At 40.5% G+C, this 56770-nt stretch overlaps 1 protein-coding gene across 1 annotated transcript; it reads right to left on the reverse strand.

The window, feature by feature from the left end:
- Window positions 1–1009: 1009 nt before the first annotated feature.
- Window positions 1010–26732, reverse strand: kitlga (kit ligand a). Its single transcript, XM_041038293.1, has 10 exons — window positions 26440–26732; window positions 10510–10620; window positions 9825–9881; window positions 9112–9264; window positions 8552–8729; window positions 5520–5573; window positions 4193–4296; window positions 3842–3948; window positions 2832–2896; window positions 1010–2695 (listed from the first exon to the last, which is right to left on the reverse strand). The coding sequence occupies exons 1-9, from the start codon at window positions 26452–26454 to the stop codon at window positions 2866–2868; spliced, it is 810 nt and encodes a 269-aa protein (XP_040894227.1). The 5' UTR covers window positions 26455–26732; the 3' UTR covers window positions 1010–2695; window positions 2832–2865.
- Window positions 26733–56770: the final 30038 nt, after the last annotated feature.

Below are 56770 nucleotides of genomic sequence, written 5' to 3' on the forward strand. Positions count from 1 at the left end.
AGCTCAGTGAAGGAAGTGGTCATGAAATATGAGAAGCAAAGAACATGGATCTACCTAAAAAAAAAAAAAAAAAAAAAGTAGCCAAGTGGACAAGTGGATAAGAGGCATTAAAAAGCACAGTGTTGATAACCACTAGCTTTTCTTGGACACACATTTTTTGGAAACTGCCCAGAAGCTCTGAACTCTCACTACATGATTTCAGAATAAAACAAGGCTGTTTAAACACCTTAAATTTCTTTAATGATGTAATTTAGAAGAAGAAACTAAAAAATGTATTCAATCTAACACTAGCATATAGCAAACATACTAAACAAGACTGTTAATGTACATTTTTAAAAAATGCTATTGCTTTTCAAATCAGGCCACCACTGGTTGAACTGCTTTCACCTCCAAATGGCTACGAACGTGCAGCTTGAAACTTGTAGATTTCTTTCCTAAAGGCACGTGGGTAATTACAGTCATCTGTAATGTTCACAGCTATTTTGCCCGAAGCAAATGTTTGCAAAATGAGTACGCACTGAGTTTGATTCCTTGCTGATAGGCCCGGATTAAAAACCAAAACTAAACAAAAAAAACAAACCAAAAAAAAACAAAAAAAAAAAACCCCAAAACAAAACAGAATCTTGGTTAAAATTACTGAACAACAAAAAACAACCCAATAAATAGCATGTTGGATACGTGTACTTTATTCATATCTCATATATCTTTGTTTACATTTATACAAAAATACAGAATACAGTAGAGTTTTCACCCAGAATACCAACCGGGCAATAATTACATTTGCTTTTTGGCACCCAGACTTATTTCCTGCCTAGAGCCATTTGATTCACCCTCTGAAGTAAGATGGATTGGATCACTCAAGCCCGAAAGCACTGTTCAGGATGCAGCTCTGCTCACTCTCAGACCACATAACAGCCCACATAAGAACAGTATTTAAGGGCAGTCACGCTCTTGACTAATGCATGAAACTGCTTGGTTTCTGGCTTCCATGCATCAGACATGCACATTGTTTGTGGCTCTTGCATAGACAGGAAAATGGGAGACCATGTTCTTTTTATTTTTTACTTTTTTTTTTTTTTGTTGTTCACAGCTTAGACCTGTTGCAGCTCATGATATTCATTGACTATGTATAAAAAGCAACTTTTGACATAGTATACCTTGTTTGTTAGTTGTTTTGTGGTTAGACTAGCCTGTGTCTCTGTCAAAATACTGGGCACTGCACATAATAGTCTTCATGTAGAGAAGCAAACCCTAAAGGTGATTGAAGAGAAAGTTTCAGGTCTAAACTGCCGTAGATAATATGTTCCAATATTGTTCAAAAATGCATTTTTGAATGGACATAATTGGGTAAAAGCTTTAAAATAACAGTACTTTACTACACCACTAATTTCAGATATTCCTGCTAAAAGTACTGTTGCTGTGGACTATAGGAACACCAATGTGGTATACATTTTCTAACATAGACTCAGCTCTAAACTGCCATAGAGAATATGGCACCAGTAATATTTTGCCATTAATATAGTGTTCTTCAAAGATGCATTTTGGAATGAATAAAATTATCTTGCAGTTCAACACAACAAACAATACTTTACCACACCAAAGAATTCCAGTTATTGATGCTGAAAAGTACTGTTGCTCTGAACTATATGAACACCAATGTGGTATACTTTTTTTTTCAAACACAGATTCAGTTTAACACAATACACTCTCATCTCCTATAACAAATAATTCCCAACATACAGTCCCAAATACACATGAAACAAGCAGAGTTACCAGCTGAACCGTTTCCTAAAGGTTACAAAGGCTAAAATGTAACATGTGGACAGAAATGTCACCACCGCTGCAGATTGTTCTGCCAGTAGAGTTTTCATATATTGAAGCACTGCTTTTCTGAAAAAATTGTCTTCCAAATCATAACCGGGCACAGGTCAAGCCAGTTAAACTGCTATGGTTTTGAGTTTATTTAAAAAAAAAAAAAAAAAAAAAAAGGAGCGAGAGAGAGTTTGGGGATCATATCTGTTGGTTGCTGTGGTGAGCGTATTCTGCCCTGTAATGATCTCTTTCTGCTACCACACAGAAACATAGACAGGCTTTTGACATTTACAAACGGAGTCAATCACACTAATCAAACAAGGCACAAAACCAAGAATGGACATGGTACAATGTAAGACCACAAACATGATAGAAATACTCAAACTACGTACAGAAACAGATGTTTGTGTCCTGCCACTTCTGTCAGAGTCAGCTAGTAGCAGCAGGGCAGCCTGATGGGAAAGGTCACAGCCAACGTGCCCTGTTGACACACCTACCTCTTTAGTGATTGTCATTAATAATCCTTAATTAATGTCTTCTCCCCAAAGAGTTCATGATGCAGCAGGTTCTGATGGCGATTTTCAGGAGCCAGAGGATCCAGTGGGGGAGTGGTACAGAGGCTTCTGTCTGCCAAAATCTCACAGTCTTTTTCAAAAGCATGGGGTTGATTAAAGCAGTCTTACAAGAAAGGCAAGCTTATCCATACTGTAGCAGGCAGCATTTAACCAGAAAAATCTCGGTCATGGCAGTTGTGCATCTGCCACTGTGAATCTGGAGAGCAGTCAAAAACAGGCCTTTCAACTCTGAGATCTCACTATGGAATTCAGCGTCATGTTTGTTTTTCATCACCTTTGGACACCAACAGGAGAAAAAGAGTAGAGCCCTGTGAAAGGAAAGAGTGGGGAGTGGGTTTTAGAAATCAGTGACAGGCACTGACAGATTCAAACAAGATTCTCTTTATTTTCAAAACTGTAAAAATTGTTTTAGTACTTTTTTTTAATGTTTAATTTAAATCTCACCAATTATGCTGAAGAACATCGAAGAGTAAAAGAATTACACTGTTTCAATGACGTTCAACTTGTTTCTGTAATGGAGCAGAAATAAAAGTATTAGACTCTATCCTACAACAACAACACATCATGCAGAGAAGCAGAAATGGCTCTTTAAGGGAGGCTGAAAGAGCTTGGCATTCAACAGCCAGTCAGACGGTGACCACACATGAGAAGATTTTAGGTTCTAGTAACCGTGCAACAGAATCGTCAAGCAGGGTCTAAGTTCAAACCCTCTGAACTTTATAAACACTCTGAGTATGCAGTATGCAGTTCTGCATTTTTTTTCTTGAGTGCTCTGAGGCGCGCGCTACCGACTCTTATGACAATGGTCAATAAGCTTGTCATCACGGTTTAACCTTACAGGGTCAGAAGCTGTTAAAAGCCAATTGCATTTCCATGCTTCATTGTATGCATGCCTTTGTTTGTAAATTTGCTTCATATGTGTAAAGTAAAAGTTAAGGCTGGGACAAAGCGATTCAAGAGTTCAGCTCTATTCAAGCAGGAGATTGTCCTGTTAAAAAAAACCAACAACTTTATAGGTCGTCCGTACAGGCAGCTTATTACGACACATGGTTAACTTTTATTGTTAGGTGACCTGACTTCCTCTGAAGTCAGATGATGTAATATAGAGAGTGACAAAGTCCACGTTAAAAGGATTTTTGTTTATTATTGTTACCGGATGACAAAGGTCTGGTACACCTGCTGCTGGTATGCTCCTATGGGTTGTATCCCTGGGTAGGGACAAATATATGGTTGTTTAGGATGGAGGATTTGTTGTCCAGCAGTCAAATTTGAAGCAGCTGAGGCCAAGACACCCTGATATTTGCTCACTAGTGTGAGTTAAGCTCCAAAAATGATGGATGCCACTTCTTTCAAAGCCCACACTTCCAGGAAAAAAAAACCTAAGCTAAAATTTAATGAAGCCTCAAGGCCAAACCTCTGAATGTCAGCCATGTTTCTGGCCATAAACAATTTACTTTTCTGATATTTCATCTTGTTGAGGTGCAGTCCATTCTGTTCCTGTGAAGAGTCCACCTGTTCCAGGATTCTGCTGAATATCCTCCTCGTTCCTCCGTGTTCGGATCTGTTTCAGGAAATCACTTTTAATACCAAAGTTCTCAGATACAGCTGAAATCACCACAACTCAGAGCAACACATTCTACACAGCATGTACAGAAATTTGAAAGGCTGTCGCCGCCCGTCATGAATTCCATAGAACAAAGTGCTATCTCACAACAATAAAATGGGCCACTAACAAAAAAATCATATCTCTTTAGCAACCTCAGAAAGTTAAACAGCTTAGCGCTGTGAGTCAAAGGTCAGCTCACCTTCCACACAAGCAGGACTACGAGGGCTAGGAGTGGAATGAACAGTAAGGAGAGAAGGCTTCGCTCCACCACCTCAGGCAGGAATCGTGCTCCTGTATTTATGACTAAAATAAAAAAATAAAAATAAAAATTATTTAATAATTTAATTAAAAATTATTAAAATATGATTTTCAGTAAAAGACAGCTGTGTCTGTTACTCATGGTCAGAAAATGTCAGGTATTGCTAGTAGTGGTAGTAGTAAGTATTGTTAGTATTGACTTCACTGTTCCTCTAACTTTTAATGTCTATATATGAATGATTATTATTAACCTTTTCAAAGAGCAATCAAACATTTGTCAACTGAAGACAAAAGACAATCAACATAAAGCAGCTGCAAATACCAGCTTGTTTGTTTATTTTATTTTAGCATTTCTTGATTTGGGTTAACACCCTGCTTTTAATGTTGCACAGTCCATTCAATCACTCACAGGTGGCAAAGAAAGAATAAAATGTGAAGCTGCCTTCAATTGTTGATTATAAACATCAAAGGCATTTGGGATGAGCCCTAAAGATGCCCTTCAGTCACGTTTTAAGACAAATGAAAATGTTCTGTTGTCTCTGAAATGCTTTTTCTACATTTACCTAGTTAAACTTTTTCATTTTAGCAGATAAACGTGAAATAAGCGTGTCATTCTGCACAGTGAGGCTCCAAACAACCGAGAGAAGTAACAATACGCAAAACACTTTTTTAAAGTGGACTTTAAAGTTGTATTAAATTACCACGTTCTTGTAATCCATCCATGCTGACAAATACCTGCCACCAGACACCCACAAAACACTACGATGAAAGATATCTTTTATCAGTTATTTTCCATTTCATGAGACCATGTGTGTGTGTGTGTGAGCCAATGGGAAGCTCACTTCAGTGTTACTGCTTTGTTAGTGCAGCCAGTTTACAGTATGGTGGGAAAAGATTATCACATTTCATTAAGCACCTACATGTTATGACTGGGTACTATAAGTTTCTGTACAACCAGTTGCAGAATGTACGTTAGAACCACATGACTGGGACGTCCAATCAGAGAAACAGATAAGGGTCTCAATAAGGCCTTTTGGCAGCAGACAAGATAAGACATGAGACATAAGATGTGATGAGGAATTTGCCCCACAGAGTGTCATTAATCAAGTGACAGTGGCTCCAGGGAATGGGCTGACTTTCTTTAGAATGTGGCTAAATAGTATAGCTGGTAAAAACTGACACTTTGACACACCAGCTGAGCTGGTTTTAGAAACCGATCACAGATCTGACACTTGTTTTCTCAGCAATAATGAGAATCACAAACTTACATTCATTGCAGCCTGTAGGACAGTCTGAGCCTTTACTGCTGGATGTGGGTGATTCTGGAGGGGGAAAAAAACAGCAACAACAACAACAACAAAAAAAAGATGGCTTGGTGAGTTGAGGGTTACGAAAGGAGACAAGCAAAAAATGAGAAGAGGGATGAAAAAGGGCGGAGTGTTACTGCCTGATGATGAAAACATTTCATTGTTAGGTCACCTCAACGCCGCCTTTTTTACCCCACCATCCACCCACACACACACGCACACACACACACACACACACACACACACACACACACACACACACACACACACACACACACACACACACACACACAAATACACACAAAGGATCCAATCCGATCACTTTGGCAAAGAAAAGCCAAGCGCTTGGGAAGATTGGAAGATTGCTCTGTAATCAACACGTATACAATCAGGTTGCGGCCCTTTTCTTCCTTTTCACATGCGCTGCCTGGGGACATCTTCCCTCAGTCCTGTGACTCAGCCATGTCTCCATGGGCTGTCTAAGCACTGAGACGGTTTGGGTTTTTATCTTGCAACGTTCTTGTGTAGAAATAATGGTTCCTGGATTAAAAGCTTCTCGAAATGGCCACAAGAGATCTGTCCTAAATAGAGCCTGCTCACAATAGTCCAAAGAGGGTGGCTGTGTTTTCTAATGTTTTCCACAATAAAGCAGTTAAAACACCTAAAGAATCGCTTAACCTAAAACTTTAAAAACACGTTATTTAAGCGTACTGTCTCATTTCCAATTGCCAGCATTCCTGTGTTAGGGGTAGCTTTTTTTTTTTTTTTTAAATTCTGTTTGTCATAGTGTCCCACGTTATTTGGCATCAAAATTGAACATTTAATACTCTTTCCACAGAATCCTCTTTTATCAGATCATTATTTAATAATGTCTGAATTCCTATTACTGGACTACATGCCATTAGGCAAAAATGTTTTCACTTGATGTCTGTCTGACAGTGCTGCAGCTAAATTTAAGGAAGTGATTCCATTAGCATTTAATTCAATGCCATGTCTCAATACAACAGAGGGCGCCTGTGCTAACCCTCCAAAATCGATCATCTTGTTGACAGTGCTGCAGGCTCACTGTGACACTTGAAGCTACTGCCCCTCTGAAAAAGAAGGTATTGTAAAAGGACATGGCATTCCACAAAACTGGCAGAATCTTGCTTAGTCTGGCAAGATTTCTTAAAACGTACAGGAAAGCCCTCTGTGATGCCAGAACCGCTTCTGACTCGTCATTATTTTGGAAACCTTGTGTTTCTTTTCAGCACTGTTGCCAGGCTCACAAACAGCCATGTGTATCTCTTGATCCATGCATTACTGTAGCTCTCAGCAGTAATGACTTTATGAGCTTCTTTAATAATAAACTTCTAACTCTCCGAGACAAAATTCATCACCTCCTGCTCTCAACCGGCACCAATGTATCTTCAGACACAGCAACCTTAGAAACAATTGCTAAACCTGATATCTGCCAATCAGTTGTGTGACTTTCTATATAACAACAACTGATTTGAGGATCTTCAGTCAGTGCATCACAGCACAGAGACAGCACTGGTGAAAATTACAAATGATCTTCTAATTGCATCGGACAAAGTCCTTGTCGCTGTACTGGTCTGCGCTTAATGCTGCATTTGACACTATTGACTATCCCATCCTATTACAGAGACTGGAACATTTAATTGGCATTAAAGGAAAGACTAAGCTGGTTTAAGTCCTGTTCATCAGATCGATTTCGGTTTGTGCATGCTAACGAAGAGTCCTCCATGTACGCATAAGTTAGTCACTGAGTTCTGTGCTTGGACCAGTTTTATTCACCTTATATATGTTTCCTTTCGACATTATTAGGAAACACACCTTAAATTTTCATAGTTATGCAGATAATACCCAATTAATAATTGGGTATTATCTGCATAACAATTGGGCAATTATATTTATTTAAAATTTCTCAGAGTCTCCAAAAGTAGAACTGGAGGTTAAGCCTTCAGCTATCTTCATGTTTGGGGCCAGGAAGCAGACACCCATTCCATGTTTGTGTAAGATTAGGCTTAAAACATTCCTTCTTGATAAAGATTATCATTAGGCCTGGCTCAGGCTGAACCATTCCCTAGTTTTGCTACTATAGGCTTGAACTTCCGGGGGACTTCCCATGATGCACATACTTCTCTCTCTTCCACTCAGTCTGTACGCAATCATATCACATCATTCATATCACATCGATCATATCACATCGATCTCAAAAGACAACATTTTTTTTTCAGCTTCACTCAAGACTCTCATAGCTCCACAGTAAAGTTGGTTTTAATGTGAAAAAAAAAATTATCCAAAAAAAAAAAAAATCTTAGAAATCAAATCTAGACTGTCTGGTTGGCAGCCATTCAGGTGATCTTATCTTTCTCCTGACAGGATCATGGGTCGACTCCATTCCAAACTGATCTGAACTGTGAATCTGAGACTCGCTGATATTATCACCAAACCCTTTGCTGAACATGAGTAATGCAACCAGCTTTCCCGACTTCTATAGTTTAACCAATAACAGTTGGGAGCTCATAGTCTTTCTGGGTTGTTGATGTTCTGGGCAGTGAGATTATTATTTGTGAGGAAAAATGCAGCACTTCTATCACAAAATGGGGCTCTGGCACTTACTGACACCCTGTAGAGGCACTTTGTGAGCCAAATAAAATGTTATTGAGTCTTGACCATTCCTATGCCACATGGAGAGACAAATCCAAACTCAGAGTGTGAAATCTCAATTCCCCTTTACATCTGCAGTTAATAGTGGAACCAGCAAAAAAAAAAAGGTATCAACATGTTCTCCAAGGCTGCAGTCACCAGCAGCTCTGCAACAAAATACATTACTAAAGCCAGTAATGTAGCAGTATTGGACAGTATGGCTGCAACTGACAGCTCATTAACAATCTTTCATTAACAATCGTGAAAAACAGCGGTACTAACTCTGGTAACAAGCCCAACAAGCAGGCCACATATAAATATCATATTTAATAAATATTTACCTTTTGGATATACTGTAGTTTCTGTGTATGGTGTCGTGGGACAGGGAGGAGGATCACAGTCATCTGAATCTTCTCTATTCTGTGCAGCTATAAGGAAGTCTTTGACAAAGTCAAAGTATCGCGCTGTCTGCCACCTCTCTTCCCTGTAGTGGCACTCAAAATCGTACATGATCGGCTCCTGCAAAGACAAAAACACAGTTCAGAAAATTCAAGCAGTTAATTTCAAGCGTCTACTCGAAAGCTTTAAATTCCTTTTAAAGCTGCACTGCATGACAGATAATGTGTGAATCAGTAGTGAAATTTGTGATTAGCTGGTCAGATAAATGAAACTCATCTTGCAACAAACAAGTTAACTATGTGTGCACTGTAGTATGGGCTTAGATAATGTTAGTTGGTCACAGTATTTTCTTAGCTTCAAAAAACCACAGCCTGTATATCGCCGTAGAAGAAAAGCAGTTTTACTCATTAGTGAATGTTGTACTTGCCACATGGCTATATCAATAAGTTATTGTTTTCCCTAACAGTGATGAACCTATGGCACGACCCCCCTATGAACTTACCACAGACTCCATGTTGAGCCGCAGTTCTTGGAGCATTTGGATGAATATGCTAATATCTTTTCTGTTGGATGAAATGTTTCCAAACTTATGCGCTAAATCTTGTAAACTCTCCTCCAAGTAGAAGACATTTAATTTTACCCAACACATCCCACCCTGGAAGAAAAAGAGCAGAGGTATGGTTTAAAATGAGCAGTAGTATGTACTGTATGATAATTAAATACATCAGAATCAGAACCAGTTTTATTGGCCAAGTTTGTGCACACAAACAAGGAATTTGACTCCGGTTTTCCTTTACTTTCAGGCAGTTTAGAGACATAGTGCACTTATCAGTTATAGTACCAAAATGTCAACGAGAACACTCTCAATAAAGTTCATATACACAAAAGTCCAATAATCCTTCTGAGTCAGATGCTACTTTCACACTGAAAACTGCATTTATCAGATAGCAGGTGAAAGAAAAGGTCACCAGAGTCAGTGGTTTCTTTCTCTTATGAGAATGGATGTGTCCACATGCCAAGTTTGTGTTAGTATGACTACTTCTGAGGAGATATGCTCATTCAAAACTGAAAAGTTTTTGTTAAAAATTAGAAACTCATTGTGTGAATATGCTAAATTTCACACAAATTTGGTGTTTAGTTTTGGAGAAATGCTGGTGACAAGTCAAAGCAAGGACAGACAAAAGCCTGATAGTTACCACCCCCACGATGTCTTACCTCTTCTTTTGGAACGTAATGTACAGGAATTTTGTAATCTTTAGGAATATTTTGTCTCTGTGAAAGAAAACAGAAAACAATATATTAAAAAATACCATTCAAATCCTAAAAAGCAGCAATGCATAAAATTGACTGTGGAATTAAAAAAACTGGACACACAATGTCACACGCACACAATGTCACACCCACACAAACGCACGCACGTACACAAACGCACGCACGCACACACGCATGCACGCACACTGTAATCCAAATATAATCCGGGTTTGCTTTGCTATCTCTGTTTGTTTCTGTTTACGTCTGTTTGTTTTGGTCTTATCATTGAGTTGATTTTGGATCCAGAGTTGGTTAAATAGTGGCAGCCGTGATTCAGACCTGATATAGATGAAAATGGAGGCACAACACAGCCAGACGTCTTTCTGTCCAGACTGATAATCATCTGACTTTCAAAATGTTTCATTTTATATTGTGTTTTCTTGCTTTTGTGTCTATTCTGTGCCAATATATAGTAAAGAAACCACACAGATCCACGTTGTACTTTGCAGATTAAATATATTGTCTCTGATGCACATGCACATTTACTATATAGCTGAATGTTTTAGTCTGTGAAGTGAAATGTATTTTAAGGTTAAAGGTTTAAGCTAAAAGTGTTTTAATTAAAATCAAAAGACAGTGTTGTCCTTACCAAAACAGAGAGTCTAGAGATGTCATCTGTCACTGGGTTGACGTCAAATTTACTTGAATGTACCCCAAGCGTGATGAACAGCAGTAAATGGACACAGACGCGTATCCAAATCTGCAGATTAAAAAAAGACAAAAAAAAAAGATATTTGGACAATTAGTCAAATCTTCTTCATATTATTCTTCTTCATATAAAAATGACATATGAAATAAGAGCATATTTCAATATATAAACAATCATAGACACATTGTAACCAGCATTACAACAAGGAGGAGGCGTTAGAGTTCCTCTGCAAACAACAAAATAGAAGATTATAGAAAGAACAGAAGATTGTGCAGGTGACTGCTGAACTCAAAGGACCTAAAGTCATCAGTGTTGAACCCTCTAACAGCTATCAGCCTTCCAAAAGCACTGAAGCCATGAACTGACGAGCTGACGTCAGTTTTGCTGCTGACGATCTGATAATCTGTTACAACAGATGAGCAAAAGGTAAAAGTGTTGGACATCTCGTAAGTCATCAATTATGCTTTAGCCTCTGCATGTCATGAACCACATCTGTACAGTATTGTGTATGAGGGATTTTAAGTTGTTCAGCAAAGCAAAACTTGAGGTTTTTGCTAAATAATGAATATATTTTTCAAAAATTAAAGGAAAGGATGTGATGTTATTTGCAGTGATTCTACAGCTGATTAGAGATGCAGCTGGTAATAAGACAAAGTTAAGTAGAGTACTATGTTCACTGGCTCATTGCTTCTGAATAAGTATTCACACGGTTGCACAGGGTCACTTGAATTGTTAGTATTGTCATGGCTGTGGACAGACCCTTGGATCCAGTTTATGTCTGTCCCACGACTCTTATGTCTGTGTAAAAGTCTATTTGGACTTGTTGGAACCAATTAGAGGAAAAGTCTATATAGTAAAAACATGTACAGAATCCGTAATTACTTTTTACCCTCAAGGCTGACCTCTGAAATTCTTTTGAGCTGGAAGCAACTAAATATATGGGTCTTTAAATACATGTTTGTGGTCTTTTTAAGGCCACTGATGGCACAAGAAAAGAGATGCCACTGTTCCAAGAGAGAAACTTTAGACTCCGGTAATGCTGACATGAACCAATGGAAGTTTTGAATGTACCAGTTAAGGGGCAATAGACCTTTCTGGCAGGAACCATTTTGACTTGTCACAGCAGATAAAGCAATCACATTAGAATTACATTAGAAATGACCTTTGTCCTATTCAAAAGTAATTATTAGTAATTGATAAATAAAGTACTCCGGGGTCGGTTTTTGACCAGGTGTAATTACATTGCTATGCATCTAAGGACCACTAGGGAAAGACACACTGTGTAAATGAGAAAAATACCAATCAGATAAACAAGAGTGAAAGAATGAATCAATTTCCATACAAATGTGACAACTGCCTCGGAACAGCCATTAATGATAGGTAGTCTTCCACCACGCAACACTATTCGTGAGTTGAATAAAGGCTCTTTTAATAAAGATAATGGAAGCTTTTCTGAAAATGACAAACTATCAGCTTTCAATTTAACTGGTCAGGCCCACATTTTTCAGACCACATGTGAGTTGTCTTCAGGTGCTGCCATGACGCTGCCTATGAGACAACTTTTAGAGCAGCGAGGAAGGTAATCCTCAACCATCACGCTGGAAGAGTTGATGCTGTTGTAACATGAACGAAAGTCATTCAGAGGTATCAAATATCATAACATGAGTTTACGCTGGGTGAAGCTGAGACGCAATTATTTCTGACAGCTGACTTTAATTAAAAAAAAAAAAAAAAGATATAATATCTTGATCTGTCAAGATCTGCATGCTTTGTAATCTGATATGTTTTGTTCCATCACCGAATTGAAACAGCGTAAAGAAACTGTCAGACTGTCAACAGTTTCATGCTATTCCACTGATACAGATACACACACACACACACACAGGCATAAGGCATCTTTAAGACGCACTTGGTTTCCTTGGTGCTGTGGAAAGTTCTTTCCCATGGTGGCATCGCAGGTCCATAATCTGACTCTCTCTTTAGGTTTTTTACTCCCTAATGGATTTTTATTGGCTTGAGTACACATTAAGAGTTGTCACTCATTTGGCTGATGTCCTATGTCTTTTCTGTGCCAGTATGACTAAATTATGCAATGGCCCCGCAATGCTCATCTTAATGGAGATTAGGGCCAGCCGGAGCCCAACCCCAAACAATTCAGCAGCCTTGAAAGTGACCCTCCTCTTTGGCGAATAAAGCTTTTGAGCGTTTCATAAATGGGCCTCAGTGGGAGGGATAAAAAGATCATAGCGAGCTGAGCCATGTCTAATCCTCAGGCACTTCAAACCAGTACAACAGGATTTTGTTCTATAGTTTATTTAAGCATGGGTTTGATGACCGTGCTTGCTGTTTAGCAGCGACTTGTTCTCATTCACAGTTACACACATTCATACTTATGCCATCTACATTTTCCCTGCCAGTTTGGCAATTCAGATCAGTCATCTAAAATCTTCAAGGCAGACTCTGCCACCCACGTTCCTCCTGTTACTATATATTTGTCAAACAGAGCCACAACAGGAAGAGAATCGAACAATGATCCATCAACAGCAGGAAAGGCCAAAGGAAAAGCACCATGTAAAGGGCAGATGGGATGTAATTCAATTCTGTCTTGCTTCTACTGCTAACCAAAACGAATTGTCTTTAAATGGCAGACAGAGATGATAAGCAAGCAAAAGAGATGAGCAAATGTGTGGGACATCTTGTAGTTCATACGTTACGCCTCAGCCTCTCCATGTCACATTTGGACGGGATAATAACAATGACTGAAAACGGAGATGCCCCAGACACAACTACATTTTTAAATTTTAAGAAAATGATGCACAAAATGCAAATGTCAAATAATAGATCAACAATAGGATCTCTGTCTTCTCCAAAAACTGTGGAATAATTTGAGCTAAAACAAATGTTACTTAAGAACTTCACCTTTTAACTAGCAAAAGACCAAAGTCACAAACAATCTCAAGTGATATACTAAATGAGAACTGATAATTCCAGGCGATATTAAAGCCCTGCACATCAGTGTTCCATACCTATACCTTTATGATACTAAAGCACATTGACCTGCTTTTGTCTAGTCTGAGCTGGCATGTAGTGGCCAGGCTGCCTCCTCACTGCTGCAGCTGGAACTAACTGTGCTATGTCAAAATGAGTTGCATACGGAAGCTTGTTACTGATATACAGAAGTCTTAAGGACAAAATTAATCCATGTGGTTTTTCCATGTGACCCGACCTGATTCTCAGGCACACATATCTACTAGCCCTGGGAGCCAAAAGTGCTATGGAGTCAACAATGGCAGGTAAAAGACTGGAATACTGGAATGTTTAAAACAAGACAAACAAACCAGGAAGGCAACGCTACAAGAGCTTGGCAGGCAGAATCAGAGTCACGTCCGCAGGCAAACAGTCAGGACCAGGAAGCAGGCAGGTATGCAAACAAGGACAATCTGACAACTGGTGTGTGGAAAATATATACAGAGTGGAATGTTTAGGTAACTGGGAACAGGTGTGCACAGGGGCGGAGCAGCCAGAAGGTGGGAAACCGGGCATAGGGGAGTGGCTGGGTCTGAAATGACATGAGAGTTAGTGACAATGAAAACACAGAACTGGCAGAAACACCAGATAGGATGTGAGAACCACGACAGCTTCAAGCTGCAACAAAAGACCAGCGCTGATTGTTTACATTTATTTCATAGCTTCAATGACACTTTTGCTGTATGTTCTTTCAATGAAGAGAAATTCACTCAACACTTTCTCCGAAACTGCCCTGTTTTACTGCAAAGTTTGTTTAAAGGATGATTCAGGGAGTAAAGTAGGTGGTGGCCACTAACACTTCATGTCAAACAAACATCAGACTGTAAATGAAATGATAATCCTCCCCGATGGGCTGGGAAACCATACCATAATTAAATCAGTGACAAAATGAAAAAAAAAACAAAAACAAATGCTAAATTGGTTTTGGACAGAATCCCATGCAGAAGGGGAACTCTCATCTTGAAACACAGCCCCAACCAACTGGGAGGAGCTGCTGCTCAGAAGCCTGTGAGGACTGCCACTCCCAGATTCACTTAAACTGTGTGCTTTCTCTGCTATTAAACACTTGGCTCCAAATCATCAAACATTCTTCATCAACTAATTTCAGTTTGAAGACAAACATTCAACAAGAAAACAAAAAGTCCTGCTGACTCAGCCCCTCCTTGCAAACCTTTGGCAATCACAGTATTGATTTATCTAGACCGCTCGTGTTTCTTCTACTGTGTAAAACACTACGTTTTTCATGCTGTCATCTGCAACACCATTGATTGGTTTTGTAGTGAAGTCTGCCGCTGTTAAGTTGCTCTTGACACTTCTGCTGATTCATATTTATTTACTTATTTAATATTTAACATGAGATCAGACTGAAACTGAAGCAAATTGTGGAGGCAGCGTGACTGCATAGACAGTCAGGGGAAAGACACAAGTGAGTCGGAGACTCGCTCAGGACAGCGAGAACTGAGGCAAAGATGTAACAGCCCAAACAGCCGTTACAACTTGAGTGAAAAGTTAGCACTCATCCCGAAGAGGTGTGAACTTTCAGGGAAGGAGGGAAAATGTGAGAAGCCTGGATGAAAAACTCACATTAGTTGACTTGCTGTTAAGTTCTGAAATGTGTGCAAGTCACTAACATACACACACTCCTCACACATGGCCAGTGGGTTAGCCAGCTACAGCTAACATCTGTTGGTGCACTGGATGTTTGTTGCAAACAAACTTTATATTAACAAGAGGAAAAAATTTTACCCCAAATTCAGTCTGAGCATACCTTTACACTATCCAACCAAGTTCTTACTGTGAAGCTACAGACTGAGTGCAGACGTATTCACAGAGGTAAACACGTGCTAACTCAAGTTAGTTTGTTTTATAATTGGATTATATTTAAATATATTTAAATATAATATAAAATTGTTGAACTTTGCACATAATGAATCACTTCACAAATAATTTTCCTAAAATGTCCAAGCAAATTCAACAAGACGGACAATGGCAACCCAATTCATAATAATATCAACTGTATCAGAAATTGCAGGGGGAAACAAGACAAGGGGTGAAGCAACAAGTTATGACAACATACTTTAAACAAAGCTTCCTTTCTTACTGTATCTACACAAAAAAAAAAAAAAAAAATCAGGCAACTGAAAAACACCAGAGAGCCTTTGTTCCATATCAATTAACAACCTGCAGAACATATGCAAGCTTTTGGTGAATATATATTTGTCAGGGACATTTGGAACATCTGACTGGATACTGAAGACTTAAATGTTGTTGCATGGTTTGGCTGAAAAGGCTCTGTGGAGCTTACAGACCTTTTCAATTATTTGTGATGTTGTAAAAACCTGTTTTACAGGCTTTCAAAATTGTTTTGGCTGTTAAAACATGTCTCCAATCAAATTCATCACACCAGACACTGATTCCACTTGTGAAAGTCATGCTCTGTAAGAAGCTGTAGAAACAATTTGAGATGACTACCTCATGCAAAAATTCTAACTGCATGAAGAATCCCTTAAATCGTCATTTAATGGGTGGTTTGTTTCCAGATATCAATCCGAGGCTTGGTATTGATAACAAAAACAATGTGTTCTTAGCTAACATACAAATGGAATGCTTAATGAGGTTAAACAATCTTAACCTTATGCTTCCAACATTATCACAATATTGTGTGTTACTGTCCACAGAAGCACATGCAACATCAACAACTTAACACTAAGTGCAAAAGTGAACTGTAATTCCGATCTTATCGTAAACTCTCTTAAATAGATGGGAAAACATCTTGGTTAAATAACGCCCATGCAAAAACAAACAGATCTTGTGTCTACAAGTTCCAAAAATTCTCATGAACTCCCAACACAGATTTTGGGCCAAACATATCAAAAAACAACAGGCTTCAGTGAGAAAAGGGAGATGACTTCAACTCACTCATCTGAATGTTTCCCTGACACTTTCTGAGTGACCTTGTGCACAAGCTGCACTGACAGGGAATGAAATTATTTTTCATGCTGAATACATCGGAAAACAATGTCTGTTTCCGAAATACAGCAAGTCGACCACTTTTATTCTGTCAGCAGCAGAACCAGCTGATATCAGACCAAAAGAGTTGAACAGTCAGGTGCAGCCCTCCAAACTAAAGCCCTCTTGTCCGTCATTGTCAGGTGCATTACGGTTCTCGAGGCCTGCAAGCCTGCTCTCCCTCATCATATTGATGCTGAGGCTGATTACCCCCATCTCATTTTTCACCACCACTTTGAACCCAAGGCATCATTAGCTGAACAGGCTCTCCAGACCGCCAGCCTCGTGGCCCTCTTAACCACGTAATCTCATAAAAGCGGAACACAGGACCTTGCATGACAGTAGCCCGCCATAGCAACATGCAGCCTGTTTAGTCAGAGAGATGGATATTTTATCCTTTTGCCTAGATCATTGTTCTAAATTTTGCCATGTGATGCAAGTTCCCATGTTTCATAATGAGGATTAAAACAGGACAGATGATAAAAGCTGTGCAAAGAAAATACCAGTCTGCTGTTCTTGTCCAGATGTTGTAGAGTTGATCCAGGCTAAGGTTTAACAAGGATATCAAATGAATATTTCATTCAGAGGGTTTTTTTTTTTTTTTTTTTTTTAGTATTTTTATTCTTTCTGTGAAGATAAAACTTTAGCATTTGGAATTTCCATGCTGTTCCCAGTCACAATCTATCCATGTGATAACTCAAATGTTTACAATATTTGTTCTTTATGACACTGTTCACATCACTTTCTGCTTCATGCTGTTTACTGATTTAAAAAAAAAAAAAAAAAATCATGTTTCTCTCCCACACCACACTGTACTCACCAGTCACCAGTATTGACCTTAGTCACATTTGCATGTCAATATTTAACATCTCAGTGAATAAACTGCACACAAAAGAGCCTCCAATATTCAGGAAGGTTTTGCCACATAAAAACCATAAAGATAAGACTATAAAGACACCTGCCGAAGTGTTTCTTATCATTCAGACTCTTGCGTTGAGCTTACAATGAGTCAAACATTACCATGGACAGGACTGCAGTTATCACCAAAACCATTACCTTGAAATATAATATACCTAAAATAACAAAGCCTTGACATAAAAACTCGATGGGCACTAGATTTTCAAGCGACTTGAGCTCACTTATCTCATGTGTAAATCAAATTAGTATCTAACATTTAGTCTGCTGCTGCTGCATCTGTCTGCTGAGGTGCACTTACAGCAGCTGACACTAACAGCATAGACTTCAAGGTAATAGAGAGGAGCCAGGCAATTATGCTGACATGCATAGAAGCAAACCGATTGTGCAAAAGCTTAAGAGACACTTGTCTAACAAGTCTGGCATGGTTCTTGTTAGTAAAACTGTCACACTTTTTAGTATGATCTCTGGATCAACACGGTTATTACTGCCTATTAGAAATACATAACACAGAGTAAGTGATGCGTTACGATGCTTTCATTTATAAATAGAGAAGTGAAAGCTTCACAAGAAGTGTCTCAACATTAACAGCAATGCGCGATGAGACAACAGCCACCATTTAGCTGGTTCTAAGGGTTTTGGGAAATATTCCCTACAGTTCATCTTGATAGCCAAATAAAGAAACACCGAGCAGTTTTTTTCCTCTCCAGATTCCAACTCTGATACCTAAACTCTAGGTACTGATTTACTGATACATTTAGTGAACAGTGGCTCAGGTCCATAAAGCGTCCCAGTAGTCACCCACGCCAGTGAGCCAGCAAGTACAAAACAGGACCCTGAAACTAGCTCACTTAAATGAAATGCAGTCATCTTTAATGTTATCACTTATACCTGTGCTTCTTCTGCTATGACAAGCCAAAATGTCTGCTGTGAAAAAGAGGGATGGGATTCGAGAACCGGTTTTAAATTGTCCAAACCACAGCAATTGTTGTGCATCGCAAAACTACAATATAAAACTCATGAGTCTACGCTGCTGGAAACTTGTGACAAGAAGGAGTCACTCAGAGATAATGAAACAGTTGTGCTGATGGTGAAAATATGTGGAGGCCTACATTTTGTCCGTACAGAAAACTGATCAGGAATCGTTGAGCCAGTCGATAAAGGTGTGAAGGTGCAGGTGTGAAGAAATTACCAACAGCTGACAGAGGCTTAGACTCTGTGGACTAAGATCACATAAACCACCTAATAGCGTGAGTGCTCACAACAACAAGCAAGCCGGCATGTAGCTACAGCTAACAATAAATTTTAAGCCAGGCACTGTGAACACCCGAAAAATGGCTCATCAAATACTTTGTTTTTCTGTGTTTATGACTAAGTATATGTTGCAGAGAAAAACAGGAAACAAACAAACCTTTGCAAATGTCTGATGAGACCAGACCTCACCATGGTTTCGGTAGAAATTAGAGAACGCCCGCTGTGCTAAACAAGGGGTTTGAAAGATTAGTGCATACCAAATGTTGTGGCCTTTTAACCAAATTTTCTCAAAGTGTCAGTGAGCTGGAGAGGATTAGAGGTTTTAATGTTGAAAACACAAATAAAAATGAAGCTGAAGAAACAATGGGAAAAAAAAGAGGAAAAACAATCCAGGGAACATACACAAGATTCCTATTTCAAACTTGGAGCAAGTAAGTGAGATCTTGTTATCTCGCATTTCCTGAGAAGAATTTCTCCAGACGAGTGTTGTTTGAGCAGTGGTTTAATTAGATTATTGTCTGTGAGACTTGTCCAAAAGACAGTCCAAAAGTGCAATCAAACAGTTGCAGTTGTTACGTCAAGTTACTGGATGGACATTTGCTTGTTTTTGCTGTGAAAATGTGTTGTCTTCTGCTTGCTGCAGCTCAGGGTCCACACTTAAAACTGAAAAGAGGACGCGTTGGCCTGAACTACTGATACTTTGATGGCAATCAGGTTGTCTCAGTGGTGTCCAGCAGGAAATCTAATCTTGCTACTCAGAGCAACTTTGAAAAGGGGGAGGATGAAGATAAAATGCACTTGATGACTGGGCCTCTGTTGTTTTCCTTGGAAAGGAAAAGCACTATTTTATTATCCCCTTACAGTCCTCTTACACTGTAGCTACATCACTTACTACATCAACAAATAGCTGCAAAGACGGATCTAGTTAATATGCACTAACTCCAGGAGGGGAATTTGGCTTGGATAACAAGGAAGAAAGTTGAGTTGTGCAAATGGTTTTTACCAGATTTTCTTACTGACACAGTGTCTCCCCCACAGCTCTGCAGCATGTATATCTTGTCTTACTCCTGAAACTTTAAATTACTTTTGCATAAAAGGTACTGAACTGTAAAAAAAAAAAAGAAAAGTGTTTTGATCCTGTGATTCATCCCCAGATATGCATGAGGAAGAGATGGAAATATTCTGCAGTTCATGTGTGCTATGGTCCTCAACACCTTTTTGGTAAAGACAGTATCCATAGAAAAGTAGAGTACTGAAACCTAAACCATGGAGTAAAGCTGACACTGAATGCTTGCTAAAGTTTACACTCCACTTCATTTCGAGGTTCCCCTTCATTCATAGAAAAACACATTCCTAAAAGTAATGTATCGAAAAAACTATTGTGTTATCATAACATAACGGTCCTTGCAGCCGTGAGGAACCATTTCAGTTGACTGCACAACACGTTGAATATTGCTTAAAGTAATGTAGTGAAGGCAAAACCTGTGTGCACCTAAGTTATATTTCTTGAACAGCAGAGATAGCTAACACAGTTTCTAATTTTTGAATCAAGTAGCCTTTGTGGCATCTCACCCTAGCGTGAGGAAGAACGGGTCATGTGGAAACTGCAGTTTCCGAGCAAACAGATGGACTAATTGGAATGAAAATTCTGCGAACATTGTTCATGTCAGACTCATCTAAATGCCCCCCAGCACTGACTGCTCAGTCAGACGTACACTAGGATCACCCAGTGGAGAAGAATGTTCACTTAGGATGAGTTTGTGCTAGTTAAAATATCCAGAGGTCCCATATGCATAAGGGACCTTGGGCTGTTGATAATTATGTGAGTTTAAGGCAACAAGCCAGTCACACAGACCTGAGGTATTTAAAAGAGCCTGAATACACACATAAAACACAACCACAGGATCCTAATTAAATCACAGTGCTTCAGATGGCCTCGTTTTACCCAGATGATGAGTATTCACTTATTCTGTGACAGCACACTGCTGCTGCAAAGAACTGAAACCACTCCCGCTCAACCCCCTACTCCCTTTTTACACAAGAAACAATACACAACCCACAACCCCATATCAGAGTGATAAATCATATAACTAAATTTAACATCACTCAAAATGTGGTTCAATGTTTTCAGATGCTCTCAAGACAGAGAGTTGAAAAAGGAAAGAGGTTCATTATAAAAGAGCCCTGTGAGGCCACGGCTGGTTCACACTACGCACTGTCGTCTCTTGGCCAAAGCAGAAACCACAAGAATACAACATTTTCACATTCTGTTTGAAGCCACTTGAGAATACTGCATGGGAGAATATTTAAATGAACCCTTGATGCACCTGCTGAAGTGGTTGCTAGATTTCTAACATTAGTGGCTGGAGTCTCTGCACTTTCAGTGGGTCAATCAAATTCCCTTAGGAAAGAGGAGAAACATAAAATATAGAGATCAGGTAAGTGCAATGAAATGGACCTCAGAAAGATTTTAATCATGAAATATAAGCGAGAAAAGCTGAAGTAAATTGTTGTTTTCTCTACATCAGTAAGCTGTGGAAAATGTGAGGAATCAAAATCAAAAATTCCTCCCCAAAATCAGCTCAGAATTAAGGAGAGTCTGTGCTGGCTGATTATTTCTACCACGAATCGCTTAATGGTTTAATCTAGAGAAGGAGCTGCAAATAGCCATTACAATATCCCAGATCCCACAGTGACCATAAGACCTTGGGTCCAAAACCAAAAGATATTTAATTTACAATGACATAAAACAGAGGAAAGCAGGAAATCCCATTTGAGAAGCTGGAACCAGAAATGTTTTTTTTCTTGATAAATCCCATTTGTCCACAGGTGGAGAGTAAATCCTCAACAGGAGGGTCATATGTGACGTTATAAATGTTATAATGTAGCACATGATGAGGCGAACAGGGAATGATTCGACACAATCTTGGACTTCAGAGGAGAGAGAATGATTATTTACCATGTTAAGTGACTCTGACAAATGTATGACTGCGGCTTCTGTTTCACACTCCCTGCCAACCCACAGAACAGACCCATCAGCCTGGCTCTGGTCGTGTACCGCATCCATGTGACAGTGACTTCCCCACTAATGTTCTCATTCACATGACACCCACTCACTTTTTGTACAGAGACAAGCCCGAACCCAGGTCTAATAAATCTTTGAACTGATCCAACCGGTCATTTCAAGCCCGCACATCAGGTTTGAAAGGCTTGTAGGAGTTTTGAACTGACAGACCTCAGCGTGTGGTGATTAACAGTTTCGAGATCTTCACCTCATCTGACGCCTTTTAATGGGAAGACTACATGAGTTCTCAGTCGCCACAGAAATAAACCGCAGCTAAGCACCAGTAGGCGTATCTGCAGATTTCCTGCTAAATATGCTCAGCCCCCCCCAAAAAACAGACAGGGATAAGGTTAGACTGGACACGTAGTCCAGTGACAGCAGACTGGCTGTTCTCTGAATCTGAGACAGAGCACTAAATGTCCTGTTACTGTAGAAATAAGACATCAAACGCTCAGACACGAGGCCAGGGCTGTGAAGAAAATCCTGCTGTTGCTTTTATGGATTCTGCATGCTTCACAGTTCTGAAAAAGGTGGGGGGGGGGGGGGGGGTTTCCACAAGGGTAAAGCCAATATTTTATACTGCGACTGATTAAAGGATTTAGAACAAATTATGGTACTTTCTTCAAGATACAATAGGTAAACATGAGTTTGCAAACCGTATCATGTATGACTTGTATCTTGTGATGAAATTCAGCTAAACTGTGAAGGCTTTGTCATCTACAACATCGCTGTTGGCTATTTCCCTTCTTCAGTAGACACAAGACCTTCAAAAAATTTTTGGGATTCTTGTTGATGAAAATCTCTGCTGTTAGAAGTATGATTTTAGTATTTGGTCAAGATCTAAAACTTGTGTGATTGTGAACTTCAACCCCTCAACAATATTCCAGTATATTACAAGCAAACATGAAACCACTTCATTTATACTCAAAGACTATCAAGTATTCAAAGTCTGATGTCCCAGAATGCATGAAAACAAATCGCATAACCAAACCAAAGTAATTTTAGTTTTACCAATAACATGTGACCCTGGAGATCAATGTGACTGAACCTCTTCTACCCACGCAACCTTTGGTGAGTCATCACACAATCATCACATGTTTCCATAATGCAAACAAGCATTGTTCAAGCCAACAGAACTTCAACTGAAAGTCTAAATTACAGGATTTCCAAAGGTTTTAAACACTGGTCATAAAACCAGTTACCGGCTCTAATGAATTGGCTGAATTACAGAGAAATGTGCATAAACTTATATACAGTACATCTCTGGCATTTTACTTAATGTTGCAGCCATAATAAAAACATCTCAGATATGAAAGAGGATTATTGGGCACACATTAAGATTCAAGCAGGTAAGCGATGGTTATCATTTAACACAAAGTAATTAAAGTGTGGAAAGATGTGCAGTGAGACATGAGCTGTGATTAAAACATGAGTCACAGGGTCTGTTTGAAATGCAGCACTGACAAATGAGAATTAATTACTGATACGAGCTGTCAATATATCTGCTGACAATAAGAGAACATTAGTAACTGTCAGTGTCCCGGGGAATTTTACTGGCTCTGCGCTTGGCCCCGGTGCGGTAACATAAATCTCCTCTGGGAGCTGATGTTCACAGATTTGACAAAAAGAAATAAACTGGATGGGTGCAAAGTAAACTCAACAGTGTTTTCATGTGGTTTTTAAGTTTGAGGATCCGCTTCAAATGAACTAATTATTTTATTCAAAGCAGCAACACGACTCTTGCCCTGCACTGAGTGAGCGGACACAGCACAGCACTGTAGCCCTGATTTAATGTTTTGCATTTCCGTTCATGCTGTCAGTGTAATCTCATTATTAAACTCTTAAAACAAACCATTAACTTGACACTTGGTGAGCAGTTTGAAGTCTTTATTAGATGTGCTCTTCATAATCAAATTTGACATTACTAATTCATTCAGCTGTGATTACTGGAGAGTGTAATTCTGATGCATCAACACCATCCTCACCACAACGCCTACTTCCTGTATGCTTCCCAGAACATGTGACATTATAAATCTAATGATGCAGAGCAGTCTGTCATTCCTTTTCACGCTTTGCCTCCACCTACCTGCACATTTCAAAACCTCAGACAGTGAATATTTCTAGGAGGTCAATAAAATGAAGATCTAGTTCGCTCAGGAGATTCTGATATTGGAGGCCCTCAGGTCAGAAGCCACAGTAATACAGCACAAGCAATCTGAGCCGCCATTATGTGAGTAGTCAGCCCGTGGATTTACAGCCTGTGTTAGAGCTCATCAGTTGAGGAAATTAACTCTCAAATGTCAATCAGCTTATCAGTCTCTATATGTTGAATTACTGCTACTGAATTAGCAGTGAGTAAATCTAAATTACTTTCACGTATCTGTGTCTCTGTTCAGATGGGACACGAGGAGGACCACTACATGTGATGTCTCTCTAAACCTCCCATAGATCCAGGCTACCGGTTTCTCCGAAACTGTGCAGGCATCAGAAAACTAGCGCTCCCTACTGGTGTCAAATGTTCTGTGGAAGTGTGACTTTCTAAACATGCTCTCCCACTTTCTCTCTCACACTCACTGCCATACATAGACCTCGTGTGCCATTTCTTGTCTAGAAACTCTTGACTCTGTTTTTACACTCTGCTGAACAATCAAGTTTAGACCATTAGAGCAGACTTTTAATTCCTGGTTTGAACCTATTATGAACACTGAGATAACCCAATCATCATTTCACTGCAAATGTACAGTTTTACTCTCTAAGCCTTAGTGGATATATGTGAGGGCTAAATAAGGAATCCTTGAAGAAAACTTTTCTTTTTTTTTTTTTACTCTTTTTTTTTCTTTTTTACAAAAAATTCCAAACAGCTACCATAAAAACTGGAACAAATACTTTACATATTTCCTATACGTGATTTCGTGACTGTGGAAAGCACTAGAATCTGTAGCAAGGGCAGTAAATAAAAGATGAAAGGTGTGTGTTAATGCAGCCAGGAACACATTAAAAAAGCATAAAGGAAACTCTGCTCAGAATATGATTAACAGCAGCAGAGATGCAGAAATGCCCAGCCTTCCTCCAGGAAACTTCAAAGACTTATTCCCAGATGCATGAGCACTCACACATTTGCACCCTGCTTTATCAATATTAACATATTTCATCTCCTTTTTACATATATTTCTGATACAACGATTAAAAGGAGCTTAAGTTGCCAAGCAGAGTGAGACAGAGATTAGCCAAAACCCTGATATGCGCAGGGTTCAGTTAAACAACCTGGGGGATGTAATGCAGGTTAAACCTGCCTAAATTTAGTTTGCACACCTTCTTATGCGCGCGACGCACACATAACACACGTTAAATCTACGGAAAGCAGTTTTCACATCGCTTACTTCGTCAAATGGAGCCGTGTGCAGGGTTTCTGAATGAGGATAAAAACCGTTTTCGATTAAAATACATTTAAAAAGGGGTTTCTGTTTAATGGTGGTTAGTTGCTTTAAGATGATCACCTGCTGGTGGAGATGGAGGACCATTGCAGCTGCTGGGATGCAGAAATGCGCGTAATTTCTTTGACTTCACGTCCTAAAATAATAAGATTCTTCAAACTAAAAAGGACCCTTTAGTCTTTAATTTGCTCATTTTTGGCTCAGCCATGTCACAGGATACAGATTATGGTTCCCGGGCTCGTAGATTCAGAGCCTAAACTGGCCCTGCGGCGCTCTTGAAACAGCCTACGTTCGCTCTCAATGCAAAGCAGGCTGATGAATAACCTGAAGGGCTGCCTGAACCGGTGGGCAGGCGGCGGATGAAAGGCCAGATAAAGTCTCTGGGTGGATAATTATCAGTTTCAGGACACAGGCAGACAAAGACACACTAAATAAAAAGAAACACGTCCAGAAAAGCAAGAGACTGACACCCTGACCTCACATTCTACCTGATTAACAACAGCACAATTTACCTGCTAATAATCTGTGCCAGCCTGGACAGGTGGATAGATTGTGGTTTATATATCAAACAGAATAAATGATCAGTTGCACGCTCAGAGAAGCAACCAGGTGCTTTTACAATATTTAGAAATCGACAAACAAACAAAACAAACAAACAAACAAAAAAACTGTGAATTCACCTCTTCGGCTTTACGAACGTGTGTGCAAAGAAATTGTGCTCTACTATACAGTGAGCTCAATCAGCCAGGTCACAAACATTTAAGGAATAAAAATGACAGAAGTGACAGTTACGCAAGGCGTAAACCGTCCTAAGAAGTGCACACACTTAAGTGCCAGACTGACGCCGTTAATATAAACATATTGATCGCGAAGGCATCGGGAGCCTGTTCTTCCAACGAAATAAAGACGACGTGGATGTGGGACAAGCTGCCTAAACTCTGGACAGGTGGAGCATTTCGGAAATATATCCAGTTAATAATTAGCCTGCAAATCCTTTTTTGTTCCTTTAAAAAGAACATTAAAAACGTAAGATTAAAAGAAACGCGCCAAAGGCTGTCTGGTTAAGTTTGACTGGGAGCAGGAACGTGTCCCGCTGCCCTGCGTCACGCCACAACTCAAAAACTGTTCATTTCCTCGAGTGAAAACAAACCAAAGACAATCACTTACTTTTGACTTCTTCATATGGAACGACAGGAGTAAATCCAGTGTGTGCGAAAGCCTATTTTATTTTACTTCTACGGGGAGGAAAGGGGTTGTCATCATCTTGTGTGCACATATCCAATGCCTAAGTCAGTAGTATCCAAGTAGAGGAGAAAAAAAGCCCCAGAAACAAGAAAAACTGCAAATAATTGGAAATCAAACTTTCAACCTTAGCAGCCTGTAGGCTAATGACTTGTGGCATCAAGCCCATCTATCTACAACATAGATCCAGACACTGAGGGCTCGAAGCGGCGGAGAGGGACAGCGCGCAGAGGGAGGGAGTTAAGCCTTTATAATGATGCGTAAAAAGCAAAGAGCCGCCCTCTGACGAGGCGCAGTATGAAGCGGTTCACTCCAAAACCACTACTACTAATATAAAAAGACCAGACATGAAAACTGGCTGCTCAATAGTGAGTTTATTGCCCACTAAATGCCGGTTTTACTAGGATGTATGCCATTTATACCCATAGTTAAAGATTGGGTCCATGTTTACTATTCTTTTATGGCGAGAGTCAATGATAATAGTAATAACCAGAATAAACTAAAACATAAAATAAGTTATCTTTTCATGGTATAATAGGGAAAAAATAAAGAGGCAGACATGCTTTAGGCATTATTTTTTGTTTTTGTTTTTTAAAGTAAAATGATCTCTGTCTGCCTCTCACATACACTACACACAGCACAGATGCATAACTAAGCCCAGTTAGAGCGGTGCTCTCATCATTGTTTAAAGAACAGAGAATAGAGTGTGTCTTTTTAGAACATTATTGTTAGATTATAAAGGAACAATGGGTTTTTCTTGGGTTTTCCCCAACAAACTGTAAAAGATCAGTCCATTGTGATCTACAACTAAAATAATTAGAAATTAAAGCATCAAACCTTGTGTGGCATGACTGGTATCAGTCAGTTTGTAGAGCTGCTTCTTTCATACAAACATGACTTTTGAATAAAGCCAAGATAGATTTAAACGTTTCAACAATGAAAGTTAATGTTATTTAACCTCATCTTAACCTATGTTTAATAAAGTATACTTATCTCATCTGTCTTGTTTATTATTGTCCAAAACTCTTTGCACACTACAACAGCCTCCATGGAATGTTTCAAAGCTTATGAATTAAGACTCTGCAACGCAGCCCAAAGCTCTAAAAACTAGTAGTTGAACCTTTGAGCTCAGAATAGTTTTTCTATCAGAAGATAATTGTTGTGTCTCTGGTGTTACTGTTCCTTAATACTGACTTCACAGTGACCTAATGCTATTTAATGGTATTTCCTGTTGGTGTCCACTGTGGATATTTGTGAGATATTTTTAACCCATGGTCACTGTGAACCATTTTAGAGTGGTGATATCATATCCAGGCCTTCTATTCTACAACTTTAGCTAAACAGGACAAACAGTGTGCATACTTCTAAATTATAAACTGTCCTACTTCGACACAACATTCATGAGTTGCATATGACATGAATGTCTTTTTAAGTCAAATCACTGAGAAGCAAATTTTCAAATTAGTATACTTCTAAATCACAGCAGATATTTTCAGTTTTTCACAGCTTGTGACAATTAAAAAAGGAAAGCAACTTTCGGTTTTATGAGACCAGAATCACCATGAAAGCCTATTCCTGGGGCTGTCTGACTCAAAGTGGAATGAAACAACGCATTTCTCAGATTTGTCTGCAGGCTTGTAGCGTAGGTCCTTCAGAGGAAAACATGGAAGCTTGCAGAATATCTGTCCAAAGTGAAGGGCCAAATACCCTTTAGCACATGCCAGAGGAATGATATGGTGATCATATCACTGTGGCAGGCCTGTCCAAAGTTTTGTTTTAAACTGCTGAGCACATGATAACACTGTCAGCATCATGTTGACTTGCTGACAAACAACATTTATTGACAGAGAGGAGTGCATTAAAATATTACAATCCAGGCTGTTAGAAGAGTTGGAAGCAGCTGAAGTAAACATCATGTGCTAATGGGCTTATTCTGCCAATAAAATGTGTGCAGACTGTTTTAAAAGGTTTGGAGAGATAAGTTGACAGTTAACAAAGCAGTGGAAGTTGTCGGGAGGATGTCGGGGTGGATGGTAGAATAATGTGCTCCAGGAAGCATTTACGCCAACTTTTCTACATCAGTTAAGCATAAAAACCTCATCCATTTTTTCAGCATTTTTCAGTTTTTTTTAATTTTTGGTAATTCCACTTGAGTTTTTCATGCAAAATATAAAATGCTTATGAAAACAGGTCCAGTGTTTTCCACAGTACAAACATCCACCTGAGACTATCCTCAACAGAAAAACTAAAACATTGGTTGGCTTTTGCCTAAAACAGCCCCAGATCTTATTTTTCAGACAAGCGACTTCTTGAGACTGTTGTCTCTCACAGTAAAAAGAAGAAGTAGGTGGATCGTTGGATCAAAAAAGCACAAAGCTTTACAAGGAAAGTCTCCCAGCTGCAAATAAATCCAGGAAATTGTGTTCAGTTGTTATGCTTCTTAAACACTGTCATGGAGGACATGTTGGTCTGTTGATCCCAATGCCCCCTGTTAAACCTTTTTGACAGTGACATACAAAGACCGGAGTGACACAAATTGCATTCTGTTTAAAAACAGTGCTGTAGCATTGCCTCATTCTTGGGCTGTTTCTCAGCTGCACTTTAACACAAGCCCAAGCACTACTATCTTACCATAAACAAAAATAAATAAATAAATAAAAATAAAAATAATAAAAATCATTAAAAAAAGTTCTGTAATAAACAAATAAACCACAAGCCAAAATTGAGATTATGGTTTTTTGGTTGTTTTTTTTTTTTTTTTTTTAAATGACATGGCTGTCTCTGATGTTCTAGAGGCAGATTCTAGTAACTGTGCCTGAGGAAAAACCTCTAATGACAGGATTTCTAACACAAGCATTTGGCAGAGGAGGACCCGGGGCCTTGAGGCAGAAACGATCTGGTTTTGTGGCCAGTTGTTCTGTGGATCTGTAACATGTAAGAGCTTCAGGCATAGTTCTGTCACTACCTGTTTGTCAGGGGCTCATCAGAGAAGAATGAGGTGTGTTGTATGTGTGGTAATTGTGTGAGAGTAGATGAGGCGCACATACACTCAACTTTCAAAAGCTTTTGTGATGTGGGTGCACAATTTGCATAACACCTTGGACTCTTTACAGAGGAATAATAGGATTAACAATCAGAGACGTAGTTGTTTACTGAATGACCACCACATAAATTGAGCAACAAAGCCTGTCCGCCTCTCACGTAGCGCAGCAGTCTGAGAGGCATAATTACATAATGTGCTTATTCTGCAAATCTGTCTGTAAAATACTATGCCTCTGTGGATATTTATCAATGAATGTAATCCAGACTTGCAAGAAACAGGATTTCCTGTACTTACAATATGAGTCCCACATGGAATGTCTGGAGAATCTGGCGACTATATCCTCATTAAAGCTACATTTATTGATTTTTGGCCACTAGGGGCCAGAAGAAACCCTGAAACAAGCAACTAGACACATAGCACTGACATATCATCATCTGCAAGTGGCTTTATTTGCACAACTAGCAGATCTGCTAATTTTCACTCCATTAACTTCTACCTGTCTGGCAGGTAGCATAGGTCTGTATATCTGATGAGAGAACTGAGACTGAAACATGTGAAACCAAAACAATGAGCTAAAAGAGACTAGAAAACTCTGTAGATCTGCAGCATTGGTGATCACTCCCTGTAGGTTCATCACCAGCTTTTTGTTTGTTTTTTGTTTGATTCGGCGGTTTTTTTTTTTTTTGTTTGTTTCTTTTTCTTTTTGTTTTTTATATTTCTGTGATTATTTTGATCATAGACAGTCAGGAGGGTGAGAGGAAATGTGGGGAAAGAGAGAGGGATGACATCGAAACTAGGTCCCCACAGAGCCACAGTGACACAACAATTTAACGGTAACATGAAAAATATTGATTCATGGTGCTTTAATAATACTGTGAAACACAAACTGGGGAATAGTAAGTAAAATTCATCGATGTGTATAACCCTTTAATATCCATTGTGAAATTCTGCAGAATACTTTTACATTTGATATTTAAGTTCAAGTACCTTTGGATATTGACTGCAGTACTTATTTGTTATGGAGCATTTTTTACATGTTATTAGAGCGACTTTTACTGGAGTAAGGTTGTTGAGTACTACTCCCACTACTGTATACTTCACTGCCTTTACATTACCATTACCTCCATAATTCTGGGTGAGTGCAATCAAACTGCAATGTCACTGTCTACAATTTTGATGCATACACAGTGGTGGAAAAAAGTTTTTAGACACCCTTAAAATCTTACACAATCTCAAATATTTTCATGAAATATCTGCAGAAAAATCTTTTTTGTATTTCACAGGGTGTGGCTGCATCAGACAGACACAAACAAAACAAATGATTTCGATTTCTTTTGTTATCAAGGAAAAAAGTAGCAAAACTAAATTCTTGATTTTGTCAACATGTCAGTTCTCAACATTGTTGGTATCAAAGTTAACAAACAGCAAAGAATGTGTTCAAAACTGAACAAAAAATAAACCATCACATAACAAAATTAATATTTAGCACTCCTGCCATTAGCACACAGTAGCGCTTTAATCCTGGCTGGCATGTTCTCCACCAGCCTTTCACACTGTTGAGGGGTAATCTTCTCCCATTCTTCTTGAATTACTGTTTTAAATTCTTCCAAATTCTTTGGTTTCCACATTGAAACAGACCTTTTGATAATCCACCAAAGATTTTCAATGGGGCTCATGTCCGGGGATTGAGCTGGCCACTCTAAGACCTGGATATTGTGCTCCTGCAGCCAAGTTCTACTTGACCTGGATGTGTGGCAAGGGGCATTATCTTGCTGAAACATCCAGTTTCGACCTCGATGGAACAGTGCATGTGCAGAAGGGAGCATGTGGGTTTCCAGAATGGCACAAGTTCAATGTGCCATCACAGACAGTGAGGTGACCAACGCCAGCAGCACACATACATCCCCAAACCATGATACTGCCTCCACCATGCTTGACAGTAGGTACTCAAGATTCAAGATTCAAGAGTCTTTATTGTCATTATGCGAGCATAACAAAATTTTTCAGAGAATCTCGGCTTAAAGGCACACATGTGAATAGTAACATAAATACTTAAAAAAAGAACACTTATGAAAATATAAACACAAAGTAAGTAAAGTAAGTAAAGTAATAAAGTGCAGCTTAGTGCGGTCCAGTGTATGGAGTGCTGTCAGTGTTGATTGTCTTACTGTACATACTTGATTGTACTGTACATGCTGGAGATAATGCCTCACCTGGCCTTCTGCGTACCCTCACATTAGCACAAGGAGCATTAAGCTGGAAACTGGACTCATCCCACCACAGAATCTTCTTCCAGTTCCTGGCTGTCCAATCCTTGTGTGCTTGGGCCCACACAGGCCACGCACAGTGCAGGTGGAACACTGGACACCAGTTTGGTTTGACCACTGTTGCTGAAGCTCACGTGATGTCATTTTGCGGTTTTCCCTGCACATGCGGATCAGGATGCAGCCGTTTCTTGCTGAAGACACTCCTGGACGCCCAGATCTTTGTCTTCCAAGCTGTTTGTTTGTTTATATTTCTGCAGTGTGTATCCAACTGCTGAAGGACTGCATCTGCACTTTCTGGCTATCTGGCGGCAGCTGTACCCTTCCTGGCTGATAATCATCATCATCATCATTATCTGCCGCTTATCCGGGGCCAGGTCGCGGGGGCAGCAGTCTAAGCAGGGACGCCCAGACTTCACTCTCCCTGGCTACTTCCTCCAGCTCTTCCGGGGGAACCCCGAGGCGTTCCCAGGCCAGCCGAGAGACATAGTCCCTCCAGCGTGTCCTAGGTCTTCCCCGGGGCCTCCTCCCGGTGAGACATGCCCGGAAGACCTCCCTAGGGAGGCGTCCAGGGGGCATCCTGAATAGATGCCCGAGCCACCTCAACTGGCCCCTCTCGATGTGGAGGAGCAGCGGCCGCACTCCAAGCTTCTCCCGGATGACCGAGCTCCTCACCCTATCTCTAAGGGAGCGCCCAGCCACCCTGCGGAGGAAACTCATCTCGGCCGCTTGTATCCGAGATCTTGTCCTTTCGGTCATGACCCAAAGCTCATGTCCATAGGTGAGAGTAGGAACGTAGATCGACCGGTAAATTGAGAGCTTCGCCTTTCGGCTCAGCTCCTTCTTCACCACGACGGACCGGTACATCGACCGCATTACTGCGGAAGCTGCACCAATCCGCCTGTCAATCTCACGCTCCGTCCTTCCCCCACTCGTGAACAAGACCCCAAGATACTTAAACTCCTCCACTTGAGGAAGGAACTCTCCTCCAACCCGGAGAGGGCAAGCCACCCTTTTCCGGTCGAGAACCATGGCCTCGGACTTGGAGGTGCTGATTCTCATCCCAGCTGCTTCACACTCGGTTGCAAACCGCCCCAGTACATGCTGAAGGTCTTGGTTTGACGGAGCCAACTGGACAACATCATCCGCAAAAAGCAGAGATGAAATCCTGTGGTCCCCAAACCGGACTCCCTCCGGCCCCTGGCTGCACCTAGAAATCCTGCCCATAAAAATTATGAACAGAACCGGTGACAAAGGGCAGTCCTGCCGGAGTCCAACATGCACTGGAAACAAGTCTGACTTACTGCCGGCAATGCGAACCAAGCTCCTGCTCCGGTCGGACAGAGACCTGACAGCCCTTAGCAGAGGGCCCTGGACTCCATACTCCCAGAGCACCCTCCACAGGACCCCACGAGGCACACGGTCGAACGCTTTCTCCAGATCCACAAAACACATGTGGACTGGTTGGGTGAACTCCCATGAACCCTCGAGCACCCTATAGAGAGTATAGAGCTGGTCCAGTGTTCCACGACCAGGACGAAAACCGCATTGTTCCTCCTGGATCCGAGGTTCGACTATCGGCCGAATCCTCCTCTCCAGCACCCTGGCATAGACTTTCCCAGGGAGGCTGAGAAGTGTGATTCCCCTATAGTTGGAGCACACTCTCCGGTCCCCCTTCTTGAAAAGAGGGACCACCACCCCTGTCTGCCACTCCAGGGGTACTGTCCCCGACTGCCACGCGATGTTACAGAGGCGTGTCAGCCAAGACAGCCCTGCAACATCCCTGGCTGATAATCTTTATCTTTAAGCATGTTTCTTGTATTAAGTTTCTTGTTTTAGCCATTTTTGATCTGAAGAACTTTCATATGTGCTGGCTTTATATAGACACAAAGCACCCTAACAAAAATTGTCTTCAATAAAAAGGATGATCTTCATTAGCGGGTCAGTGGTACCACAATACTCAAAATTTCTTAAGTATTTTTATGGAGCTAATCAATTTTAAGTTTTTAATGGCTGATTTTAGGACTGGTTTAGTATTATAGCTGTGACTGTACAAAAACAAATTGCACTTGGAAACTTAAGAGTGAATGTTAATGTAACATGTCACAAATGCATGGGGTGTCCGAAACTTTTTTCCACCACTGTATGTACCCTAAGGTGCACTTTCTTTCAGATTAAATGCTTGAAAGCACAACATTTCAAATGTCAGTGTTAATACCAGGCTTCAGTGCACAGAGGCAAAACAGTTTTTGAAATGTTTACCGCCCCTGTACTAAATATAATGACAGTACAAAACCCTTCATCTTTGGTATTTTCAACCTGTTTCGGTAAACCCTGTGAGGGTTTAAGCACATTTCATGACACCCACAAATTGAAGAAAGGTTTGAGATTTCTGTCCAGAACTGTTCTGAGGTTTTTGCCCTTTAAACTTCAATTTTTTACTTTATTAGGCAGCTAAGACACTGTAATCACTGCCAGCTCTTCTCTGTTACATTCCAGGTTGTGTCGTTTTATGTGAAAATCTTTATCTCATCTTTTCTAATACATTAAGCCAAATCCCTCCCTGCTTCTGCATCCTGCAGCCAATTTTCTCAACTCTCCCACATCAGCACATTACAAGCACCATACACACGATGTGTAGGATCACATTCATGAAAGTTACCAAAACTGAAAGTCCCTGATAAGACACATCTGCAGGATTAAGCAAGCGTCTTTGGATGCTAAGTGTGCATCCCCATTCATTAGAGAGATTGACTGAGACCATTCCTTAGTCCTCGGCCTGCCAGTATGTCGGCTTGTAAATGTAAATTCTAACTACATGACATTTATCATTAAAGTGTCCTTGTAGTGATGAATTTTTTGTAGACAAATTATATTAAATTATTTTCAATGCGTTTTAGCCGTTGTCACTGCTTCTCGTCCAACTATCCTAAAAATGCAATGTCTACACTGACTAACATCATATTTTGTGCTGGTGACAGGCAAACTGCCTTTGTATTAGATATGGTCTAATAAATGAGAAAGGCATAAATATAATAAAAAAAATAAGAAAGAAAATGTCTCAAATAAGACGTTCAACCTTTGAACCCTTGGTGAAGCTGAGCAATAAAAAATTAATAGAGAGGCAGGGTCTGCATTCGACACACACTTTTAACTTTCCTTCGACCACAAACAACCATTTTACACAGTGACTGACCAGGTGTGCACAAGCACAAGTTTAATCTTTCTCTTCACACAACCAGGAGGAACAGGCTTTTGCTTCCACCTTCAAGTGTGACAGTTCATATAAACACTTTTGCCTTTTGACATGGCTGGACAACCTGGTTCATTTGAAGCATACTGAACCCCCCCATGTCATGACACCTGGACCAGCTCCTTTCTCTGAATGAACACAGTGAGAGGTGGTTGACAGCTCCACATCATTAGCAAGTGGACCTTTGAGCTCGGATTCTCTTCACATTTTGTTGTCAAGTGTCTCAATATGGACTTAAATACACATCTATTCATGATTTAACAGATATAAGAGTTTCCCCTCCCTTCCATCTACACTCAGGGAACAACAGAGGGATTTGCGGGGGTTGCAGAAGCGCAAGCCTTCTGACCTTTGTGCTCTGGCAGCTTCTTGATCCTCCTCTACCCTCAGGCGTGTATGTGTAGAATTCAGACAAGCTCACTGTAGTGGTGCCTGTGTCTACACACGACCTGCTGCAGCTCCTGGGGCTAAAACCATATTACAGTGTCCGTCTGCAGGGTGCTCTGTCATCGTGGCGTCATCTGAGTGTACATCTGAGTGTCTATCACACTAACTCAAAGACTCGAGCACAATTATTTAACTATTGTTGTAGTGGATTGCTTTATACTGTGAAAATATTTCCGCTACTCCATATGAGCAAAAGACAAAATTGATCATAACTTAGGATAATTCAGTCCAGTACATCTCCACCATAAAGTACACACTCAAAAGCTATGAAAGAGATGAGTGACAACTGGTCAACAAAAAAGTGACCTTTTAAAGTTTTAGCATGTCTGTTGTAATAATGGCTCTGTAAAACAGGTGTAGACGTTGGTTAAAACAGGGTTCGGCAAGAAGGTGCAGGTCAGAGCAGGCACTCAAAACCTAAAGAGCAAAACAGGAAGTCCAAAAAAAAGCAGGAAAAGGGTTTAAACAGAGCAGGCAGGAAAACAAGGGCTACAAGACTGGATTGCTAAAGATGTGGTCAGACCAGATTTTGCTCTGTGAGGACCAGGACAAAATGTATCCACTTCCAGATGTAAATTGACCGGGGCCTCCTTCCATCCGTGTAGAATTCAGTCTGATTGAATTTTGTGAAACTGTGAGGCTCTGTGATGTCCTGCCAGTACAACAGTGGGGGGTGACTTCTCATTCATTCATTGTTTATGTCCTTATTTATGTAATTGAAAAGAGGACGAGGGATGCTACTTGACTGTAGTGAGAGCAAGTACAGTGACAGAGATTAATGACATGAGGCTGCAAAACAAGGCTATAATTTACAGCGTTGTAGATTGCTGCTGTTAGCTCACTAAGATAAGATACAGTGCATTCAGTGAGTATTCAGACACCTTCACTTTTTGTTATGTTGCAGCCTTCTCCTAAAATAATCTAATTTTTTTTCATTAATCTATGCTCAATAGCCCATAATGACAACGCTAAAACAAATTTAAAGGCTGCAACATAAGAAAAAATGAACGGGTCTGAATACTTTTCAAATCCACTGTAAAGATAAGATGTACTGTTATTGATCCCCTGAGGGGAAACTCAATTTCACACAGAAACACAAGGGAGTGTAACATCAAAGAAAGAAAATTCCAGAAATACATGTACATCATAAATAAGTAAAAGTAAGATCAAATAAGATCAATTAGGAACAGTAGATACAGAAAATAGATCTACATGTCTGTACATGTGCAATGTTGTGCATTGTGCAAGATCTGTAGCTGATGGTACTGGATCCCCCTGAGTGCTCTGAGGCCTGTGGCTGGATGAGTCTCCCTCCCCCTTATAGCTACAGATGTGAGGGGACTCTTGCTGTGCTGGAAGTTCACCATGTGAGGTTTTCGACCAGGGCTTGGGTCAGGGTAGGAGTCATCTGAGTTGAGGCAGAGGTCAGATTAGAAGAGAGTGAACAAAAACAGTGAGTGTGGTTCCTTGGGGTGCGTCTGTGTTGTTTGTCACCACATCTGACAAGCAGCCTTGCAGCCTGACATGTTGCAGCCAGTCGGTGAGGAAATCTGTCATCCAGGCCAAGAGGGCCATGTCCACCTGCACCACAGAGCGTCTCAGCCACCCGGAGCGGCCGGATGGTGGTGAAACCACTGGAAAAGTCACGTCATGCAATCCTCACAGTGCTTTGTGGCTTCTCTAGCTGTATATAAGCTCTGTGAAGTAAGCAGATGATGGAATCGTCCACAGCAATGTCAGCCTGGTATTCAAACTGCAGCATGTCCTAGCAGTTGTGTGCCATGGCCTAAGTAGAACCAGCCTTCATGATGTGTTGTTAAACCTACGGGTCTAAGATTGTTGAGAGCACAGGGGTGTCCCGTCGTGGGCACAGGGATGATGCAGGATGTCTTCCAGGTCTTGGGCATATTTTTCAGTTTCAGAAAGAAGACAAAAAAAGTGCCAGGTCACTCCTGCCAGCTGCTCTGCACACACCTTAAGCATCCTCGATTTGATGTTGTCAGCTACACTGGCCTTGTTGATTCGAGTCCTGGTGAGCTGCGGTCGCACCTGGCTGGTCATGATGACTGGGGTGATTGGGGATATGATATGGTGGAGTTGGGACTGTCTTCTGGACTGGGACCTTGGGGATGGGTGGGATCATACCATTGTCCTTTTGGGTGTGGGTCTTGGGCAGAGAGGGAGATGTGGAGGGGGGGATAGGGCTCAGAGGAGATGGATGGAAGAGAGGGAGGGAATGGAAACAAGAGGGAGGAATGTGAAAGGGAGGGAGATAGAGAGAGTGGGTGGTAGGGAGAAGGGAAGAAGAGAAGGAGGGAGGGGAGGGAGAAAAAGGGGGAAGGGACGGAGGGGTATGAAGGGGAGGGAGGGTTGCTGGGGAATGTTGTTTGCTGGTGGGAGGACCCCCCCCCCCCCCCCCCCATACCGGGGGGGGGGGGGGGGGGGGGGGGGTCTTCTGTCACAGGGAGGCATGTGGAGGAGGGTTCAGCTAAGGTGTGAGTGGAGACATTAGAGGACATTGACAGAGGCTGAGTTTGTGTTGGTGAGTCAAAAAAACTGATGAAAAACTGGTTTAACTTATCATCATATCCCTTTGTCTCCTGTACTGCTCTGCAATGAGTGAGACCCTCAGCACCATCCCTGTGGTCTTCATGAAACACCTCCCAGACAGTTATCCCATAACACCTCATCAGGGCCCCCTCTGCCCCACTATCCTCCCTAATTGCAGTAGTTTATGCTCACAACCCAAACTATGCTATTGCCTGTCTGGTCTACTTTCCACCACAACACATGAATAAATTTTGCCAGGTGAAATCTGGTCTGACCGCAGCGTAACGCTGGGAAGACTTAATGGGGCAGAGAACAATAACTAAAGGGTAAAGCTGATGAGGAAATTAGGAGCAGATGTGCAGATAGGTGTGTAGGTCAGGTCAGGCAAAACACAAGGGGTTAATGTCAGACAGGGAGGGAGGCACTCTGAAATGACAGATGATATGAGTCTGGCAAACAAGAGGGTAAAACGGGTGCAAAAGAGTTGGCTATTGCCATGACAGCTGTATTGGATTGCATTGCATTATCCAGGGGCTTCTATTTTTTGGACTCCCATTGTAGTAGATGCATATAAATGAGTAAAAGTATTTTGTATTTGAAACTTAAAACTATTACTTTTGTAGCTGAGTGTGAAGCGGCTGGGATGAGAATCAGCACCTCCAAGTCCAAGGACATGGTTCTCAACTAGAAAGGGGTGGCTTGCCCTCTCCAGGTTGGAGGAGAGTTCCTGCTTCAAGTGGAGGAATTTAAGAATCTTGGGGTCTTGTTCGCAAGTGAGGGAAGGATGGAGCGAGAGATTGACAGGCGGATTGGTGCAGCTGCCGAGAATCAGCACCTCCAAGTCCAAGGACATGGTTCTTAACTGGAAAACCATGTTTTCCAGTTGAGAACCATGTCCGAGGCCATGGTTCTCAACTGGAAAAGGGTGGCTTGCCCTCTCCAGGTTGGAGGAGAGTTCCTGCTTCAAGTGGAGGAATTTAAGAATCTTGGGGTCTTGTTCGCAAGTGAGGGAAGGATGGAGCGAGAGATTGACAGGCGGATTGGTGCAGCTGCCGAGAATCAGCACCTCCAAGTCCAAGGACATGGTTCTTAACTGGAAAACCATGTTTTCCAGTTGAGAACCATGTCCGAGGCCATGGTTCTCAACTGGAAAAGGGTGGCTTGCCCTCTCCAGGTTGGAGGAGAGTTCCTGCTTCAAGTGGAGGAATTTAAGAATCTTGGGGTCTTGTTCGCAAGTGAGGGAAGGATGGAGCGAGAGATTGACAGGCGGATTGGTGCAGCTGCCGAGAATCAGCACCTCCAAGTCCAAGGACATGGTTCTTAACTGGAAAACCATGTTTTCCAGTTGAGAACCATGTCCGAGGCCATGGTTCTCAACTGGAAAAGGGTGGCTTGCCCTCTCCAGGTTGGAGGAGAGTTCCTGCTTCAAGTGGAGGAATTTAAGAATCTTGGGGTCTTGTTCGCAAGTGAGGGAAGGATGGAGCGAGAGATTGACAGGCGGATCGGTGCAGCTTCTGCAGTAATGCGGTCGATGTGCCGGTCCGTTGTGGTGAAGGAGGAGCTGAGCCGAAAGGCGAAGCTCTCAATTTATGGGTCAATCTACGTTCCTACTCTCAGCTATGGTCATGGGTCATGACTAGAGCTGTGTTGATAAAACCGATTCTCCTATTCTGAATCGATTCTCAATTTATTTGATATATTTTTATATATAAGATCGATTTGTACGTGCTCGTGTACGAATTTGCATCATCGAATTCACGTGTGCGCGCATGGTGTGAAGCTACCAAACAATGAACATTGTCAGACAGTAAGCAATGCTTAGTTAACGTAAAAAATAAAAAACTGCAAACTTGGGCATTACTATGTTCCCCCAAGTTCATTGTTTGGAAATTTCACATTCGATGATGCAAATTCGTATGTGAGCACGTACAAATCGATCTTTGGAAAATAAATTGAGAATCGATTCAGAATAGGAGAATCGATTTTATCAACACAGCTCTAGTCATGACTGAAAGGACAAGATCTCGGATACAAGCGGGCAAAATGTGTTTCCTCTGCAGGGTGGCTGGGTGCTCCCTTAGAGAAAGGGTGAGGAGCTCAGTCAGCCTTGGAGTACAGCCGCTGCTCCTCCACAGCGAGCGGAGCCAGCTGAGGTGGCTCAGGTATCTAGGATGCCCCCTGGACGCCTCCCTGGGGAGGTGTTCCAGGCATGTCCCACCAGGAGGAGGCTCCGGGGAAGACCTAGGACATGCTGGAGGGACTATGTCTCTCAGCTGGCCTGGGTTCCCCTGGAAGAGCTAGAAGAAGTGTCCAGGGAGAGGGAAGTCTGGACGTCCCTGCTTAGACTGCTACCCCCGCGACCAGGTCCCGGATAAGCGGATGAAGATGAAGATGAACTATTACTTTTACTTAACACCAATCAATAATACCATTCATTATGTTCACACAGTAACAGCTGTGAACTAATACATTATCTACCTTAACTGCCTACATAAATATGGATCACCACAGCCACAGAGCAGCCACTCCTGGGCCCTGAAGCCAGTCAGACTGCAGTGAAGACCTCAGGGTTAGTTTGTCAGGAATGATGTCTGCCAACACCTTCTATCCAGACACATGATCCATCATGGTTCTCTATGACTGCCATAGCCAGTATCGGAGCCAAACGCAGTCCACCATAGTGATGGTTTCTGTTCTTAAGGAGTAGGCACTCACAGCACATGGCGCCACATGCTGCTGTGTTTTATGTCATCTTTCATCTGCAATATGTTCAATTTTTAAAAATGTTTTTTTTTTTAATTCCAAACAAAAACTTGCACTACTAAACAAAGTTCAGTCCTCAAAATGTGTTGCAGGAAGAGGGACAGCTGCAGATTCATGTCAAACAAAATCCTCCCAAATATGATTCAGGTAAACCTCAACAGCAGCTGGCAATACGATACACAGCCACAAAAGGTACGTTTACACGGAGCCTAATATTTTGATCAATTTAAAAGCCCAAGCAGAATAAGCACACCTCATATAAACACCTCAATCAGAGTAAAAAGACCCAAAGCGGTTGCAGAGGGGTAGTTTAAACCTTTTCATAAACTGATCAAAAGAAAAACTGTACCATGTAAACAATTTAACCTGATCACTTTCGGGCAGCGCTTTCTCGCTGCACATGCACGTCTTGAAGTAAATGCCTGGGGAAGCATGTTCATCAGTGCATTACGTGTTCATCACTTTTGCACATGCTACACAGATGTTTCAGTTAAACGTGTTGACACATGTAATAAACCAGAGTGTATTAAATCACATCTCATGTAAACAGTTGACCAAAAATCCTCAATCAGAATGAAAAAATGTGTGTGTGTAACCACAGCTACTGTATGCTGCCTCAGGAAAAAAAAAAAAAAGCTTTAAAGGCCTTCACCTCTCTCCTACTCTATAGTTCATTTATAAATACAGAGTTTACTTCTTCTGAGCCTTATAGTAGGCCAGGAGAATCCAGAAAATCAGTAATGTAATCCTCCATGACTGATGAGGTTTTGGAGGTGGTGTGCAATCCCAACAGACTAAACATGAGTTTTTATTTTAACACTCAACATTTGAAGACGAAAAAAAAATAACTTGGAGTGGAAAGGCCTTCAAACCTCAGGTCAAATAGCTCCTCAGTTTTCACTAGAGGGGACATCATTACACCTCATTTACCAGGAAACCAGACCTATTTTCTTTCTCTTCAGAGGTTTCTGTCTTAAGTTCACCCAAAGCCCTGCTGTTTTTTTTCTCAGGATGAATGCCAGGTAGAGATACACAGGCCGGACAGGGCTGTGTCGTAAGAAGCTGCGACTCGTGGAAGGAATAGCCAGGTAGGATTGAAATTACAAACCTATCCAATTATTTTTCTGATGCTCAATCATGATTTCCTGATCTTCCCTGCATGTTTACATACCCAAAAATAGTCAGTATTGTGCGTATTTACTGTGGCTTGCATAAACTGAATGTTTAATTTTAACCCATTACAAAGATACTTAGCTCTGAAAGCACTGTGACCAGTTGTAGACATAAGTAAGTTAAGGCTGTTACTCAAGACGCAGCCACCAACAGCAGTCCAAGTCTTGCAGGGCCTGCGCTAAATTAAAGGTAAATTATCACCCCACAACTCATTCATTCATTTTTCTCCAGGTGACACATTTTTAAACAGTAATTTGTAAAGTAAACTTACATTCTAACACTGTGCTTATGAAAATCAAGTTAAAAACAGGAAAGATGGAAAGAAGCCATACATTTAATTGTCTATAATTGTGACTGATTATAACCTACTTTCTCTTGTCAACAGGAAGTGGAACTGTCAGTGTGGCCAATACTAGACAAGCAGCAGGATTAACAGCACAAAAATAAACCACACTACCTTTAGGGCAGCAGCAGGTCCTGAAATTCCAACTCAGCATTAGTGTGCAAACCTATAATTGGTCCCCAGAGGGTTAGGTGGAGCATTTAGGTGCATGACCGATTTCCCCAAACTGAAAATGGATTATTAAGTGGCCAAATGAACCAGTTGTTTGCTAATGCAAGTGTAATGCTAATGCAAGTAGGGTTACTATTGTTAGTGTGATTGGATTATCTTGAATTACAGCGACTTAAACTAAAATAGTCATGAATATTCCAAAGATTGAATGGGAATTATCTATTGTGAAGCCGCAGGGATTATTAAATACTGCCTGCTCAGGGCCGCAATTAAATCTCATTTGACCTCCGTACCTTGAGGGAGGTTAGAGAGGCATTTATGAATGAAAGGCAGAATGTTTAAACACCTGGAATGGTTGTAGAAAATCTGGCTCGGACATGTGAATGAATAGGCCACTGCCAGTCACTCTATTTACCAGCTGTAAAACAAGATGGACTGGACTGGACTGCATGGGGTGCACACAATCAAAGCAGCATCTGAACAATAGAATGAACTTTATTGCTTTTTTATGTGTAATTATAAAAATGACAACTCTTGCAACAGATACTACAAGGTCTGTGCCAGAGAGGTGTTGAATAGGCTTCGGTATTGTCGATTTCACAGATTCAAATATGAATTATACTTCCTTTTTTATTTCTTAATTAATAAGTCCAGGTTCTGATTATTTTAATGTTATTTGAGTAAGAAAAGGAGTCCAAATATTTTTTTAAAAAAGAAAACACCTTTATTTTGTGCAGGTTTAGACACTTATTTGTCATAAATTTAGAGATAAATGAAATCAAAATTTAAAAAAAAGCTTTGCATTGCACTATTTCGGTGTTCAGTTGTACATTTGTTTTTACTTTTAGATGAAAATTAATAAAAATATTTCCCCCTCTTACAGTGTGAGGCTGACTTAAATTTTCCAGAGGCTGTAATACCTCATCTGCCCTCTAGTTGCCCTCAGTGAGTTTCCTCTAGACATTAACAAAATAACCTGCCTGCCAGCTGTCTCCCTGTCTCCCCTCATCAAAGTGCCTCCCACAGGGCACTTTTCCGCAGTAGTGATCTAAATTGCTGATGGATGAAAAGCTGCCTGTAGTTTCTCAGCCATTTCTACCGGGTTTCTGTTTCCTGTCTGACAAGTTTTCATATCGATCTGCTTAATTGTTTGCTTGATTCTCCCTGCCAAATCGTCAACTATCTTCAGATTTGTTTGCTGTTTCCTATACCTGTTAAATTCTGGTTGGTTTGTGGCATTAAAACAAACGAGGAGAGCACAGACAAAACAGGAAAACTGCAATCTCATGTGTGAGCTAACTGGTGGCATTGTAAATTTGTAACATGCAACACTAGCAAGACAACAAGCTGAGAGTAAGTAGATCACGTGCTAATACCAGGTGTAATGTGACTGTGATGACACCTGAGCCAGCTCAGTGTGCTGAAAAAAAAGACTCAACTGAGTTTATATGATGGAGTTTTGTGAGCATATATGATTATAGTTTATAGTTTATATAATGTTACTGTTGATGTGGTCGATAACCCATTGTGTACTGTAGAAAAAAATCTATTTTACCATTTGTAAATATCATGTCTGCCCTTATCCTTTCCTCAGAAGACTACACGGCAGCCTGTGGGCTTACCAGTAAGATAACAAAACAGGTTTTACTGGTCCATATTACTTTACTAGATCCTCCTTTAAACCTGATTGATGTTGCTGCTTTGCTGCATTTTTACTTCCTTGTAAATCGGTCAAGAGGCATCGTATAAGTCAAGGTGCCGTGAAAATAGTGAAACTGTGAATTTCCATGCCAATAAAAAGGACACAGCGGAGAACAGCACTTGACACCAAATGACCCAAAAATATGTTTATCCTGTATTGTAAAATGTATGGGATTGTATGCCGTATGAGGTGCAGACATTTTGACGCCTCAGGTCACAATACATGCTAAACAGACCTACAAGACACATATGTCTTTTTTAGTTGGAAAAGCAATAATTGTCAAGCAACAGATGTGTGGCAGCAAAGTACAATAAACCATAATGGGTTCTTAAGGAAACATGGTACCCTCTGTGCAGAGAAAAACTGAAGCTGACTTTTACCCTCAGACTCAGGAGAGCACTGTGGGATTTATGTTTGGCATTGCTGTGCCAACCATTTTATGGGCTTTCTTTCATCTGGAAGAACAAACCACCTGAACTCGACTCTGTCTTTCATTATATTGTTCATAACTGTTTTCACATCATCTGTTTGCTGCATTTAACAACCTCAATCTGTCTTAGCATCTCTTGCTGACTTCCTATTTGAGTGAATGGTCCTAACCATTCTTCTTAAGTATTGTGTGTCCTCTTTCCAGGTCTTCAGGAGGTTTTGTGGGGTAGGTCCTACCAGTTGGTGGAACCTTGAACTTGCTTGACATTTTGTGTGATCCACATTCTTTTTATTCCATCCTTTTTATTCCAATTTATTTACTTAAAACTGTCCCAGAAATCCTAGAAAGAGGGATCCCTCCTCTGTTGCAGCTCCCAGGGTTTGTCCTTTTTTCTTTTTAAAAGTGTTTATAGCTGTCCCAGATGACACCTTTCACCCCACTTTAATGTGGGGTGAAAAACCTGCTGTCATAGGGAGAGAAGAAGTGCAATGATTTGCACACAGAAAACGATGCAGACTTTTGGACAGTGTCGCATTGATCACTATACACAAAAAGTTACGTGCTTCTAATTGGCATTCAGCCTTGGAAACATTTGAAACTTTCACTTCACCCAGTGTGCTTTGGCAGTGAAATAGATGATTGACAGTTCCTTACTTCAGATGATAACATGAATTCTTCAGCTCTGGCTGGGAAAACCCTGCAAATATGTAAAGCTGTATATCTAAACACCTAGTTGTAATACATTTTATTTGTAACACATGTACCAGCTATGGAAAAAAAACAAAATCAGTGTATCTAACTAATCCATCAGAGAAATATTAGATGGCTTTACATTATTTGAGGCATATCTGATGCAACTGAGCAGGGCATGTTTGGAGTCTGGATAAGTAGTTGAAAGGGTTTTGAGAGTTTAAACAAAGTTCAGCAACACAAAACTTCTTTTTTGCCAAAGTGGCACTGAGTGATTTGCACAGTTAATGTGCTTATGGACCAACAATTGTTCAAATGTTTAGTCACATGGGCTATACATTGGATTACTGTCACTGTGCCTGTGATGATTTACTGAAAGATTATCAGTGAATGCATGATGATTATTTTTTTAATAAAATGTCTCTATCTAAATCTCTTTTGGTTCATTCAATCATTCATGCATGAGTATGTGTAAACTGTGAAAGAAATTATGGTGAAATATCAAAACACACACCCCAGCACTTATCATGACTGGAAATGCTATTGTGAAATTGTTTGATAATCAGCTCATCGGGCTGCACCTGAATTTGGCTGAAAGCAGAGCCAAGAACAGAATTACACCTGCCTCTGTTTTGATTTTAATATTGTCAAAGAAAGAATGCTCCTGAGAATAGAAAGGTCACTCCGCTTTCCCGTAGTACCAACACATTAGTGTTTTTGGCATCAGTTCAAGGTTTTTGATCCTGTACGATTCTGATTCATTGTACTTCTTGGTAATTTAACTAGTTGTTCCAGAGGGCATTTTAACCATCATGAAATTACAGGATGCGGTCATAATAGACCTGGACATTCCTCAGGTTAAACCAAAAGATGATGCCAGCACCCACCAGTGTAGCTACCACTGAGGCCCCTTAGGTCTGGACCTTGGTAACTTTTAAAAGAAGTTTGTTTTTTTAGGCAGTTGTTATGGATCCAGGCAAATTTTAAATATTAATATTTATTAATACTAATATTTTAACAGCCCTTGTTGATTCAAAGTCTCAGGACAACTGTCATATGGATTAATGAGCGAGTGCTGACTGGTGTCAAACCCTACCCACATTCCATAATAATGCACACAGGTGTGAGATCATGCCAGTGGCACAGGAATGTTGGACGAGATAGCATCAATATAAGTGAGTCATGCATTCAGGCATATATCATCTCTGGTATTTGTGTAGGTGCACAGAGTACGTGACTGTGTAACACGTACACACGACGTTAGCCACAGAGGTTCGGTTTGCATTAAAATAGTAGTCCATAGGGGTCTGGATGGTTATTAACATAGCAGCAGATCAGCATCAGATCAGTATCTGCACTGTGTGAGTCTTTGTAAGGATAGTATGAGAAAGGTATGGTTAAGGCTAGGAAACTAAAACACCTGTATAAAATTAGGGAAAGATTGTGAAGTATTTTAAAAGTCACCTACTGGGAGTGTGAGGCATCGACCCTGACCACTGCCAATAAACTGAGCTATTAGAAAATCACACTGCTTGCCTGGGGTGAAAAGCCTACCATCATAGTGGGAGAAGAGATGTGATGAACTGCACAAACAGATATGATGGTGTGCACTTCCAGACAGTCTAGTCTTGATCACACTCGTGCTGTACTCACTTATACTCACAATAAGTTACATGTGAAATAAACAAAACTGTTTTAACGTGGCAAAATGTGTTCAGGTACAGGACCTGACTGTCCATGGAATGAAGCTAAGTGAGGGACAGAGGGTGCCATATGTTGGAGAGATTTGTAGTAGGGTAGCTGGTCCACCTTAAAGGTCAATCCACCTTATGTGAGCATGATCAGATTCCAGTGGGCACCAGGTGTAGCTCATTCCTGATACCACGCAAACCCTGAAGGTATAAAGACATCCTGTCATCCCTGTGCTGTGTTAATTTGAGGAAGTTTATTTTTTTAGCTGCTTTTGTTTCTTTTGTTCATATGCACTGTCTGTGGCTTAGAGGGTTGACTGGTTGTTTTAATGTTATAGGTCTGATTCTCACTTGACTGCAGCAGAAGCAGCTCCCTGGGTTGTTTGTGACTGATGATAAAGAGGTGACTGTCTGTTCCTGCCCTAAGTGAGAGCTGATTAAACCAATTTCTTGACTGCTAAGGTAAAAGCCCATGCCACCCACACACAGGATTTTTTTTCTCTATAGTAGTAAAGATGTCTTTAATTTCCACCTGCCTACCCTAAGGCTTTTTTCTGTGGTCTCGGCCAGAACTTCCTCCAGGAAGGGGGTTCATGGGCCTGTTCAAGTCGGTATTACGCCAAGCAAACACTCCTTCTACTGCACGTCAAGTCTTGTTTGCTGTGTTTGCACCTTGCACTATTCTCTTTGGTTTTATGTTTTTGCTTGTGTGTGCATATTTGTGTGTGTAATTTCACCATCCTTTTGTGTTTGCGTAGAGTGAGTCTTCCCCTAAATGTTCCCAGCTTTTCTTTACACAGTGCCGATCTTGTAATTTTGGCTGTAGCGCCTTCTGACCTTGTTTTTACATGGTTTTTTATTGTCGTAAGTTGAATTGTTCTCACACCTTGTTTATAGCAATGTCGGTGTTTGGGTGTTCATATTTAATAAGCACTAGATTGTCTCCTGTGTCTGTCTCCTGTGCGTTGTATGGTAAAATCCTTATCCCCTGGACACAGATTGTAAAGCTGTCTGGTGCAAATTTGTGCTTTTTGGCTATATAAATAAGAGCTGTGTAAGTGACAGGTCTGACTGTGTGACAAGAAGTAACTTCACAGCTACTCTGTGATCACACGGTCTCAACATCTGTTGTTGTGGTTTGTTCTTAATCTTTCCTGTTTCATTTATTTCTTCATTCTGTAATTGATTGTATTTATCACCTGAAAAGCAGAATTGTGTTCTCTTTAATGCACTCTAGCACCTGTGTACTTGCACTATATGAGGTTTTGTCATTGTAATGAAAACATTCACAGAAGATCCACCTACCACTGAGAGAAAAGCAGTAACATTTCATATGTGATTTATTTAGCTTTTGGCTCACATGTACAAACTAGAGCTAATAAACAAACCCAGACATCTTTACGCTGAACCATGAAATCTGATTCCTTGTCTGCTTCTCTGCTGTAGCTGATCTAATGTTCATGACAGCTGAGACATCATGAAGAAAACAGATGAATATGGGCAATAGTCCAAACTTCAGTTTCAGGTTCATGTTTGTATTTCCATGTACCAGGAACATCTGGATATCAGATGGCATTATCCCTCAAAAAACCCAAATGATTAAATCAACATACCACGTTTCTTCCTTCAACAGGAAATTTCAGTCTCTCCTTAATGCTTCCTTAACTTTGTGTAATGCAAAGTTGACGGTATACATGAGGCATCCACAAATGAGATTCATATCTTGCTACTCATTGCAACACACAAAATAAAACAAGGGTGGAACTACACAAAAAATGATATGTGACATTTTTTGATTAATTGTTTTTCAGTCCAAACCAAATTTTATTAATTTTCGTATTTTCCACAGTTCAACAATTACAGCAAACATTGTAAAAATATTAAGAAACAGATTGGGGGAAGGGAAGTTTTACTCTTAGTTTGTTCTTCTTTGCTGGATTTGATCAGCCTGTTTTGAACAGGCTATGTACTGCAATCCTTTAAAGTGTCATGTGTAAGTAAACTTCTTGATCCAGATGTTTTAGCCACACATAGACCTAGATATCTAACCTTGTCTTTTTCTCTGAGATCCTTGAGAAAGCAGATGCCAATCAATTCTGTGCCTTTCTACAGAACAATAATTTAGAGTGCATCAAAGCCCAGAGAAAAGTTAGAAATGATCGTCTAATTGCATCAAAGGACTCGTCTCTGTACTTGTCTTGTTAGATTTTAGTGCTGCATTTGATACCATTAACCATCACATCCTATTACAGACACTGGAACATTTAAGTGGCATTAAAGGAGGGACTAAGCTGGTTTAAGTCCTGTTCATCAGATCGATTTCAGTTTGAACACGTTAACGATGAATCCTCCATGTACGCAAAAGTTTGTCACAGAGTTCTACATGGTTCTGTGCTTGGACCAATTCTGTTCCAATTCTGTATATGCTTCCTTCAGGCAATATTATTAGGAAACACTCACTAAACTTTCACTCTTATGCAGATGATATCCAATTATATTTATCAATGGTGATGAAACCAGTCAGTTAGCTAAACGTCAATCATGCCTTAAGCACATAAAGACCTGGATGACCTGCAACTTTCTACTATTAAACTCAGACAAAACTGAAGTTATTGTACTTGGCCTTGACACACATCAGAAACACATGATCGAATGATACAGTAACTTTAGATGGCCTTGCCTTGGCCAACAACACTCTCATAAGAAGCACTTCAAGCACTGCCTTATTTCACCTCTGTAACATTGCACAAAATCAGACATATCCTTTTTCAAAAAGATGCAGAAAAACTACGTATTTGTATGTATTTGTTACTTCTAGGCTGGACTGTTGCAATTCCTTATTATCAGAATGTGCCAATAACTATGAAAAGCCCTCAACTGGTCCAAACTGCTGCAGCGCGAGTACTGACAAGAACTTGGGAAAGAGATGATATTTCTTCTGCTTCATTGCACTGGCTCCCTGTGAAATCCAGAATAGTTAAACTCCTTCTTCTCACCTACAAAGCCTTTAAAGATCAGGCATCATCATATCTTAAACTGCTCATACTACCCTATCGCCCTGCTAGAATACTGTGCTCCCAGAAATGCAGGCTACTTGTGTTTCCTAGAGTCTCCAAAAGTAGAATGGGAGCCAGAGCATTTCGCTATCAGGCTCCTGAGAAGCCATCTTCCAGTTTTGGTCCTGGGAGGCAGACACCCACAATGAAGAGAGAGCTTGAAACTTTCCTTTTTGATAAATCTTATTGTCGGGGTTGGTTCAGACTTGGCTTTAACCATCCCCTAGTTATTCTAAAATGGGCCTAGACAGCTGAGGGAATTCTTATGTTGCACCCAGCTCCTTTCATCTCCTCTCCCTCTCCATCTGTATGTGTTCCAGTCCCATTCATGCATGTTACTAACTTGGCATCTTCTTGCTCTCTCGTAATTTTGTGGTTTCTCATCTCTTTCCTCTCTCCTCCTGTTGCTTTCACCATGTATTTCTGCCTGTGGAGCAGTAGAGTCTGGATCTGCAATTATAAACCACCTTTTTTTTATTATTATTATTGTTATTATTATTATTATTACGTATGTCTTTGTGGAACTGGCATTGCACTCACACTGCTCTCTTTCACCCTGCTCGCTTCCTCTTTCTCAAACACCCTGCAATAGTACAGTACAAAGCGTATTTTTTATATGTTAGTTTGCGGGTACCAAAGTACACAGACACATACAGAGAATAAAAACAAAAACTAACGGCAAACACAACAGGTCACATCATCTCCCCACTCCCACAAGACCCCACATGAGTTACACTGAGGCCCTCGATTGCATATTGCTTATCTAAAGATCCCCATCATTAATAAATCTGTGAAAGCAACCCCACATTTCAGTGAATTTCCTCACAGAATCTTTCAGTTTGGCTAGCATTGACTCGCATGAAGCCGTAATAGTAATGAGTTTGATCCAGTCCTTATAACAAGGTGTGCTTGTGTTTTCCCACTTCTTCAGTATAATCCTGGCTGCATTAAGGAAGCTTGCAAGGGCTAACCCAAACTGTACCTTTTTAAGTCCAGCTGGAAGAACAGATTTGTCTTTAAGAATGCTAAAACGTGGCGTCTGTGGCAAAGGCTGATCCAGCCACGTAGCCTTACACATGTCGATGTGTTTATATTGAGACAGGCCAAACATGTTATAAACTTTGTTCCAAACCTCCCGTGAGTGCTGATGTACTAGATTAATATCCCCTTCAGGAGGGGACTATCGTGTTTTTTGAGAGGAGTTAAGTGTCTTCTCTATGTCCATCCACCGCATATATGGACTACTCCCATTTCAGTACGACATGAGTCTTCAGTTATGTCCATTCACCTGAAGTGTGAAGAGTCTCACACAATGACACGAGGAAGTGCACACATGTGCATCATCTACACACACATACTCCACATACACGCACACACTCTATGGACAGTGGTGATTTCCTGTAACTCACTGAACAAGGAAATATTTGTAATTTAAAGCAAATTGCAACACACATTGTTTTAAGGTATTTAAAGTTTGTGTTCTGTTCTTGGTATTTGTTTGAAATTTATTTATACAACAATTGGTATTTGTTTTGACTTTGGATAAAATTGAAATGACCAAATTAGATGATACTTGAATTTCAATTATTTCTCTGCAACAATTTTCAGCACCAATGACAAAGATGGTACTGGTGCAATATCTGCAATAGTTTGTTATATGACTACAGTTGTGCAGCAGTCTAACAGGCCACTGGTGAAGGTTATCTCCTGTTGCTGCCCCATCTGTAATTTGAGTTCTTCCTATGTTCCTCCGTGACACCACTGTGTTGTGGTACCTAGCCAGGAACACAGGGGGAAAGGTCCCAAATGTAGGCTCATAAGGCAGACTTAAGAATGATGATATTTTAATAACAAAAAAAAATCACTGGCATACAGACTCTGTTCACCCAGGAAACAAAACTCAGAAAATCAAAAATCATCCACAGAGGAATAAAACACAGGGGCAAAAATTTAAAGAACTTAGGGATTCTTGCTTGGGGCAAAAAAGCAGCAAAAGGAGGTAAGTCCAAAGGGAACACAAAGAACAAACATAGGAGGGGAACACAGGCACAAACTACAAACTGACGAACAGGTGGCAGCAACAAGACTTAAATACATGGGAGGTAATTGGCAACAGGTGATACACATAAGGGCAGGGCAGACAATCAACAAAGGCGGGAAAAAGACAAAGACAGGAAGTAGACTGGGAAGAGATACACAAGGAGCATTACTTCAAAATAAAACAGGAAATATAAAACAGGATGCAAAGAAACTAAAACAAGAGCCCATAAAAGAGCCCAAAAACAGTCCATAAAGAGTTCAAAAACAGTCACCAAGTCCAGTTATTTGCCATTTCCCATTTGGACATGTGAAACAGCAACAGCTAATGTTAGCTACACCACCATCTTTGTGAGAAGGAGCTGCCAGTGACTCAGCAGGTGTTGAAATGACATGAACAAATAGAAATGTCAAGTGGGTATCAGTGCTGCTGTCAACAAGCTAAGCTAACTAGCTTCAGCTTTCTGAGTGCTACTGCATGGCATTCTCCAGCTAGTAGCACACTGTGGTAATTGGCAATTAGCAATGCTGGCTCTCAGATGTCAGTCAAGGGAATCAAAGCTTCCAAAGCTTTGATGTTGTTTCCACAAAAATGCCCAGAAATGGTTGTATCTTCATACATTTATCCAGTCAAATGTGATTGAAAGGTAAAGCACTTGTTAGCTTGCTGGTTGTAATCGCTAACAGAACAACTGCATGGACTGGAGGACAACACCTGGCAAACTCTGATTAATTAATTTTTCACCTCATGCTCCACCTCCTGATCAGTGAGGGAGTTGTGGGTGAGGGCAGACAGTCCTCTACAGCTGTATACTAATGAGTGAAATCCGGCACCAAGTTGTTTTAGTTCCCCAAAGATCTGTGCCCAAATCAAATGAGTTTTTTGAAGTGATCAAATCAAAACCTGAATGGTCATTCAAAATTACATCCGATTGGCCTGTTGTTCCACACTGAAATATGTATGGAAGCTAAAGATGCTCTAAGGTCTGTTTTACTGGGTCTTTAACCTTTGGGACCATTTCAGCAACAGGTCATCATCGAGCTGACACAGATTAACATTAAAGCTACTGTGGGCTACTGAGGTGGAGTGGGTTATGTGTCGACCGCTGGCGCTAACTTCTTGAGGTTGTGAACCTTTCAGTGCAGATTAGTTTAAATGCAGAGGCCATGTAAGCTAACTTCAACCCCTTCTTATAGGTTTTAGGCATTTGCTGTTAGCTGCTGCTGTTGGCTGAGCTGGGATTGTATACAGGCATTTGTGTTTGGCCCAGCATGTATTACAACTTCCTCACAATAACATTTGGCCTTGATTTAAAGTTCAATTCTCAGGGGTGGCTCTTGTTAGTTTCTGTGTTTTCCCACATAATCCAGTGTTGTGTCTTACCGATACATTTAAAACAATCCTAGTTTGATTTATTTGGTCTGCCCATACAGTAATTCATTATAGTAATTAAAGCGCAGCACATTTGTTTTTCTGCTGTCTCCATCAATGCTTTTGTTTTTCCATGAAACCCCTTGTTGGTCATTCCGCTCACCGTGTGCTGGAAAAGCTCAACTTAACTGTTATATAGCTTTTGCAAGAAAAATGTCTCGCTAGTGCATCCTGGTGCCATCAGGCAGTGCTGCCAAATCTATTCTATGGAAAATATCTAAACCTGCTATAAAAGGTGCTAGAAGTTGTAGAGGTTTACAAGTTTATTCAAAGTTCAGCAGATCAGCGTGTGTTGGAGAAAGACTTGCTAAGGGTTGTCTCTGAAACTGACAGAAAGTAATTCAAAACAAGTCAAACCATTTGCAGACATTAAACATTTACTTTTTGTTACAGTTAGAATTCTATCAATCAGTGTTTCAGTGTACATGTCTACATGTAAAGTGAAAAGGGTCCTGTCATAGTGCTGAACCTACAGAGTAGCATCACCGGCTCTACAGCTCTTGCATTTGCAACATGTTGCTTGACAAAAGTTTATGCTGTGGTAATATTTTAGGGCTGTATGTCTGTCAGTTCACTACTCTGTAAACCCTGTTAAGCATAAATGGGCATGAAAAACATTTTTTTTTTAATTATTATTATTTCAGAACATATAAGTGTGTTAGAGTAACAGCATTTGAGACGTAGTGCTTCCAAACTGAGATGTGCCAACATCACTGTAAACACTCAATTTTTACAGTTGTCATTTTCTATCTTCTTGTCTGTCAATGAAAACAATGCTGCTGCATGTGTGTAATGTTGTGTGTAGGTGCTGCTGAGTTTGCAACCAGTAGCTTATATGTCAGCAAAGTGGGCAAATTTTTTAAACTGCACGTTTATAAAATTATGCTATGCCATTTAACTTGAGCTAGCTGTGATATGTATGTACTGTGGTTGGTGTGCACACATGTCAATAATCTGGGCCTCACACATAATGCCCATACTCATCATGCAGTGGTTCAGGGACTAATGATTGGCTAATGAATACCTATGCAGCAAGCCAACTGATTGTTTGGTAACCAAGCAGCAAGTGAAGCACGCATATAAGGGCTATTTTAGTGTTTGGCTGCAACTGCATTAAATAAAGGAAATTGTGACACTGAAATGATGAAAAAAAAAAGAAACAACAGGCAGCGTTATTATTTTGCGTTCAGTGGCGAAAACTGTAAAATTGTAAAGCAGACAGTCTCAGCCTTTTGTCTAACCTCTGAAGGGAGGCTGTTTCTCTTCTTACACTTTTACTCACAGTGCTTTTGACAGTTCAGGGTCAGTCTGGAATAATAATTCAGGTTGTGAATTCAATTGTGGCTACTTTTGCAGATTCAGAGCAAAACACTTAATGTATACATACTGCAGTATAGCTGTTGACACAGCTTTCCTATAATCCAAGGGCAACAGTGATGCAAGATTTTCTATTTTCATGCCAAAAGTACCAAAAAGCGCATATACATACCAAACGTATAATAGTACACAGATGTTTTCTGGAACTCGCCACAGAGGCACACTTAAAGACAACCCAGTAAAAAGCGAATTTAAAGTGACCTGCCATATCTGACACTGTTCAAATGCATATAAGTTGAAGACACTCATATATAATAGTGTTCACTTTACTTCAAGTAGGTTTGTGACACATTACAGGTGACTACGGTGTTTTCTTAATTTTCTCACCAACCTTGTCCCCTGTGAACATTACTTCATCTTTACTGTTCACAGATCCACCCCTTCTCTTATTCTGACATTTCCCAATATCAGTCTTTGGATCACATACTTTCTGGCATTAAAAAGCCATGCGCTGACTAGCTAACTGAACAAACAGAATAGGTTATTGTTGATACTGTATGTGCGTGAGTCTGTTAGTCTCTTTGTGTTTTATGCTTTCAACAAGGCAGTAGTACTCAACCGTTGGAGAGTGGCCAACGAGTTGACAGTGGCTGTCAGCAAAAGCAAAGATGGAGCAATACTTGTGGCAACAAAAAAATGAGTGAAATCAAATATTCAAAACTTACTTGCTCAAACTACAAACTCAGTGTTATTTCCACAAGTACCTGGTGGTTGAGTCTAATGCGTGTCATAGTTGTCTTATGGTGTATTTGAGTTACACGTTATTGTTGCCTACTGTATTTAGGTTCCCTCCAGTTTACCCAAACTGGGATTTTCTGCCTGCACTGAAATGCAGATAAAAGTCATCATACAAAAATGACGAGCAGAATTCATAGTGTTAAAGTCTTGTATAGTTCATGGACACTTCAGACGATTCAACAGTGAAATACTGCATCACTTAGACCCCATGCGATACCAGGAGAGCATTGTTAACTGTCACACAGGTCATTTCAACTACATGTGTTTGTCTGCATATATGTGACTCTTCTACTCACATCCTACTGTCTTTTTTAATTTAAAAAAAAAGAAAAAAGATCCTGTCTCTCAAGGTGAATTAATGCTAAGCACAAAAATGAGAACAAACAGGACAGTGAAAGGATTTTTAATTTTGTGTTGTACACAGTGGAAACCCTCCAGGCCTCATATGCCAGACTTCACTCTCACTTCACTGCCTGACCGGGTGCACAAAGACAATTTACATTTATCAAGATAGAAAAAAAAAATATGAAAGGGTAATCTGATGCATCTGTGAACCTGTCTGACACATTCACGTGAAAAAGGTGTTTTATGTGAATCTGTTTTGATAATAAAATACCCAAGAAAACGTTCGTGATAACATTGTATCTTGCTGAAACTTGATGTTTGTTTGACTGTGCATGTATGTGCATGCCCCCTTTTTTTTTTTTAATCTCACAGTACGTGACTGGTTGGCCACCCCATGCTGTAAAACACTCACTGATGCTTTGAGTCTGAAACTGTGTGAGTGGCAAGGTTCATGCTAGGATTAGCTCAATTTCTATTTTCTACAAGAAATGAACTCATCGCCCCAGAGTTGGATGGTTTCCAACGAGGGATCATCTGTTCCTAGCCGCCTGTCCCAGGGCTTGACCCTTGACCGGGTGCTGATCAGACAGATCACAGAGTAGGAGAGCAATACCTCTGTGGGTAAGTCTCAGGTTCATGTGGTGCTAACAAACTATCCACAGTCCTTGGAAAGAATTACATAGTATCAACTGTTTGTCAAATATTCCACCCAAGATTTACACTAAATGTGTCTCACAGCATCACTGTTTTT

The sequence above is a fragment of the Toxotes jaculatrix genome, chromosome 5 (genome assembly GCF_017976425.1).
Source record: "Toxotes jaculatrix isolate fToxJac2 chromosome 5, fToxJac2.pri, whole genome shotgun sequence".
Taxonomy (NCBI): Eukaryota; Metazoa; Chordata; class Actinopteri; family Toxotidae; genus Toxotes; species Toxotes jaculatrix.

What these genes read in the sequence shown, in the direction of transcription:
- kitlga (XM_041038293.1), bottom strand. An exon ending in TAGTCCTGCTTGTGTGGAAG is followed by an intron (nt 3,949 to 4,192) that starts GTGAGCTGACCT and finishes TTCCTGAAACAG; the next exon opens with ATCCGAACACGGAGGAACGA. An exon ending in CAAGATGAAATATCAGAAAA is followed by an intron (nt 2,897 to 3,841) that starts GTAAATTGTTTA and finishes GCTCCATTACAG; the next exon opens with AAACAAGTTGAACGTCATTG.